The sequence below is a fragment of the Gossypium hirsutum genome, chromosome D07 (genome assembly GCF_007990345.1).
Source record: "Gossypium hirsutum isolate 1008001.06 chromosome D07, Gossypium_hirsutum_v2.1, whole genome shotgun sequence".
In the NCBI taxonomy this organism is placed as follows: Eukaryota; Viridiplantae; Streptophyta; class Magnoliopsida; order Malvales; family Malvaceae; genus Gossypium; species Gossypium hirsutum.
Window position 1 is genome coordinate 6,952,215 of NC_053443.1, and position 72,089 is coordinate 7,024,303.

Here is a 72,089-nt window from a genome sequence, read left to right on the forward strand (position 1 = left end):
TGCCACATTATCAAAAGAAAGGTACATCACTAAAATTTATCTGAGGTCAGGATTGCTCTGGATGCTGGATCGGACACTGGCTTTCTACTAACCTGCGCACGGAAACAAACGTATGCTGAATATGGGTATACTCAGTGGTATTACCATAATTCAAATTTATAACATTAATCGATAAATTATATACATTTAATTTATGTCTACAATTATTCATTAATTTTCTCATAATTTAAATCAACTTGATAATTAATAACAATAAGCAATATTTCAAATCTTGTATTTAATTGTATTCATACCTTATTTCACTATCTCAATTCCATTGGATTTTTCACATCTCATTCCAATAGTTCATTTCAATTCATATACAATTCATTCAATTTATCACTATATTCAATATCAATTCTATTGCAATTTGTACTCACTAATATCATATAACAAAAATTTACTCTTAATCACATCATGAACTTTGGGTTCATATCTTCAAATCTCATATCTCGATTTCCAATTCACATATCAATTCACAATTTTACTTTCTCATTTCTTCTCATAGCTCAATCAATCACACTTATTCAAATTTTCTCATTTCAATTATTAACCCCTATTAACAAGACTCGGACCTTGGCGGATACACGAATCCAACCAAACACACTAGAATGGCACCCAGTGCCTCATCGGATAGTTCGAAGCAATAGTTGACACCCAGTGTCTCATCGGCCAAGCCGAAGTAAGTTGGTACCCAGTACCTCATCGAATCTATCCGAAGTAACAGTATGACACCTAGTGTCTCATCGACTCAAGGTCGAAGTATCCCTGAACACTTCCAATCTTATGGCATGCCAACTATATCCGACTCAGCCCGACTAGTTAATAGGGTATTCAAATAATTTTTCTATTTCAAATTCACTTTCAATTCAATCACAATTCAATTCAGATTCACTTCCCACTTTCTAATCAATATACAATTCAATACCAATACATATTTCAGATATTCACATATAATCATACTTCGATTTAATTCAAACCACTTTTCAATCAATACACAATTCACACATAATCATAATTTAATTCACTTTTATTCAATTCATATTTTTAATTCCTTTTCCAATCAAATTCAAATCACTAATTATTTTTCAATCAATATACATTTCAAATACTCACGTATTTTCTTCATTCAATTCAATTTGATTCAATCCAAATCACTATTATCATTTCAATTGCTTAAGTAATTTTACTTACCATGCATTTTAATTAAAATATAACAATTAATAATAAATAGATTTGAATTATAGTAATACAAACCGTGATTCTTGTGTCTACGCCTCGTCCACTTTTTCTTTTCCTTTCTTCGTGGATGCCTTGGGTGCGATATTAGCTACGAAAAATTAAGATAATTTTCATAATCATTAATACAATATTAATTTTTCATCTAATACTTGAATTTCTATTTTATTTTCATCTCAATTTTAATTTAATCCCTAACTAAATTCATTTATTTTTCCATCTCAATTCATACCTCATTTCTACTCAAATTTCAACTAAACTTAAACTTAACTATCTAATTTTTATCATAAATCCCTAATTTCGAGATTCTTTCAATTTAGTCCCTATTATTCAAAACTTACAATTTATTTTACAATAAAATCCTTTACTAACTTTTAACTTGAAATTAAATTAATTTAACCTCTAGTTCTTTCATTTATTCAACATAATCAATGTCTAGAAATCTAATAACTTCTAAAATTTCAACATAAATCCAATAATACTTTGTTCTAGGATTCCAAAAACTCAAAAATTATAAGAAATGGGCTAAATTGGCTTACCAATCAAACCTTAAACCTTGAAATCCCAAATTTTCTTTCTTTCCTTCCCTTTTTAGTTTTCTTTCCTTTCTCCCCTGTTTTCGTTTTCCTATTCTGTTTCTATTCTATTTTTCTATCTTTTATTTTTTTCTATTTAATTAATAATAATATAATATATAAATATCTTTTACTTAATTAATAAGTATGTACATATATTAATTACAAATGTATACATATATTTATTACACATTTATTTATAATTACCACACACTTGACACTTTTTATGGTTTAATTATTAGTTTAGTCCATTCACCTTTTTCTATTGTATAATTAACTTTCACACTTAATTCAATTTAATCCTAATACTCAATTAACTTTAATTTAACTAAATTCACTTAACTAAAATCCAATTGGTGATAGAACTAATTCTATAAATATTTTTAATAATTATTTTACTAGTTTGTTTTACCAGAATGGACGGAGTCCCGAAAATACATTTTTTTTCAATTTTGTCCTTTTTAATCAATTAACCATCGAAATGTTAAAATTTCTTAACGAAACTTTAATACTACCCTAATGATACTCCGTAAATATTTATAAAAATATTTACGGCTCAGTTTATAATATCGAGGTCTCGATACCTCGTTTTCGACCCAATTTACCTAATAATTTCTTTTAAATCACAAAATTCACTAATTCAAAAACATTTCTAAAATTACGCTTAACTTATAATTATTAATTAATAAATTTTTCTAATTTTTTCATTGAATTTAGTGATTTCAAATCACTGTTCTAACACCACTAAAAATTGGGCTGTTACAAAATTAATTCCTTAGCTCTTTGAAGAGTCATGTTCACAAGTCCCCCTCCACTAGCGGCATCAATCATCTTCATTTCCATTAGGAGTAACCCCTCGTAAAAATATTGTAAGAGCTACTGTTCAGACAGACCATGTTGTGGGCAACTTGCTCACAACTTCTTGTATCGCTCCCAATATTCATATAGTGACTCTACTTCCTTTTGTTGTATTCCGACTATACTTCTCCTTAATTTGGCTGCTCGAGCTGCTGGGAAAAACCTGTCAAGAAATAATCGAGACATATTAGTCCAAGTATTAACAGATCCTGGAGGTAAATAAAACAACCATTCTCTAGCAAAGTCAGCTAACGATAAGGGAAAAACTCGAAGTTTTATTTGATCCTTAGTTACTCCTTCTAGTTTCATACTTAAACAAACCATGTGGAACTTTTTCAGATAAATGTAAGGGTTCTCGTTTTTCAAATCACGGAAAGTAGGCAATAAATGAATTAATGTGGAACTCTTTCAGATGAGTGTGGAAGTTCTTGTTTTTCAAACCGCAAAAAGTAGGCAACAAATGAATTAATCCCAACGTTAACTCAAACAGTGTTTCACTCGCCGGATAGGTTATGCATAGTGGTTGTTGTTCATTTGGTGAATCTGCAAGTTGGCGGATAGTTTGATCCGTCGTTTCGTCTGAATCTTCGAATGAGAAAATTTTTTCGATATAAGATCCTATTTCAAAATCAGGATGTGGTTGTTTACCATGCCGAATGGCTTCTATTCGAAGTGCTCGGGCTAACTTTTCTATTTTCGGTACAAATTCTAGAGTCCCTGGTTCTGACTTGATAATAAAGAAAATAAACAAAAATTAAGAATTTTCACCAATCCCTCGCAACGGCGTCAAAATTTGATGGGCGTCGAAACCACTAAATATAAATTCCTACGACAAAATAACAGTAAATAGCAGTATAGAGCAGTAGAGTTGAATCCACAGGGACTGGTTGTCTAATTTCACATTTTCTCGTGACCAGAATTACTGTCGTGGTAACAATTATGCCCACGATCAGTGCGTTGCAATGCTGGAAATTAAAAAAGGGGGGCTTAGTGGATAAAAATAATAATATTAAAAGAAGAAAAAGAAAATATGTATATGAAATAAAGTAAAAATGTGATTGCAAAATAAATTAAGTGAAATAAAATTAAATGGATAAATAAAATATTTTTTAAAGCTTAGCCTTAGCCTTGGTGTACTCCAATCTTGAATTGATCATTGAAATAGATTTTCCTTTCCAAGCGATAAGCTGGTTATAGCGGCCAAGAACGTCTCAACCGTTAACTTTTCCTTATGTAGTCGATCCTGATACGACCTACAAACTAACTCTTGCCAAATTTCTAACTGTGATACACGTGTTCAAAATTCAAGATTCCGACAACCTTGTGATCTGAAAAGCCCAACTCGAATCAACGACCTCAACCGTGTGGGTCGTTTGAATCCAATCTATATCTCCTTTGACGGAATCCAACTGGCTTTTTCCACCTAGACATGCCAATTTGTTGGCGGGAATTCGGACACAGCACGGCTGATTCGACTTCCCAACGGTATGTCAAAGAACTCCAACCCAACGTGCAGTTTTTAAATCGAAGCTAAATCAACTTTAAAGAACGGATTTGTACTATCCCATATACAAAAGAGATAGAAAATACTGCGTTGAGAGGTTTTTTTGAACGAGTTCATATCTCACGATTGTTTTGTTGGAGCAATTTCTAGGCTAAAGCTAAAAAAGGGTTTAGTTAATCATAAAAAGAGTCATGCTTGAAGGTGTATAGAAATGGTTTAAATGGAATTGTGGAAAGTAGAAAGGGAATGGGGCTTGAAAGGCAAATAAACCAAAAATGTTGAAAGTAAAAGAAAGAAAATTGAAATGGCAGAATAGAACACATGCAGGAAGGGGAAAAAAGAAAGAATTTTATTGTGCTAAAATTTAGCTAGATTTTTCCTAAATATTATCACTAAATAAATTAAAGATTTAAAAATTAAATTTAAACTAGAGATTAAATTTAAACTAATTATAGAGTTTTAACAATATAAAAAATCCTTCAATCTTTATCCAGGCATCTTTAAATCTTTCAATCTTTCAATCAAGCCCTCCTCTTTGCTTTTTGTTCTAATTTAGTCCCTTTTTGTAAGAGTTTGAATTCAGTACACCAAATTCATTCCTGATAAGAAAAACCCAAATTTAACAACATTTTATGCAATAATTAGCCAAAAATAAATATATTAAAAATAAGAATTTATCTTTCTATCAACAATATAACATTTTTCATCAATTTTCATATTTTTATTAGTATAATAATAAATTTAGTCCTCAAAGTTTAGGGGTTCTCTCTCAATATATGAAGCTAAAGTTATTTTTTATATTCTTTTTGCATACTTTAATACTTTTTTTTCAGATAATTTTTTGTAGGATCAGGATCAAATTGATAGAAAATGAAAATATTGAGGATTTAATTTGTTATTATACTATTTAAAGTTATGTTAATTGACTCAAAACATTGATGTTGTGCTTAATTATCCTTAGGTTCTCACTTTCAAAATTAACAATGACTAAATTGCTCTGTTATTTTTAGAGGAACCAACTTGTTCAATATTGAAATTGAGGAGAATTAGAGAAGTGTTTCTTTATATTAAATTTGTTTAATTTTGCTTATTTATTTCTTAATTTTATATATTTTTTATAACTTAAAACAAGTTAAAATCATATTACAATGTTAGAGTTAATTGCATCAAACATTCCTAAATTATGACCCTCATTTTAAATTAATCCTCAAACTTTAATACATTCTAATTACATCCTCAATTTATCGATGTTATATCAATAAGTTCCTTCCATTACTAAAATTGTTAATTTAACTATTAAATGAGACTTCAAATCTTATGTGATATAATTTAAAATGAAAAAAAATTAAAGAAAAAAATTTATATTATAAAAATTTGGTATCGAGGCTTTGGAAGCTTTTTTCAGAAACTATCGTCCATTCTCTCTTTTTCGATTTTAGTTTAAAATTTTAAAAGTTATACAGCAACGTTTTAGTTTTCTTTGAAAATTTCATTTTAAATTATGTCACTCAATATTGATAATTTTGAAGTTTAGGAAACAATTTAAAATAAAGTTCATAATTTGAGAAGTTGTTATGCAATTAACTCTATAATGTTACCCACCAAAATTTTGAAATCAAGAGCTTTGTTATTACTCCCAAAACCAAATTAAGTTGCTTTCGCAAAACATACAATCTTCAACCAAATACCAAATGTATTTTCTTCCTCTTTCTAACTGTTGTATTCTTCCTACAATTAAATTTCAATTTTTTCTGTTTTTATTTTAAAAATTCAAATTCAAATCCAAATATTGATATTGTCGAATTTTTTTTGCTAAGTTCGCTAGTGTAACATTTTGAAATAAAATAAAATACTCACTTTATAACCATATTATACATTTTAATAGATCTGACTTTAATAGAAGAATTTTACTGATATTAATAATTGAACTTACATTGTTAAATTAAAAAAATTTAAATTCTTATAATAAAAATATAAAAATTAAATCGAATAATTTAACTCTTGCTTTTCATATAATTTTAGTTTTATATTTAATTTTACTCTAGGCGTTATACTTTGTTACACATCAACTTTGTATCAATTATTATTAGCCACTTAAAAGATAAGATCCCTATTTTTATTTAATAAAATTTTATGGCATATAATTTTAGTTAAAACAAAGACCTACAATGATAAAGAAGAAATATTATATACAAATTTATTCACTTCACGAGAAGGGATTATATGAAACTGTGGTTCTATGTAATCTATATCCCTTTTCAATAGGATAGGAGAATGACAAATCAGATTTTTCTTCCTGATTTTTAACATTTTCAGTTGGATTTGAATTTTTTCAGGAGAAAAAAGTTGAAAATTAAGAGGAAAAATCTAATTTGTCATTCTCCTATTGGGAAGGAAGGGATATAGATGACGTGGAATCACAGTTTCATACAATCTTTTCTCTACGATTCACATGCAAGATCAAATTCAATTTATTTTTTAATTGGATAAATTCCATTCAAGATCACTAAATGATTAGTAAATTTACGTTTTGATCATTCAATTTCAAAAAGTTACAAAATGATTACTAAATTATTAAAAAGTTTTTATTCAAGTCACTGAGTTGTTAAGGGTTTTTTTTAAATCAAGTTATTGAACTCCAAGTGATGATTCAAAGATCAAGTTGATTTGACAATCAATGTTGGAGATCGAAGAAGAAATCTATTTAAATTTTGGTTCATATATTCAAGACGATTAAAGTTGTTTCGTGAAAAAAAAAACTAAATTATAGAAGAAAAAGGAATGAGAGCTTCCGATTGGTATAAGTGATGCGATAGAAAAAGTCATACAACAACGATTTTAATAGTTTAAAGAAGATGAAGATGAATAATCATACAATCTACTAAAAACTTCAAATTAGCCACATTTTTCGTTTCAGGTATATGTATTCAAAGCGCAAAGCCAGTTATAAAGCTCATAGAATCGCCATTCTAATTCGCATGCAGCGAGGCCACGAAAGAACATTCTCAAGCCTCCAAAAATCAAGTCGAACGAACGAGCAAACATGGTATTATCTACGAAGCAATACCAAAGAGACATATCGAGAACTAAACCTGAATAGGTGGACCAACATATACTCCTGGCTGCATGTATAGATCATCCGGCGTTTCCGTCTCCGCAAGCCATGCATAGTCCTCTTCCTTTCCATTGCTTATCTGAGCTCCATTTCCTGCAGAATCACATAACACATCGTCATCGTTTCGCTTTTACCAAATTCCATGCAGAACAATAGAAGGGCAACAACAACAAAATTAAGGATCGACTTGCCCGAGGTTGAAAACGGATAGTCGATGTAATAAGTGCACTTTCTACCGAGATCCTCTCTATAAGGCGGAGCAAGTACATCAAGGACGGCACAAGGGGACACTGCAGTGAAACAATGCAGATTGCCCCCACTTTTTGGGTACAACACAGAGGTCCGGCATGGTGCGGTAAAAACTTTATCCATCACCAACCTTGCTAACCTTACTGCCGAAAAAGAAATTCTGTAACAAGTTTCTAAACTAAAAGAAACAGAATCATACTGGGTGACATGAATCAATGAAACATCTCCAACCATTTAAATTCAAGAATCATTAAGAGTGATTGCTAGTTTTGATGGAAGATTCATACAAAACAGCAGAACTAAAATCGCCTCACTGCCAACAAATCGGATTAACTTTTACGTATAAAAAGTAGATTAAAACCAAACCTTGAGGGCAACCTGGCTCCGTGCTTTCCCTAATACATGTTGGTTCAATCCAGTCATAAGACTTCACATGCAGAGATCCGTAAAGAACTTTGCTGAATACAGTCATCTCGGGATGGTCGTGTAGTGGAATAACTGAAGAAGTAGGAAAGCAGAATATACACATCTGCATAGAATGTCATTTGTTAAACAACTCGGAATAAGATACTAGAACCTTGAGAGGATGATCTTTTTGGCCATATTTCCGATGAACCCTGTTCACAGCTTCTCAAGAGCAGTATGTAGTGATGATGCAGTATGATCAATACCTCTGAAAGATGCCTTCGGTTGCTCCGAGTATAGGGAAATAAATACAATTTAAAGCTTTTCAATCTAGGGAACTAAAAATGATAAAGAAATGAACTCGAACCTTATGGACACGATAGAAAGAAGCATAAAACGCTTGAAATGGTAAACACTGAACCTAAAAGATTTATCCCAATGAGAATATAAAAACATAAAGAGATGAGCGCGAAATCATATGTGTAGATCAGATAAGGCTCACCGTAAAACCATCACATTCGTGAATGTGCAAATATGTAATAGGTTGAGTACACCGAGCTACACGTCCATGCCCTTCATCATCAATAGGATTTCCCTCTTTAAGTCCAACATCAGCAGGGGTAAACGTGTCTGTAAAACAGTACATCGAGCTCACAACCTATTCGATTTTTATAATCAAAACAATGCTTCGTGCTTCCGTTTTCCAGCTATTGTATGAAGCAGCTTTTAGGGAAGCAAAGGATTAAAAGTATCTAATGTTGACATGAACATAAAATTCACTCCATAATAAGTTGCTATACAATTAGAATTAACACACATCCCTCCATTCTTAACCGGAATTCAAGATGGAATCGGTGATTATACTAGACGATGAGCAATCATAACTCATCCCTCCATTCATCTTTGTCAATCTGCAATTACATTGATCTCAACGCTAACCTTAAAAAACATTTCTCTAACATGTATAACATGGCAGTACTCTTCTTAAAAGACACATCGAAGCATGACAGATATTCGAAATATATAAGTAAAAAAACCTGATAAGAACGTTTGAGGTCAATTCTTGATTGCTCTTTAAAAGTTTAATCATATAAAATAGCATGTAATTCACACATATAGAAGTATTTGTAAGTTATTGTGTTGCTGGTTTGGGTTAAAATAAGAGAAACATAGCTCAACAGAGGCAAGCTCAATGAAAGTACAATAATAGCCCTTCACTTTGGCATCTTTGTATAAACCAGAAACCATCTAAAGTTGGCAGAAAAATTATTATGCAAACCATATACTAAGATTCATCAGACTACATTTTCACCTCTTTACTTAAAAAATTGATAAATTAATTTTTATATATTAAATTAAATTAAAAAGCAAATTGGTTTTTTACATTAAAAAGTTCATCCATTGTTATTGTTAAATACAAATTTAATTGACAAAATAACCAAACAATTATAGGTTACACATGTTAATGTAAAGAAACTAATTTTTATCAGTAAAAATGGATAGAATTTTGAACAGAATGACTAGCTTACTGTTTAATCTAACATAAAAAGATTAATTTACCCATTTTTTAAATAAAAAAATAAAATATAATCTGACTCTTAATATAAAGATATCCATCAAACTTTTAGCAAGATGTGCTTAAAATTCATTTTTTATAACCTTTCAAATGTTTAAGCATATTGAACCTTAATTAATTTCGATACATTGAGTACATTTCATTCTCACAATTTATACAAAAATTGAAACTCAACTCCATTTTCAAACATTATAACATAATCCAAGTTAACAGCATAAGGGAGCAGTAATTAAGCTAGGTTGTTTACACCTCAATGACCAAGGTTCAAATTCCGATGTCATTCTCCTCGCCCAATGTGTAATCCAAGCAATAATTTCATCAATTCACAACCCACATTTTCAAGCTCCAAAAAAGCTTCAAAAAATCCAATTTAGAGCTAAAATATATAAGCAATCCCATCAGCGGTTCAAACATTCACAAGATTCCAATTTTTTTTCAATTCCATTTCCCTAATCAATCGAACCCTTTACCTAAAACATCAAATCAAGCAAAACCCAAATGCAGAATTGAGACAAACATGGTATTGACAAAGCTTTCATAATAGAAATAAAGAAAAGGTAGATAATGAAAAATACCCAGAAGAGAGCAGAGGATTTGGATGGATTGGGAAGAAGCAGAAGAAGACAAACCAGAATTAGAAAATGTGGTTTTGCAAAGATCATAAAGAAGCTGAACTTTAGGGGAAGTGGTGTTCATTGTCATTTGGAATATTATACAGAGTGGATAAAATTGCTTCTGTAGAAATACCATGGCCTTACCTGTCGCATTGTTTTTTTTTTTTAATTTATGGGGAAAAAAATGTTTTTCATTTTTGGATTTATTACAAAATGCTAATTGTGAAGAAGTCTACAGTAGCGAAGTATTAGAGCACTTTTTCAGGGAATCGACAGTCCATTCCTTTTATCCTCAACCTCCCATGCTTTGCAGTGATTGTCTTTTCAAACAAGGTAAATTACTCAATTAGCCACTCAATTTTTAGATATTTTCATTTTGATCATCGAAAAAATTCTTTGTAATTTTTTTATCGCCATTAAATTTTCATTTTAGTCGCTCAAACTTTAACTCCTAACAGCAGGTGACACTTTATATTTTTACTATTTTTTACCCACCACTGAGTCATCTTCTCTAACCCTTATTGGGATCCCTCTCTTAGCTCTCTCCAACTATCTACTAGCCACCGCAACTCATCACCTCAGGCAGCTTTCTCTCCCCCTTGCTCCTATCATACACAACTACTGAAACACAACTTTAACATTGACAGTTGGTTGTATCGGTTAGATTGGAAACTAATTGGTATATCAATTCGAAAGAGGAGATTAAATTAGTTGAATCATGAATCAGTTGAATTAAGTAAAAAATCGATTGAATTAGAGTTTTTCTTAATATTTTTTATTTTAATAATTGTCTAACAGGCCTCACCACCAATTCGATTATAAAAACATTAATTATTAAAATTAAGGAAGATGGCTTTGAGGGCTTTGAGTTAGCATAAATCAACTTATCCTCTTTATTAATCCAGATTTTTTATTCAATAGTCTTCAATCCACAAACATCAACACGAGACTCACAACAAGTTAACATAGATCATCGTACTCTCTCATCTATAGATTTCATGAACGTCCTCTTCTCGACATTCCAGTAGATATAATTGGAATCATGTAACATGGGGTTGAGGTTGGATATTCTCTTATTTGAGCTATGTGGTATAAATTTACTTAAAATATTGAGCTACTTTACTAAATTGGGTGTAAAACTAAGTTTAAAATTAACAAATACATGCATGAAATTTACAGGGTTGCAGATTGATACAATCAAACTACTCAGTTCTGGGTTGAATATTGGAAAAATTAAAAACAAAACAAAAAGCATGAATGTGTAAGGACGGATTGAATTTCAAAGATTTAGGAAACAGAAGGCATGGCATGACGACACAATGGACACAAATGACTGTTGGCGAGCCATTGTTGAATACATTGGGAATGAAACACATGCCTACGCGGCATCCGTTTAACTTCTTCCTTTTCTTCTTCAAGGCAAATCGCACAACGAAACCGGAGACTCAAATCCGAAACTTTCTCCAACGCTTCGATGCTCGATTCACTAGCCGGCACGAACCCCAGTTCCTCCTCATCGATATCGTAATAATCATAATCATCATAATCAAGAGCATTATTGCTTCTGGTAAACACTCCAAATTTCACAACGATCAAGAACTTGTTTATGTTCTTGTTGCGTTCATCTCTACATATAGATTCGAGATAATTGAAGATTTCGGATTCGCGGAAGCCCTTGAATCCTTCGTGGATTTCGTGCTCCCATGGGGTGAATTTCGAGCATTGCTCGAACAAGCTTTTGCACAACAGATGGCAAAGTTTAGTGGAATCGGGGTTGTCATGGCGATCGAGCAAAGCATGGCAGTAACGAAACCGGCCGCAACGTCCGGCACTATCGACATATTCCTCGTAGTCTTGTGGGATTTGATGTTGAGTGAGTTCAGTCATCCCTATATCGAAATAATACCAAGTTCCAAAGTTCGAATACCACGAACCAGAATCCCTCTCCATTAACGCTTAGTTTCTTTTTCTATTCTTTTAGGATTTTCCAGTAGTTTCATGGGAGAGTCGTTTAGCGGTCTATATATATATATATCGTAACTCCAAGTAAAACAGGGACTAGGGAATCCTATTGCTAAAAGAAGTTCTATCCACTCTGCTTTCTTCTGGATGTTTTTCATTTGGTTCAATCTTGTTATTAGTCCTTGTACTTTGTGAAAGTTTGGGATTTAATCTTTATACTTTAATTTGATCAATTTTAGTCCTTATACTTTTCAAATTTTGAAAATTAGTCCTAACACAGACATTAGCAATTAAATCTGTTTGGTTAAATTAAATTGCCAGTCATGTATTGCGCATGCAATTGTAAATTTAGTCCATATTCTTCGATTGGATCATTCTAAGTTCTTATATTTTTCGAATTTTGAAATTTTAGTCTTAACATAAATAACAACTGTTAATCCACCCATGTTTCTAAATGATTAACTCAAGTTCATTTTAGCCTAGCACATTTTCTATTTTTTAATCTTCTTTAGAAAATATTTAGTTTGTTTTAATTTAATCATTTTTTTCATTTATTAAAATTTTATATATGGTCAATTTTACATTTGTTTAATGTTTATGTTATATATTACTAAAAATTTAATTTTTGTGTCATAAATTATCTAGTATATAAAAAAAACATAAAATAGTATATTAGAAAATTTAAAAAATGAGACGGGCTTAGACCTGTCTATGGGCCGGGCCGGGCCGGGTTTGGGCCGAACCCACAAAAAATCTCAGGCCCATTTACTAGGCCCGGGCCCAACCCGGCCCGAAATACGGGCCTGAGATTTTGCCTAGGCCCGGCCCGAAGAAAAAATATGGGGCCCTTTTAATAAAATTAAAACTAATTGTTATTTAAATTAATTGTTAGTAAAATTATCAAATTATTAATTGTTAATTGTATTAATTGTTGTAATAAAATCTAACATTTGATTAGTAAATTTATCAAATTATTAATTGTATTAATTGTATTAATTGTTGTAACAAAATCTAACATTTGATTAGTAAAACAAACTTAATGTTTTATTATTATTATTTTGTAACACTAGTCAAGGAAATGAAAGTAAATAAACTTAAAATAAAAAACTATTATATTTTAAAAATAAAAAAATATATATATAATATTTTTCGGGCCGGGCCGGGCCCGGGCCAAAAAAATTTTGCCCGAGGCTCGGCCCATTTTTTAAACAGGCCTAAATTTTTGCCCAAGCCCATACTTCGGGCCTATATTTTTACCCAAACCTTCCCATATTTCGGGCGGACCGTCGGGCCGGGCCGCCCGGCCCATGGACAGGTCTAGACGGGCTGGGCTTTGTCCTTAAACGTTTAAGTTCAAATCTGACTCATATTTTGAACTCGGCTAATTTTTTTTTTGCCCAAATCTATTTTTTAAATTTAATATTTTTCTCAACCTTTACCAAATTTCAAATTCTGCCCTGCTTTGGGTATTTTCCATTTTCATTTCTTTTTACTTCACTTATAAAAGCTTGGCAATGCCAAGTAATTTGTCTGCCTGATTTGATGTTTTAAGTAAAGGGTTTGATTGATTTTGATATCCCCTTCCTTGTGAAAAAATGCAATCAATGTAGTAGTTTCACCAAATATATAATTGTAGATAAACCTAACCCAACCTGCTCATATTAATTTTTTATATAAAAATAAATTTAAAAAATATAATACATTAAATACACTAAAAATATTAAAATAAATATTTCTCAACAAATTAAAAATACATTAAAAAATTTTATACTTAAATAACATTAAGGTAATTGCAACTTAGCAAACAAATGTCTCTAAGATAATAACAAAATTAACAATAAAACAATAGTTATAAAATATCCAAATAATAATAATAAAATAATAGCAATATAATAGTAAAATAATAGCAAAACTGCAACAGAAAAAAGGTTTAGGCTGATTCAAGCCGAGCCCAGACAAAACAATTCTACTCGAGACTCGACCCATTTAAAAAACGTTGATATCTATTTTTCAAAGTTATTTTTTTATCAGAGCATTGGCCAACTTGAGATAGTTTACCAATTAATACAAAGATGCCAAAGTCTAAGGCTATTATTAGACTACTGGTAATATAGTAAAAGCCTTTATTTATTTCTCACAATATCGTTGCTCTCACTTTCTATTGAAGCTAAAAGTATCAGCGAAAATTCCTAAAACAAAAAGTATTAGCAAAATAAATAAACCCTCCATTCCATATAATCTTTTCTACTGTAATGTCTTTTAGATAAATTATATTAGGTCAATTATGATTCTTTTTAGTTGCCAGCTATAAATATTATAAAAATGTTAACATTTTTAGTCTTCTAACTATAAAATGTTACAAAATAGTTATTCAACTATTTGATTTTGTCTTTTTCGATTATTTAACTATATTAAATTTTTTAGTATTTCTATTTTTTAAGTTAGTTAAAATTAAATAGTTAAGATCATTTGTAACTCTTCATAATTGAATTAAAAATAAACATAATTGGCTTACATCTACCTTAAGAGGGATTTTGGCTTGTTTCCAAGATGATAGGGTGTGTTATAAAAATTTTATATAAAAATTTAATTTTTAATATGCATATGATTTTTATAATTACCCATAACCCCTCCAAATGTTTAAATAGGAGGATTATAATGCTCAAACTCACGTTTTCTTACACTGGCAACAATGTCGATGTCAATCAAGCTAATAATCAAACGGCTTATAAACTCATTTTTAAATTAATATTTTTAATAGTCATTTTTTATTCGCACCTCGCCATTATTATTGCATTTGGATTCCAATGATTTGAATATTATCACTATAGTATTCAATCTCATCATTACAATAATTAATCTAACCTCTAGTGGTGGGGCCACAGGGGGCAGGGCCCCGGCCCCCTAAAATAATTTTTTTTTCATTTAGGCCCTTTATAATTTATAAAATTTTAAATTAGTAATAGTAAAATTACACTTTAGCCCCAAAAAATAATAAAATTTTGATTTAATCTTTTAAAAATTATAAAGATATAATCTATAAAAAATAGTGAAATTGAATTTTTATGATATTTCAGCCCCAACATTTATAAACAATATATAAGTTATTTTTCTTCCCCTTGTTTATCTCCATGATTTTAAAGTTGTTTCCCTTTGTGCCATCTTACTTTTTGGATTAAGATTTTCACTGCTTTTATTGATCTTATTAACTAAATATATTAAAATTTTTTATGAGAAATTTGGGTATTTCAAGGTTAAATTTAAAATTAGGCCTTCATAAAAGATCATGATCACTAGTTGTAGTTGTTACTTGTAAGAAAAGCAAATGAACACTTTATTACATATTAGGAATGTCATCTTTCCCAACTCAGTCTAATTTTGCAGCATAATATAAAGGTAAAACATACATTTTCTTTTATATCTAACTTCGAGATCATAAGTGATAAGATTTGAAGCTCAAACCCAATAGATGTCGCGTCATTTAAAATGAATAGATGCCTATAAAATCCACATCTGGCGATGCTACGTATAGTGCATCGCGGAACTCCTGCACTTCACTGATCAATTTATTGCCGTACCATCGTTCGAAATTTACGGTTTGAAGAACCAGGCCGAGTCCACTGATCCGCTGCCCTATAGGCACCAATGTTTGCGTCGATTGTTTTACCATGGCAGCTGCCTCCCAAAAGTCACCCACAAGGGTTCTCTGGATGTTATTTGGCCTTGCCTGGAAGTTAATGATCTCGTAAGTGTCGGCTCGGGGTCCTCGGAGCCAAAACCTTATAGTATTGTTAGCATTGTAGTTGGAGACTAGAGCATATAATCCATCTTGGCTAACTGCTACCCCTGCTGGTCCTGGAAGGTTCTTTAGCAACACTGTAACTCGATTATTGCTCGGGTTATACATTAACAACCTCCCTGTCGAATCATTCGATTCCAATCCTTTCGAAGCATTTCTACAACATGTAAATTAATCAATGCTGATGTGTATAAACGAAACAAAAGTTTCCGAAACGTGAAAGAACAACGAACCTTAGATCATAGTTAGTGGTGGAATCGGTGAAGAAAACGTTTCCGGACAATTGGTGGACATCTAAACCATTGCAAAATCGGTAAGGCACGCCTTCTACACCGGTCGAAAGTGGGGTTGCTAGTCTTCTGCCGGACCCTAACACCATGAGACCAAGGTATGCATCACAAACATACAACTGATTCGTAGCGTAATGGAACCCTAAACCTAATGGTCTTCCACACATCGGACCCAAATCCGGATCAGTAATGCCATCGCACATCGTCTTAGTCCTATATTAGAAAATTCAAAATGAGTGAAAATTCAAGTACCACAAATCCACAAACTTCAGTTTGGTGTAAAAAGGATCACCTATTTCGACCGGTGGAACCAAACTCCATAAATCCAACAGTTGGTCCGTTATATTGCAAAATTCTACCATCAGTTACACCGACGTAAAATCGTCCAGTTGCCAGCTCAAAGGCAATGGATTCGGGACCCGTGACATTCGGTGGCAATTGAATCGATCGGAACGATTCGGAAAGAACCATTGAAGGAAAACAGAAAACAAAGAACATGATGAGTAGGGTATTAATGTAAGCCATCTTAGATATAAAAGAAAAACCCAAAGTTTATACATTCATTGTGTTGAATCATTAGTAATTTATAAGCATTGGGAAAAGTATAAAAGGCCAAACCAAAGTGAGATGTAACGTTTTAAAACATGAAATGGAGCAGTGGGTGAATGAGAAAAATGTGAAAGCAAGCAAGGATCATCAATAATATGGCGTTTTTTATGAAGTTGTAGTTGTAATTCTGGGGTTTTGAAAAAGGTAACCCTTGAAATATGGAAAACCATTTTCTTAGCTAATGGAATGTGTGTAAATATTTTTCTCTTTGTGTTCTTTTCCCATAACTGAAAAATATCTGAATTCCAAGTTTAATATACAAGCCATCTGGGGGTAAAAGTTCTGCAAGAATTTTGTATTCTTTTTACTCAAAAAATGAGCAAAGTAGTCCATTTATATTAAATCAAAAAGTAAATTATTCTTTCTGTTAAAAATTTTATCCATTTTTATTGTTAAAAACTAGTGTGATTAACGGAATAACTAGACAATTAAACATGAGCGTGCCATGTATATCTTATTTTGACGTACAATGACTAGTTTTTAACGGTAAAAATTGATGAAATTTTTAATAAAATGACTAGCTTACTCTTTAATCAACATACAAAAGACTAGTTAAGAAATTTGATATTCGAATCAATCTTTTATTACTCTTTGGTTATAATTAGACATGACAAGCATTTAGAATTATATAGAGTTTGACATTTTTATATATTGTATTCGGTTTTTTTTTCGTGCTTGCTGTGTTTGTTTGTTGTATCATGTTTGTATCATATAATCACACCATGTTCATCAAAGGCGATGTCGAGAGTAGGCAAAGGCCTTGATCATCTTAAAATGGAAAAGTTTTTGTTTACATTTTTTTATAAATTATAAAATTTTAAGTTAATATATGATGAAATTGTATTTGGCTCTCCAAAAATAAAAAATTCTATTAAATTCTTTCAAAAATAAAATATATATATAAATTAATGTATGATAAATTTACACTTTAACCTCTTAAAATTTTGTAATTTAATTTTAGACCATTAAAAACATTTCTATGAGGGTCAAGTATGACGGTAACATCATCTGCGCCTGTAAGAATAAAACTCTTGTCTTGCTCCTACTTTTGTCTTCAATCAAACATTTATATATAATTTGCTTAATTATTATTTGATACACAAGTTGTGACTTTTTTTCTAATGGGTACTTGTATTATTTTTGGTGTAATTTAGTATTTATATTTGACAAAAATTATATTAACTTTTTAGTGTTCAATTTAGGTTTTAAGGTTGATTCAATGAAAGTTAATTGTTAATATTATTAAGTTTGAAATTTTCATGATCTATAAATTTGGTGTTAAGTATGGATTTGTTTTATTTTGCCTTTAATTTACCAAATACAATGTGATGGTATTTTAATTATTACATAACCGAGTTAGTGCTTAGTTAATTCATTTCATTTTCTTTTTATTCATTAATTGGTTGATTCATTACACTAACTTAATTAAAAGCTTAATATAGACTAGAAATTCTATCACACGCATATGCTTGTGGCAACCACAAATTTAGAACACAAATATGTGTTTAAATAACATATGAAATATGTACGATATTAACTTGTAAGTAAAACGAAATTTAAACACATGAATATATCATATTAGGATTACTAAATGAAGACAATTATTTAGGTTAAATTTTTTTGTTAGTCCCTATACTTAGCAAAAGTTGTGTATTTAATCCCTATTTTATTTGGTCATTTTTAGCCATTGTACTTTTCAAATTTTCAAATTTCACGTCTTCACCAAACAATAATGGTTAAATTCATTAAGTGAAGTTCTACTATTTTCAAACTCTGATGCGCCAAATATATTATCATATGTGTAATGTCATGTTAGCTTATTATTTCCATTTACATTAAATCCAGTTAACGGATTATTGATTACCATTTATGTTAAGACTGAATTTTCAAAATTCGAAAAACATAGAGACTTAAAATAATCCAATTGAAGAAAATGGACTAAATCTACAATAGTATGCATAATATTGAACTAGTAATTGAAATATTTAACCAAACGTATTTAATTTCTACTATTTGGACTAGGACTAAAATTTCATATTTTGAAAAGTACAAGGACTAAAGTTGACCAAATAAAAGTACAGAGTCTAAATCCTAAACTTTTGCGAAGTATAGGGACTAATAGCATAATTTAACCCAAATGATTTATCATGGTATTGTCATCAATCCTAAGTTGTTATTGAGTTAATTTGTGACACCATCTCAATCAACAACATTATTAATACTAGAAATCCTATCACACATGTATTCGTGTGAAAACCACACATTTAGAACATAAATATGTGTTTCAAAATAACATACAAAATCTTAGAAAAAAATGGTAGTACAAGAAACAAGCTTAACGTCCAAGAAAGAAAATTAAAATGAAAGAAGTAGACTTAAAACAACAAAAAAACAAAATAGTGAAAAGAACATTAGTGAATTTTATATATAGGCACATCGTGTTTTTCACCGAAGAACATGTCATTTGGTATATAACTTGTGCTACCAAGTTACATTTTTCCACAACATTACAACTTTTCAGAAAAGATATGTTTATGCATTACAAGTCTTTTTTGAAAGTTATAATTATTCAAATAAATTTGTTTATGTGTAAAGAAAAAAATATTATTATTTCATAATTAAAAATAATAATTATAAATAAAATTGTTTGCACCCCCTAATTTAAGCTCAAGTTCCCATCTTTTGACGTTATGCATGTATACATAAAGCCTGATCAATAAACTCACTTATCCAATGAGTTAGGCACCCAACTCAATTATTTAAGTTATAAAGATTTCTCTATTTAATTTAATTGTTTATAATTTATATATGTTAGCAATGTGAAATTACTAACACAATAAATAATGAAACATATGATCTGAAATTAATTAATATTAATAACAAATAAAATGAATGGTATTAATATATAGAATTAAAGGAGGCTAAATTGAGTATAATAAACTTAAAATATATAAATATATCAAAATAAAACTTTGGTTGAGTATTGAAGGTTTTGCTAATCCAATTGGCATGGTTTTAAATCTCCTAACATGCATATTTTTATTGGTTTTTAAAATAAAATTACTAAAGTACTCTCACTTACTAAGGTGTGACCCAGTTGATGGGTAACACCAACTCAGTATAGATATATAATTGATGAAGGTAATAAAATGCGCATAATAAAATTAAAATGTAAAAATAAATCAAAATAATGCATTAGTTGAATGATAATTTTAAAATTTTTCCAATATAATTGGTATGAGCTTAAATCCCCTATATATATTTTTATTTTTAAAATTAAAAAGATTAAAATATCCTCAAATAATATAGTTTATTTTAAATATGAAAAAATTATTTTTATAATTTTTCTAACCGAATCAATGCTAATTAATTTGTGAGATCAATTCGATGAAAATTTTTAATAATAGAATAGACATATTAACATGCCCCCAATCACATTGTAAGTTAAGACGTAACAATTTGACAAGATGCTCCTATCACGTGTAAGGTAAGACGTAACAAATTGAAAAAGGGTAATCGACAATAACAACATAAATTGGATTTTGATTTCAAGTTCAACAGTAAATCAATCAATAAATGTTACTATTTTATAGAAATTTGAGACCAACTTCACTTGTTTTCTTTTATTTATTAAGGAAGGTAAAAGTTATTACATAGTAATTAATCTAGAAAAAGATAAATTAGTAATATTATTATGTAATACATTAAAGTAAAATTAGGGAGTTGGGATCAAGAGTAAAAGCAAAATCACATGTGTTGACACCATTTTTTTTATTGAAAATGGGTCGACGTGGGTTTTGAAAAATGAAAACGAAAACGGGAGTCGCCACCGATCTTTTTTGATGAGGTGTGATTGGATCACCTCAAAAAGTGGTTGTTTTTAATAAACGATTTAATTTTATTAAAACAACGATTTTGGTCCACAAAATTCAGAAAAACGGGTTCGGGAGTCGGTTACGCACGATGAAGGATTAGCACCCTCGATACGCCCAAAATTGGTAACTAGTTGATTACTTAATGTCTTAGTGTCAAAAAACTGAAAACTTTAGAGATTTAAAATACGATCCTTAAAAAACTCGGATGACATGGATTGAATTTCGAGAGGATATTTGGCTATTTGGTTAAACGAGAAATCGAAACCCAGCACCTTAGGGTACGTTCCTCAAATTTCTAAACGCGAAACATTGCCTTATTTTGAAATTTTTTAAAAGGATATTTAGCTATTTGGTTGAATGAGAAAAATCGACACCCAGCACCTTAGGGCATGTTTTCTCGAATTTCCCAAACGCAAAACATCGCCTTATTAAAAAAATTTTAAAAGGATATTAAGTCATTTGGTTGAACGAGAAAAATCAACACCCAGCACCTTAGGGCATATTTTCTCGAATTTCCAAACGCAAAACATTGTCTTATTTTAAAAAAAAATTTAAAAGGATATTTAGCCATTTGGTTGAACGAGAAAAATCGACACCCAGCACCTTAGGGCATGTTTTCTCGAATTTCTCAAACGCAAAGCATTGCCTTAATTGGAAATATTTTCCTTTTTTTGAAATATGATATTTATATGCATAATAGAATAATAAACATGATAATGTGAATAAAAAATGAACAAAAAAAACGAATAATAAAATAAATCGATCATGCATATACCATGGCAAATAAATAAATAAATAAACTAAAGCATAAAAATGGACATATAAATAAATACATAAATGAACATAAAAAAACAATAAAGGAATATAGATAGAAATTATAAAATATGGACATGTGTATGTACATAAATTTATAAAAATATAAAAAATATATGTATGTGTATTTTAAAAATATTAAATAAAGAATATATATAAGTAAGCATATACATATATATATGTATGTAACTATCATAAAATAAAAAGTATATATATAGATATATGTATGAATCATAAAATATAAAGAACACATATATAAAATACATATTTTAAAAAAATGAAGAATATGTAAGTGTATATATATTACAAAAAGTATGTGTGTAAGTATATAAAAAAATATATGTATATATAAAAAAACGTATATATAAGGGCAATTATAATAATAATGATAATAATAATAATAATAATATTATTATTATTATTATTAAAAGTAATAATGTTAAAAAAAATAATTGACTAAATAATAAAAGATGCTAAAAAAGGATTAAATCGAAATAAAAACGAAGATACAGGGCCAATTCAAAATAATAAATAACAAAAAGGATCAAATTGCGACACGCGCAAAAAGGGAAGGACCGAAACGTAAATAAACCAAAGTTCTAAAACGCAGCACTTCAGTGGACTAAAATGAAACAAAAGTAAAACTTCAGGGCTAGATCCAAAATAAAAGAAAATAATGAAAAAAGGCTGAATTGAAGTGCGCTGTAGAGTCGAGGGACTGCGCGCGCAATTATACCCTTTAAAGAAAACACGCGGATCCTTCCCTCGGGTCGGGTCACCGCGCGGGTCAGGGCCAAAACGGCGTCGTTTCCTTTTGGCTATTTAAGCCAATTTTTTTTTTAAAAAAAAAACTCATTTCAGCGCCCCACCCTTAAAAAAAACAGAGCTCCTCTCCCCTCTTAAAGCTCTGGCCTGGATCCGATCAAACGCTCCGACGTGCCTCCGCCGTAGATCTACCGCAGGCGGTGGCCGGAGGTACAAAATGGAACCTTCCCGGTTCCTTTTTGAAGCCGATGACCTCTTGAGCACAGATCCAACGCCGAATCTTGTGAAAGGTGAGCCCAACCCCGAAAAACGAGGAGTAACCATTCGTCTCCTCCTTCTCCGGCGCGGCGCAGGTAAGGTTTTTTTTTAATTTTTGTTGTTTTTTCTAGTTATTTAGCGTAGAAGATGAAAATAAACAGAAAAAAAAAGGAGTAGATTCGGACACAAAAAAATTACCTTTTATTTCTTGTTTTTTTTTTCAAAGGGACCGAACCCCCCATTACAGTGATTCGAATGGCTTTTTATAGCCTTTTACAAGCTTTTTCTTTTTATTTTTACTCTATTTTTGCTTCTTAATGTTGCATGTTGCAGGTGAGCAGTTGGGAGTAGGTGAGCGGCGATGGGACGTGCGCGGCGGCCAGCAGAACAGCGGTGGTAGGGCAAGTGGGGTGCAGCGGCACTAGGGTTTCAGAAAAGCTGAAACCCTAGTTTGACCCTTAATATTTGGGCTTGGATCTTGGTTTGGGCTGAAGCGTATTGGGTTAGTTGGGCTGGTGGGTTAGTTTAATTGGTTTAGTTTTTTTTTGTAATTGGGCCCGGGCAAATGGGCTTGTACAGCTGCCCCTCTTTGCTCGTTATCGTGTAACGAGAACAGAGCAAAAACCAAGAAAGACCAATTTGTCCGGTCTCGCCGAGTCTTGATTTATTTTGGAGCTTCTCTTCTAGTAGCTTTATTTCAATCCATTGTGTCTTGTTGCATTGATCCACTCCACTGCAACTTCAAGAAAACAAGATTTGTAGCTTCAATCCGCTCTGTTGTAACTTCAGGGGGTGAAGTTTGTGGTTTAAATTTACTTTCGTACTATCTTGGGAAGATAAGATTCACCATCTTTGATCTGTTCCACTACTACTTAGGGGGGCAGAATCTGTAATCTTCAATTGTTGTAGCTTCAATCTGTTTTGCTGCACCGCCGGGGGAGTAAAATTCACCGTTGTGGCTTCAATCTTTTAAATTGCACTGTCGGGGAAGTGAGATTCGCCATCGTAGCTTCAATCCATTCCGCTGCACCACCTGGGAAGTAAGATTCGCCGTTGTGGCTTCAATCTTTTAAGTTGCAATGTCAGGGAAGTGAGATTTGCCGTCGTAGCTTCAATCTTTTCCGCTGCATCGCCTGAGAAGTAAGATTCACCGTTGTGGCTTCGATCTTTTAAATTGCAATGTCAAGGAAGCAAGATCCGCTGTTGTAGCTTCAATCTGTTTAACTGCACTGCCTGGGAAATAAGATTCACTGTTGGGGCTTCGATCTTTTAAATTGCAATATCGAGGAAGCAAGATCCGCTGTTGTAGCTTCAATCTGTTCAACTGCACTGCCTGGGAAATAAGATTCACCGTTAATTCTTCGATCTTTTAAATTGCTATGTCGAGGAAGCAAGATCCGCTGTTGTAGCTTCAATCTATTCAACTGCACTGCCTGGGAAATAAGATTCACCGTTGTGGCTTCGATCTTTTAAATTGCAATGTCGGGGAAGTAAGATTCGCTGTTGTAGCTTCAATCTGTTCCGCTGCATCGCTAGGGAAATGAGATTTGCCGTTGTGACTTTAATCTTTTGAATTGCAATGTTAGGGAAGTAAAATTCGCTGTTGTAGCTTCAATCTTTTAAATTGCAATGTTGGGGAAGTGAGATTCGCCATCGTAGCTTCGATCTGTTCTGTTGCATCGCCAGGGAGGTGAGATTTACCGTTGTGGCTTCAATATTTTGAATTGCAATCTATGGTTTTTTCGACCTGCTTCGCTGTCAACTCGGAAAAGCAAGACCTGCCATCTTCATTGATCTGTTCTTTGGGGAACATGACCTATATGAACCTATTTATGCCTAGTGATTATGATCAAAATGTATCAAAATATCCTGGTTAAATGTGTATGCATGAATGCAAATTGAAAATGATCTTTCAATGTTTGAGTTGTTATTGCCCATTGCTCAATAAGGCTTTATTTCCAACGCATCTGAATGCTATCTTGTCCGGTTGGTAATGCTCATCTCTTACTTGGTCGGATTGCCCCCACTATAATCTTCAAGGTTCAATCCACTGGATACAAAATTTGAATCATCTTTCTCCCTCTGTAACCCAAGGATAGAAAGACCTGGCCTTTTTCTCGATCCTCTGTTATCATAATTCAATGATACAGAATATGAAACTCTTTGGTCTCCTATACCATTCCCAGGGTGTCATATCAAATGTTTATGCACAATTGCAAAATTTTCTTCTCCGAGAAAACATTTTCTTATCACTCGGTGATCATTACTTGTTTGTTCATTGAAGCTTTGTCACCAACACGGCATCTTGTCATTTTGTTCAATCAATGTTTGGACAACAAAATCTGAAAGGATAGTCTTTAACTTAGACCCTTCCTTTTTAGATATTTCACCATTTAAACTTGGTGTTTTCTAAACAATAGTCTTGTTTCAGGTTCCTATATTATTTAGAAACTTCTAGAGTAATATGCAAAACTTCCACTGTGAAAGTATTATTAGTCCATTAATCATTATTCTAATGCAACATGCTTGCAAAAGATCATGACGATAGATAAAATAGAATTGATTTGAGAGCATAGCTCAAAATGAATAAATTATCAAGAATAACAAGAATAAAAAGAGGAATTGACTGGAACATGTATCTTGGAAAAGAAAGAAGTATTTCAAGATTAACAAATTCAATATAAATAGTATGAGGACTAGATGCCCCAGATATAGCAGCCTGAACTTCTCTGTACAAACTTTTTGAAAGACCATTCTGAGTTTGACATGTGTTTAGGAGATCTTTAGGACTTTGTCGATGCTCCAAGATGTCGCCTACCTTTTCTTGTTGTTTTAGGTATGGCAAGATCATCATATGCCCCGATCTGATCAAAATTTGAGCTGCTCTGATCACCACCATGCCCCAATTTGATCCAAAATTTAAGTTGCTCTGACCACTTTGTGCCCCATTTTGTTCCAAAATTTGAGCCACCCTTTTTGGGTTTTCAACTCAAATCCCCTTTGGTCTCAAGGCGCCCTTTGCGGGTTTTCACCTTGGCCTCTCCTTTTTTTCTTTTCTTTTCTCTTCTTCTTCTCCTTCTTCTCTTTCTTTTTTTTTTGTATTTTTTATTGAATCTAAACCCATAGGATTAGGCATGTCCTTGTTATCCCTTCCGATCAAGATTGACACTTTTCCAGATAAGACCTTCCTCACAAGGTTCTTCCCAGCTTGGTATGAAGTTCTTTTTGTATGAAAAGGATTTTCTTCAATACCAGGTCCTCTCATGGAATCCTCTAGGGCAAACTCTTTTTTTTTTTAAATTGCCCTTTGCGGATTTTCACATTGGTCCTTTCTTCTTCTTTAAACGAAGTGTTTCTTGACTGGATCCGAGTTTATAAGATTAGCAATCTCACTCAAGATCAGTGCTCCTCTGAAAAAGGTCTTCTTTACAACATAGGGACATTCCCGATTTGACATTCATTTCCCTTTAGAATCCTTTCGTTAAGGAAGAATCTTTTTCAACATCTAGCCCTCTCGTGGAATTCTCTGATACGAGCCTGTTTATTGTGGGCTCATATCATTTATTTCTGGTACATCCGACCCTGATGAATAGCTTTTAACCCTTTTTCTAGGGCCAACTGATCACATTGCGATTGGATCCGTCCAACAAGCAATGAGGGGATTTCAATAGGTAAAACTACCTCAATCCTGTAAACCAACAAGAGAGGTGTTGCCCCAGTACAAATGTTCGACAAGCGATAAGGGCAAATGGTAATTTCTCATGCCAGTCCTTGTTCACCTCTAGGTAATTCGGTGACAAAACGTGGTGTCTGATTCTGAATTAATTTCAGACCCCAGTTATCGTGCTATCATTTAAGTTCAATGCATTTTCTAATACCATCCTCCCTGAAATTCTGTATCGGTATAGGATGACCTTGATCCATGAAGTAGCCTTTCAAAAAATATGAAGCAATGCCCATTAGAAGTCTTCGATAATGGTGATGTCCATGCCTCATTTTGCTCAAAATTTGAGTCGTCCTTTTTCGGGTTTTCAACTCAGATCCACCTTTGGTCAAAGCGCCCTTTGCGGGTTTTCGCCTTGACTTCTCCTTTTTCTTTTTCTTTTCTTTTTTCTTCTTTCTTTTTCTCTTATGATTTTTTGATTTTTTTTATTTTTTTTATTTTTCTTTCGAGTCTGAACTCATAGGATTTGGTAAGTCCTTGTTATCCCTTTCGAATGACCTTCTTTGATCGGATTTCCTTCATAGAGCCTTCTGGGGCGAAATTATAACAGAAAACTTTTGATCTTCCTCTTTAATCAGGATAAAATCCCACAAAACTTGAAGAGATGGAAGCTCGACTTCAAATGGGCAAAGCTATGCTGAGTCAACGAGAGAGGCATTTGCCCTGACGAAGAATCGCATCGTTCATTGCAAATTTCTGAAAACATGCTGCTGTGTAGATTTTATTATCAGTGATTAATTTGGGCATATCCTGGTATGATCATACAAAGGCATCTTTGAACTCTAGAGGTAACTCAACAAGGTCAATTCTAGTCTTCACCAAGCTCACAATTTTTAATGATTCCTTGAGAGGTAGGATCTGTTTATCCTCTTGTTCTACCAAGTTTGGAGATAAGCTACGATCTATGTCATTTCCAAAGTCATGAGATCCGTCTAAACACATGCCTCGCTCAAGTGGAAAATCTGAGTTTGTAGCAATTTCATCCATGTCATTGATATCTGAAGACTCATAATAAGTACCAAAGAATATACAAAAAAAACGTATAAATTTATGAATAATTATTTATACAATATGATTATGAATGAATGAATTATGTGGAAGAAAATCCAAAAGAATGAAATAATCAGAAATAATTATTCAAAAATAATAAAAGAATATTGGCTCAAAAAGGAATGCGAAGATGTATTTTATTAGAATAATGACGTTCAGACATTAGCCTATTTTACAAAGGAAATTCTATCACTTTTAGGCTAAAAACAAAAATGTTCTGAACATTACTCTACAAGGATTTCTTCTGCAGTTCAATTGTTCAGAACACTCCCAAGTTTATAAGGGCGAACATCTAATAAGATCTCTTCTCCAGTTGCTTCTTCGTATTCGGCACTGATGTGAACATTTCCCAACATTTCTTCATTCATCGCATTCCCTTCATTATCCGTATGATTGAGTAGCGGATTTTCTACACTGGAGGCCTCATCGAATTTGACAATGCCTATTTTAATGAATCTTTCAACTAGTTTCTTGAAGGCAATGCAATTCTCTATTGAATGCCCTGTAATTCCCGCATGGTAATCGCATTGTGCGTTCATGTCATACCATTTGGGATACGGAGGCTGTATGGGTTTTAAGTAACGAGGAGCAACAACATGTGCATCGAACAAGCTTTGATACAGCTCCTTATATGACATCGGAATTGGTGTGAACTGGAGCTTCTTGGTGCCTGGTTTCACTCCAGATTCTTGCTTTAAAGAACTCCGATGTCTGGTGGTTTCTGTCTTTGGCCAGCCCATAGTGATTGGTTTTGAGTGGCCTTTATTATATCTGTTCGCATTATTCCCCCTATTTTCCTTCTTCCTTGGGGCCTCTATAGTATCTGGGTACTCTGCCCTCACCTGCTTCATTTCTACTGGATCATCACGTGCAACAAGAAAATTGTTCCTCAAATTGGATCTTGGGCCCGTCAAGCCACTCATTGGTGTTGTTGTACCAGTCTGATATTGTTGAGATCTTATGGTAAAGAGTGCCCCTTGTAGGTGCCCATCTGGCTGGACCTGGACACTTGTCGGAGTACAATCTAAGAAATAAGCAAAATCCTCATTATCAACCTCAGAGTGGTCTATCAGGTCCTTCCTTTTTTCTAACTCTCCCGCTAGCAATCGGTTGAATTGGCTTATCATAGTTCTCTGTAATTCTAGCATCTGATCTCTCACCTTCTGTTGAAATTCAGTCAATTGCTCCTACATCTGTATCTGCATTCGCTCTAATCTCTCCAACCTTTGGTCAATTCTTTTAGTTTCTATTCGGGTACCGCAAGAATGTTGGTTTTCCAGATTAGCTGAAATAATTTTTACTCAATTAGGGTCTTTTAATGGTTGTTAATGCATATGATGTCATGTAATGCAAATGCATGAGATGTATGCCTAAAGAGACGTTGATTCTGATTCAATTACATTTAGAAAACTTTTCTATAAAGTAAATTCCTTTACATAAAGCAGATGCATGTACGGCCTCGCCCTTATATTCCAAGAGACAACATCGATATTTTTCTTTATCCGCATGTTTGTAATAATCTCGCCAATTTTCAATAGATACCACTGCTAGCTCCTTTTCTTAATCTTGGTCGCGATCCATCATCTGCCCATCTTCATAAGGCTCGCCAGCTTCTTTAAGGGAGTTGGAGCGGCGAAGGCTCTTAGACAATCGCCTTGAATCCTAAGGCCACGAAGCAAGGTCACGAACTCTTCCATTGCCCTTCTTGTGTTTCTCAGAATATATTCAGGCAGCCGTATCATTTTCCATTTTATCAAAGAATCCGTATTTCATGACAAGCTTTTTAATTTAGTAATCGAACTTGAATCAATATCTCTTTCCTAAGATGCAAGTGCAATGCAATCAAAACACAACAAGAGGGGTTAGTACAAAACATAAGCAAACAAGAAAAAAAGTACCCAGTCGGGTAACCACTAGGGATTTGGAGTGGCTCTACCTAGGTTAAGTTCCTAAGTCCACTATATGAGGTTTGGTTCTAAAGTCAAGGTACCCGAACCAGCAGATTCCTCGATCCTTACCCATTATAGGCTCATACAGACCGAGTTCGATTCAGGGGAATACATTTCCCTATGGTTGCACGGAGATGAAAATCTCACGAATACATAGGTACGAATGTATCCCGAAAGTGATCCACTATCCTGCACGGAGGTGAAAACCTCACGAAGGAGTAGCTTCTCACTCCCACTTAAAAAGGGTAAGACTAAACAGTCTTTGTGCAATATGATGCCAAGGTATAAAACTCAATTTTCAATAATCATACAATCAAATACAACGAAAGGATCGTAAATTTAAACCAAATTTTCAATTTTCGATAAAAAGACAAAAAGTAATCAACTCGTGGCTTGACTCTTTTATTTTAGTCCCCAGTGGTGTCGCTAAGCTGTTGACACCATTTTTTATTGAAAACGGGGTCGACTTGGGTTTTGAAAAATGAAAATGAAAATGGGAGTCGCCACCGATCCTTTTTTATGAGGTGTGATTGGATCACCTCAAAAAGTGGTTGTTTTTAATAAACGATTTAATTTTATTAAAACAACGATTTTGGTCCACGAAATTCAGAAAAATGGGTTCGGGAGTCGGTTACGCACGAGGAAGGATTAGCACCCTCGATACGCCCAAAATTGGTACCTAGTTGATTACTTAATGTCTTAGTGTCGAAAAACTGAAAACTTTAGAGAGATTTAAAATACGATCCTTAAAAAACTCGGATGACATTAATTGAAATTCGAGAGGATATTTGGCTATTTGGTTAAACGAGAAATCGAAACCCAGCACCTTAGGGTACGTTCCTCAAATTTCCAAACGCGAAACATTGTCTTATTTTGAAATTTTTTAAAAGGATATTTAGCTATTTGGTTGAATGAGAAAAATCGACACCCAGCACCTTAGGGCTTGTTTTCTCGAATTTCCCAAACGCAAAACATTGCCTTATTAAAAATTTTTTAAAAGGATATTAAGTCATTTGGTTGAACGAGAAAAATCAACACCCAGCACCTTAGGGCATGTTTTCTCGAATTTCCAAACGCAAAACATTGCCTTATTTAAAAAATTTTTTAAAAGGATATTTAGCCATTTGGTTGAACGAGAAAAATCGACACCCAGCACCTTAGGGCATGTTTTCTCGAATTTTCAAACGCAAAACATTGCCTTATTTTAAAAAAAAAATTAAAAGGATATTTAGCCATTTGGTTGAACGAGAAAAATCGACACCCAGCACCTTAGGGCATGTTTTCTCGAATTTCCCAAACGCAAAGCATTGCCTTAATTGGAAATATTTTCCTTTTTTTGAAATATGATATTTATATGCATAATAGAATAATAAACATGATAATGTGAATAAAAAATGAACAAAAAAAACGAATAATAAAATAAATCGATCATGCATATACCATGGCAAATAAATAAATAAATAAACTAAAGCATAAAAATGGACATATAAATAAATACATAAATGAACATAAAAAAACAATAAAGGAATATAGATAGAAATTATAAAATATGGACATGTGTATGTACATAAATTTATAAAAATATAAAAAATATGTGTATGTGTATGTGTAATTTAAAAATATTAAATAAAGAATATATATAAATAAGCATATACATATATATGTATGTAACTATCATAAAATAAAAAGTATATATATAGATATATGTATGAATCATAAAATATAAAGAACACATATATAAAATACATATTTTAAAAAAATGAAGAATATGTAAGTGTATATATATATTACAAAAAGTATGTGTGTAAGTATATAAAAAAATATATGTATATATAAAAAAACGTATATATATAAGGGCAATTATAATAATAATGATAATAATAATAATAATAACAATAATAATATTATTATTATTAAAAGTAATAATGTTAAAAAAATAATTGACTAAATAATAAAAGATGCTAAAAAAGGATTAAATTGAAATAAAAACGAAGATACAGGGCCAATTCGAAATAATAAATAACAAAAAGGATCAAATTGCGACACGCGTAAAAAGGGAAGGACCGAAACAGTAAATAAACCAAAGTTCTAAAACGCAGCACTTCAGTGGACTAAAATGAAACAAAAGTAAAACTTCAGGGCTAGATCCAAAATAAAAGAAAATAATGAAAAAAGGCTGAATTGAAGTGCGCTGTAGAGTCGAGGGACTATGCGCGCAATTATACCCTTTAAAGAAAACACGCGGATCATTCCCTCGGGTCAGGTCACCGCGCGGGTCAGGGCCAAAACGGCGTCGTTTTGGCACTTGACCCCTAAGGGTAAAACGGCGTCGTTTCCTTTTGGCTATTTAAGCCAATTTTTTTTTAAAAAAAAAACTCATTTCAGCCCCCCACCCTTAAAAAAAACAGAGCTCCTCTCCCCTCTTAAAGCTCCGGCCTGGATCCGATCAAACGTTCCGGCGTGCCTCCGCCGCAGGCGGTGGCCGGAGGTACAAAATGGAACCTTTCCGGTTCCTTTTTGAAGCCGATGACCTCTTGAGCACGGATCCAACACCGAATCTTGTGAAAGGTGAGCCCAACCCCGAAAAACGAAGAGTAACCGTTCGTCTCCTCCTCCTCCGGCGCGGCACAGGTAAGGTTTTTTTTATTTCTGTTGTTTTTTCTAGTTATTTAGCGTTAAAGATGAAAATAAACAGAAAAAAAAAGTAGTAGATTCGGACACAAAAAAAAAATCACATTTTATTTCTTGTTTTTTTTTTCAAAGGGATTGAACCCCCCATTACAGTGATTCGAATGGCTTTTTATAGCCAGTTACAAGCTTTTTCTTTTTATTTTTACTCTATTTTTGCTTCTTAATGTTGCGTGTTGCAAGTGAACAGTTGGGAGCAGGTGAGCGGCGATGGGACATGCGCGGCGGCCAGCAGAACGGCGGTGGCCGAGCAAGTGGGGTGCGACGGCACTAGGGTTTCAGAAAAGCTAAAACCCTAGTTTGACCTTTAGTATTTGGGCTTGGGTCTTGGTTTGGGCTGAAGGGTATTGGGTTAGTTGGGCTGGTGGGTTAGTTTAATTGGTTTAGTTTTTTGTTTTTGTAATTGGGCCCGGGCAAATGGGCTTGTACAACATGGGCCACTCTACAGCTTCTTCTTCAAGGTGTTGTCGTCCTCAATTATCACAGCTGTGTGACTCGATTCTGATAAGATAGTAGCACTAATAATGATCGGATTGAAACCAGGTGGGATCTGAGGCCTATTTCTCTTACTTTCTCCTACCCCCACCAATTTGGACCGGTCTTTCTCAAGGGTAGATTGTGGCTCTTTTCCATTTGCCTTCGTGATTGACCCACCACTAATTTTCCCTCCACGTGAATCCTTCACCAACCCCTTCAGAATTTGATCCCTTTAAAATCTCTCGCCTTGACTCTTTCCATTTCAAAATTACCTTATTTTTCGTTTGAGTATTTTCAATTTCCTTATCAAAACCAACTTTATTCTAATCACCATTATCTTCAAAGATTTGGAAGCATGATTTTCTTACTCCCTCAACTAACAGTTGACCTTGTTTTCATTTCATAGTAGACTTCCTCAAAATATTTGGGCTTCGTCTATGGGTTGGAGCTTGCTTCCAAGATCCGTATAGAAAAACTAGATCCTTCACAGCACTCGCAGTTGTAATCATCACAATATCAATAGTCAACACCATCGTTGGCTTCGTCGAGTCCACCCTTTTCCCATTCCCTTGTTGTTCCGGATAACTCTACTTAGTGTGCCCATAGCAACCACACTCGTAACAGATGACAGGCAAGCCATTGTACTCCACATATTGAACATGACCATCAATGCCATCAACTGTGCCGCCCTAAACTCGGTCGGGACGGTCCAACTTGAATTTCGAATGTCACATTAGCCACCGAAGTGACTCTATGTTAAAACACCACAAAACACATCATTCAACCAATCACACCACACAATTGCAACATGATCCATATTAAAAAGATATCTTATTTGCATGCTTTTCTATTCAAATCATAAAAATAGCTCAAGAAAAATCAATTTCTTTAACACCTACGAACCCACCTCGCGGCAAACCCCCAACTAGAAACCCTAGCAGCACACAGATAACTGGAGAACACCCAACTCGCAACCTACCCTGATAACATCAGTTCACAACTTACCCTGCGAACTCGTTATTGGGTGATTTAACACATTTTTACTAGTAGCTTGTCTGTATTTTTACTAGCAAAATTTTTTGCATATTGTTATTGGTGGTTTTAAGCACAACAGGCTTAAGCCTATACTATTTTGGAGTTCAGATGATGAGTTCTAGGGAACTCGTGGTGTGTATCTGATGAATGAGTAGGATTATTGCATTGAAACATTGAGTTGTATTGACTTGCCAAATTGGTTGAATTTTATAAATTGATGAATGATTGTTTGATAGATTAAATGTTCATTTTGTATAGACTCACACTGGCTCACCCCTACTTTACTCTTTACAGACAGTTCTCAGGACTAGGCTCGGATTCGACATTCAGAGGTCTCTTTACGAAATTTTTGGCACATAAATTTTTATTAAAATTTCCTTTCTTATTATTTCGATATTATTCTTATTTTTATTTGAGATTGTAAGGTTCATTTAAATTCGGACTGTGATATGAGACATTTTTTAACTAGGATTTTTGCATGCACTGCACAAATGGTAAATCTAAGCTTTTAACAAGGGATTTTTCAATGCAATCAACTAAGTTTTTTTTTTAAATGGCATGATCAATAAATAAATTAAACTTAACAACAGATGGCCTAATTAATCGGAGTTTCAACAATGTTTTTTTTCAACCATGCTAAGTTTTGAAATTTTAACGAAAAAGTGATTTTAGAATTAGACGTTTTTACTAGTAATTTCAACCATATTTCTTCAAAATTAAATGATAAGTTAAAACAAATCATCAAAATTAGTTTATAGGTCTAGTTGATGCATGTCATTTAAGCTTAGATGGATGAATTCTTAATTCTCATTGGTTGGATGAGATCAAACAATTTCAAAATAGTAATCAAATTATAATTTTTTTAATTGACTACTGATATAGTTTACAATATGTGTAAATGTCGAATACGAAAAATCCGAACACCATATCTTATTACTATTGCATTACATGATGGGGTAGCCACTTCCTTTTATTATTAACTTCAGTTTCAGGTTTTTTAAACTTTAATGATTTAATAAAACACCAATGAAATCCACTAATCTTGATACTATATAAAGCTTAATACCAAACTCTTGAACTTCAGACACTGATTTATTTCCATACCATCGCTCAAGATTAACTGTTTCTAAAACAGTGCCATTTCCATTGATCCTTACTCCAGTTGGCAACAAACTCGAATCCATTCGTGGAACTACCCTTGCGGCCGCTAGCCAGAACTTGTTTAATCGCGTCCTCTTAATGTTATCCGGGGTTGGCTGTATGGTTGCGATGACGGACCCACCACCCTGAAGTGAAATCTTTCGAGTCCGGTTCGCGGTGAACTCAGTAACCATGACAAATTTTTCTTCTTCATCGACTGCCACCCCGGCTGCAAACGAAAGATTCCTAATCAACACGGTCACTTGCTTGGTTTTGGCATCATACTTCAACAGTCTCCCCGTCGAATCCATAACACTTGCTGCTATGTCGAGTTGCCTGCAAGATTAGACATATTGTTGTCATGGGCAAATTTAGAAAAAAAATTTAAGAACCAAAATTGAATTATAAATTCTTAAGGTTTCAAAATATAATTTTATCATATGTTAATTTTTTATTTATCATTTTTTAAAGGATTAAATATATATATTTTGGAGGTCAAAGTGCAATTTTATCATTTTATAATTTTATTATTTATGAATAGATTGAATTGCAATTTTCTATCCCCCATGACTGTTTTGTTTTAGTTTGTCATTGAGTCTTTGGAGGTCTTTGAGGGTGTACATCCGATGGTTTTTAAACCAGACCGGTGGTCAAACCATTTAGGTCACCGGTTTAATACTTAATCGGTTAGACAAAAAATATTTGAAGTAAAATGAAGAATCAGAAAGAGGAAGATAAGGTTACGTTATATCGAAAATGGAGCTGGCATCAGTGAAGTAGACATTTCCAGTAGGTTGATGGACATCGACACCGTTGCAGAAACGGTAAGGTTCAGCATCTGCGGCAATGGAAAGTTGAGTTACCAATCCTCCTCTAGGACCCAAAACTCCGAATCCGAAAAAAGCATCGCAAACATACAACTGATTTGTTCGGTGGTGCAATGCCATCCCTAATGGCCTTCCACAAACCGGATTTGGATTGGCAGTTTCTGTGCCGTCGCACACCGACTTTGGCCTAAAAAAATTAATGTCATTATCCATATCGAATACCAATAAATTAACTACTTTAATCTATTGAATCTCACAATTTTATTCAGAAATTTTTTTTTATCCTCCATTTTCGTTTTACTGTTCATGAAACTAAGGTAAAATAAGTTAAGAGAATGCAATTTTCACCTGTTAGGAGCGGCAAATCCAAACTCTTCAAAGCCAATGGTTGGGCCTAGATATTTTAGAATTCTACCGTCGGCTATACCAGTAAAGAACCGTGGGATTGTCAACTCAAATGCAAGTGCCTCGGGGCCGGTCGCATTTTTCGGCAATCGAATCTTGGTGAAGGAAATTGCTGAAACAATAGGTGAAAGAAAACAAAAGAGGATTACCAAAGTGGTTTTGGTTTTGATTCTCAAGAACATGAAGTTTGTTGCCATTTTCAAACAAATGTAATTTGATATATATCTCTACATTTGGTGCTAATAAACTTAAGCTATTTATATGGGATTGTAACATAGCTCTGGCAATGCTATTTTCTACCTTTACCAGAAAATTAATTATGGCTTTAATGGGTTTAGCTTGTAGCAATGATGGGGAAAAATGACTGGCCTGCTGAGTCAAATTAGTCATCGCAAAACACAAAAATTAATACACTTTTTATATCCTACTTTAGTTGTGTTGATAATAGTTATATTTTTTGGTACTTAAATTTTTTAATGTATTTAAGTGTTAATATTATTAGTTAATTATGAATTTAATGTATTTAAGTGTTAATATTATTAGTTAATTATGAATTTTCATTAATCAAACTACATTTAACGAATTAAATACACAATTAAATAAATTCGAAATTAACACTAAATTTATTCTATTAACAAAATGATGAGAACTCAAACCTACTATTATTAGTGATTAGCTTTCATTAAATCAACCGTAAAACTTGAATTAAACATTAAAAGTCAATATTGTTATCTTTATACAAGTGCTACATTAAAAGATTTAAACTCACGGACCAAATAATATAATAAACCAATAATAAAACAATCCAAACTTACTCCACTTTAAAAGAGTGTTCATGTTTAGGAAAAAAATCGATTTTAAGATGGATATGTGAATTTTTAATTTAAATTAGTCAAAGAGTTTTTTCTTTTTACATACGCTAATCTGAAGGGGCAAGCAGTGGTCTTGGCCCCAAAACTAAAATCCTTTCAATTCAGTTCTCTTATAAATAGAAAAATTATAAAATAATATATATAGTGAAATTGCATTTCAACCCCCAAAATAAAAAATTTTCTATTTAATTCTCTTATAAATGAATAAAGAAATTATAAATTAATATATAGTAAAATTGCACTTTTAACTCCCCTAAAAATGAAAAGAAAAATTATGTTTAAGTAAATAAATAAAGTACAAAGGACTAAAGTTACCAATTTGAAAAGTACAGGGACTAAAATTGACCAAATAAAAGTACAGAGACTAAATCCACAACTTTTGTTAAGTATAGGGACTAATTAGCATAATTTAACCCCAATTAATTATCAAGGTATTGCATCAATCCTAAGTTGTTGTTGAGTTAATTTGTGGCACCATCTCAATCAACAACATTATTAATATTATAAATTCTATCACACGCGTATGTGTATGGAAACCACACATTTTGAACACAAATGTGTGTTTAAAACTAACATACAATATGTTAGAAAAAATTGTAGTATAAGAAAAAAGCTTAAGGTGCAAGAAAAGAAAATTTAAAAAAGAGAAATAGACTTGAAGCGTGATTCACAGTCCTTTAAGGCTTTAATTTTACCTCTAGGATACAACAAGTCTTAAAACAACAAAAAAAAAACATAATAATAAAAACATCATTATTAATTTTATATATAGGCACGTTGTGTTTTTCATCAAAAAAATATGTCACTTGATACGTAACTTGTGCTACAAGTTACATTTTTTCACTACATTACAACTTTCCAAAAAAGATATATTTATTCAAAGTCTTTTTTGAAAGTTACAATTATTCAAATATTGTTTATGTGTAAATAAAAAATTATTATTATTTCTAAAATAAAAATAATAATTGTATATATAATTATTTGCACCACCTAACTTAAGCCCAAGTTCCCATCTTTTGACCTTATATGCATAAAACCCGATCAATAAGCCCACTTATATAGTGGGTTATACACCCAACTCAATTATCCAAGTTAGAAAAAAAAAATTATTTAAATTTTTTATAATTTATATATGTTAGCAATGTAAAATTACTAACATTGCTAACCACTAACACAATAAATAATGAAACGTATTATTTGAAACTAATTAATAATATAACACATAAAAATGAATGATATTAATATATAGAATTAAAGGAGGCAATAAATTGAGTATAATAAACTTAAAATGTAAAAAATTATCAAAATAAAACTTTGGTTGAGACTTAAATTGAAAGTTTTGCTAATCTAATTGGCATGGTTTCAAATCTCCTAATATGCATATTTTTATTGATTTTTAAATAAAATTACTAAAGTACCTTCACAAACTGAGTTGGGATCCAGTTGTGAGTAACACCAACGGTAATAAAATGCGTATAATAAAATCAAAATGTTGCTATGGTTGAATGATAATTTTAAAAATTTTCTAATATAATTGACATAGGTTTAAATATCACTATATACATTTATTTTTATTTTTTAAAATTTAAAAAATTAAAATATCTTCAAATGATATATTTTATTTTAAATACAAAAAAAAATATTTTTATACTTTTTCTAAATTTATGTTATTTAACTCGCTATACCAACTCCGACATAAGAAATTGAAAAGATGCTCCCATCACGTGTAAGGTAAGACGTAACAAACTGAAAAAGAGTAACAACATAAAAGACGTAAGTTTGGATTTTGATTTCAACTTCCAACAGTAAATCAACAGATTATATTTTTATTATTAAGTCTTCACTTCTTTTTTTATTATCAGGATTTGTAAACCAATGAAATCCACTAACCTTGATGCTATATCAAGCTTAGAACCAAACTCTTCAACTCCACACACTGATATATTTCAAGATTAATTGTTCTTAAAACTGTGCCATTTCCATTCATCCCATCCTTAGTCCTATGACCCTCGCTAAAATTTCGGATTCCTAAGGTTTATGACCCCAGAGCCAAATCTTGCGACCCCTGCTGCAAACGTAAGATTCCTAAACAACACTGTCACTTGCTTCCTTTCGACATCCTACTTCAACAACCTCCCCATTGTCTGATATATACCGGACTAAATATTTTAAGAAAAATGAAGAATCGTACCTTATCTCGTACGCAGAACTGGCATCAGTGAAGTAGACATTTCCGGTTGGTTGATGGACGTAGACAGCATTGCAAAAACGATTACGGTTCTACATCTGCAGTGGTGAAAAGTTGGGTATCTTACAAGCCCTTATCGTTTAGGATCAAGTGAAATATCAAATTTATGAAATTAAATTTCTATTTTTAAGTTTATAATTATTAATTGTAAGTTAGATTAGAATGTGATTTTACTTTTAAGTGATGGCAACCTTTTCTTTTGTATTATTTATGAAATCGTTTTAATTGATTGACCAGAGCAAAAATTTAAATATAATTAAATGACTTGTTTACAATATAGGTAAATGTCGAATATGAAAAATTCGAGCACCATATCTTATTACTATTGCATTACATGATGGGGTAGCCACTTCCTTTTATTATTAACTTCAGTTTCAAGTTTTTTAAACTTTAATGCTTTAATACAACACCAATGAAATCCACTAACACTACACCAAAACAGGTTTTTAGCGGCGTTTTTTTATGCCTTTAAAGCGCCGCTATTGTCAACGCCGCTATAGATCAGGACCTTTAGCGGCGCTTTTTACAAAAACGCCGCTATAGATTAGGACCTTTAGCGGCTCTTTTTACAAAAACGCTGCTATAAATCAGAACCTTTAGCGACGCATCTTTCACAAACGCCGCTATAGCTCAAGACCTTTAGCGGCGCTTTTTTCACAAACGCCGCTATAGCTCAAGACATTTAGCAACGCTTTGATTACAAACGCCGCTAAAAGTACCATTCTTTTAAAAAACATTTAAAAATATTAAATATTAAAATCAAACCTTATTAATATCAAAAATTAATTAGTATTAAATATATACTTTTAGTCAAAAAGATAGTATTTAATCATATAATAAATTATTTTTTTAGTCAAAATATTAAAAAATCATGTTAAATTTCAAGTTCAAATAGTGCAACTAATTGATTGCAAAAAAAAAAAGCACAAGTTCAAAATGTACAGTAATAAACTTGAAAATTTATAGACTAAAATGGAAATTCAAAAACCCTCTGAAATTAGACTGAAATGGGTTTACTACATCCACTGTTTACTACATGAGTTTATTGCTTCTATAAACTCAAATTAGACATTGTTGAGGAAATATAACACATTCTGATAATACCATTGATAGCTACAACTGCTTTCTCCAGCTCCAGCCTTGGCATATTTTTCTTTCATTGATCGTGCAGAACCTATGACTAACTTCATGCTGGGCACTGTTCATCTCAAATCATAAATTACAAAGCCTGCCTTCAACATGAAATAAGAAAAATATAGCATGATGAATTTCCTTTACTCAATTTCGTACTGATCCATGAATGAAGCTACAAAAGGATGTTCAGATCCCTATCCTGAAATGAGGATTAAAGAGAGTGATAAAACAATTAACTCTTTCTAGGTAAGTTAAATATAATACAAAATCAATGCCTCTTTCTAGGACCCTCAGTTGCAGCTTTCACATCCTTTGAACTGGAACCACCCTTATTGTTATTAAGCATGAGCGACCTAATGAGTATGTTTTGTTGGTCTGTCTTTATGTGCTGGCTCTCTGGATATACATGGAAGAGTAAAATTGTCTAGCTTGTGAATAAGAACAAATCTCGAAGCAGTTTTCTTGCACTCTTCTTATTATCTTGGGGAATCCACAAGATAACAAGCAGATAATTGCATGCATGTACAAATTATAAAATAAGAGGCTATAAACAAAGCTATTGGATGTTTACTTTCTTGCATTTATGTATAAACCAAAAATCAATAACATATAACATTAAAATCAAATTATAATAGCAATTTAATCACTATTAAACACTGATACATTAAAAAGTGCATTATCAATTCAAGACATAAGTAAAGAATATGTTTCCCTCAAGACATATTGAAAGTCCAAGATAAGTTGAAGTTTACAGTTACCTGGAGGAGAAGTATTGTGCTCACAAATATAAACTCGCATCCCCCCTGCAAAACTTTGCAAATAAACAAAACAATTTTGATCCAACGAAGAATATAGGTAATTGCAGTAATTCATGATTATTTTATATGCAAAATATTGCAGCACTGTAAATGATTGCAATAATTCAAGCTACACAGTCACCCAACAAGTTTCCCTCTAGATGCCTAACCAAGCTGATTCGCTCTTTAACCAAATAAGAAACTCTTCTTAGCTTGTTTCGATAGGCATATTATATTATATGAATGGAATTGGAAAATAGGTTATATTTTTCTATATGTTTCAGGAAGATTCTTTGAGAGAAATAGCATGAAATACTTAAAGAGTTCCAATGATAGATGGAAACAAAAGCAGGGCAATAAAAGAAGCTAAGTGGGTAGGGGGCTCCACTGTCTTACTATCTTCCAGGATCCTGATGTGCGACGCTTTTGTGTGGCAAGATAGAGTTAAGGTAATTGTTAAAGAAAATAGATACAGAGAGATAATACAAAAAGCTATTCTTTGAGAAGTATCTAAACTCCATTGACACACAGAACACATGGGGAAATTGATGTAGGCTGAAGAGAGGAGCACAGAACATTCTAAAGAAAGACCATAACATGTCCAAAATCCAAACATAAAGGATAAGACCTCCAGTGCCAGACCAGCAATTTCTTAATCCTTCATTACTTAACAGATGAAAGGAACAATCATAAAGCGTGCTTACAAGAGAATGCTAAACAGGCAAACATGACACTGTATTTAATTAGTACATTCAAGTGTTTGGTACCCAAAACTCACGGGAAACTATCCCAAACCGAAACTAAGAATTTTACTAAAGACAACTGATAATAGCAACTCCAAGATATTTATGGATCAATATAGAGCATAGCCAATAAAAACCTTACTTCTGCAAATAAATTTCCTTTACTCAATTTCGTACCAATTAAATCTGAAATGAAAACTCCAAAACCCGATGCTTAGCTCAAATAATTCATGTAATTATCCTTTCAAGGTGGCACCGAGAAAGTCCGGAATTTGAATCCAGAAGTCTACAATTCTTCCTATATCCAGACCTAGTTTTTTTTTAATAAAAATGAATAATAATAAACCTTCAACTCCATTTTTGGCACATTAACTCAGCTAAAATTTCTCATACATATAACTAAACATTCAAGTTCCTTAAGAAAATTCACTAATTCCACAAAAAAGGAACAGCTTAAAACCGACAGAACAAAAATACAATAAAGGCAATAAAAAAGGTTAAATTCTTATTACCTCTTGTAACCCAAGATAGTTCCTCTTACGTAGAGTCTGCAATAAGGAAGTTAAAAAAACATGGAGATACGACTTATTATCAACAACTGTAAATAATAGAAAATGTGAGCAGTTAACAATGAAATGCTGGGAAGCTCAAAAACTCATGAAGACAAATTTTGACATCAACAAGGAGAACAAGTTAACGAACCAAATTAAAATCTTAACTCTTGCAGATATTAGATTCAGATACATGAATTTTCCAATTTTCTTCTAATAAGATATTATTAGATAATACAATATGTAAAGCTTTTCCATTGCATAATTCAATTCGAATTCGCATTCTACTTAGACTAATACCATGGCTCTAAACTCAATAATGGGAATTAAGCTATTCTTTTTCTTCAATAAACACAATAAGAGCTATATCTAACTTACAATAGATTCATCCATTGCTGCAACTCTACTTTCTAGCTTTGAAACATATCTAACTTTAGTCATAAATGTAAAGATCTACCAATATTAAACCGTGAAGCCTTATTATTAAGTCGCCAAAAATCAAAAGGAAAAAAAACACAATAAATCAACAATAAATCAAGATACATTTCCAGTCGTAATAATTACAGAAAACAGAAACAATTGGGTTGAATATTGAGGACAAACTTGGAATCATCTGTTAATCTACCATCGTAAGTAAACCGAGACAAAAGAACCTATCATGTGACAAACTAACAAAGAGTAACAAGAGTACCAAGCAAGAAGAACAAATTATAATCCTAGCTTCGAAAAAGAGTACCAAAGTTTCAGGAAAACATAAATCAAACAAATACTTGTTAAAAAAAAGCTAAATGCAACCACAATTCACTTCAAAGAGTTCAAACAAATTTCATGCCCTCCAAGCCAATGGAAGAAATAACCCTCGTTGCTTAATAAAACCTCCATGTTGTTTATAACAATTTTACTTCAAAATAGAAGTGTTCAATAGGTATAATAGACAAGAAGACATAGTCCAGACTAAGGAGAAAATATATCAGCACTAAAGATGAAATAAAAGACCTCCCTAAAATGGGGAGGGAAGGAACAAAAGGGGCAAACCTGGAAGTGGGGAGGGAAGGAAAGTTGTGAAAAGGGTTAAAAGCGAGGAGATTTATCACATCAAGTTGAAAAGGGTTCTGGTTCTCCGTCTCCATCTTCAGCTGGCGTTGGTATGTAGTGCTTGCTGTTAAGCAAGGCTATTAGTTCGGCTTCTTAAAACCTAATACAGAAACACTCACAAAAATTCCAAGAATGAAAATCTAAGTTCATGGTTCCATTAGATCTGACTACCACAAAGCTCGGCACTTTCCTCACTGAACCAAAACAATATTCAAAAACAATTTTTTTAAAAAAAAAATCTGAAATGAAATGAAAAATGAAAAATGAAAAAAGAACAATGAACTGGAGAAGGATCTACGAGGAGAAAAAATAAAATTTTTGGAATCGAAAGATGGCAGCCCTTGGATTTGCACTTGCAGCGGCGAATGTAAAAAGGAAATTGAAATTTATTCAAAACAAAATGGAAATAAATTAAACAAGGAAGAGTGAAATTTATACGAGAGAAGGAGCAAGACAACTAGGCGGAGAAATTTTAAAAGTGAAATTCGATGATGGATCTGCCACCCTGAAGTGTAATCTTTCGATTCCGGTTTGCAGTGAAGTCGGTAACCATGACAAATTTTTCTTCTTCATCGACTGCCACCCCGGCTGCCAACGAAAGATTCCTCAACAACACGGTCACTTCCTTGGTTTTGGCATCGTACTTCAACAGTCTCCCCGTCGAATCCATAACACTTAACGCTATGTCAAGTTGCCTGCAAGAATAGACAAACTGTTGTCATGGGCAAATCTAGAAAAAAGTTTTTAAAAAGCGTCCTAATTGAATTATAAATTTTTGAGATATCAAAATATAATTTTATCATATTTTTTTTTCATTTATCATTTTTTTCAAAGGATTAAACATTTTTTTGGAGGCTAAAGTGCAATTTGATATCATTTATGAATAGATTGAATTGCAATTTTCTATCGCTCGTGACTGTTTTGTTCCAATTTGTCGTTTGAGTCTTTGGAGGTGGTGTTACATCCACTGGTTTTTAAACCAAATCTGTGATCAATCTAGTTAGGGCACTGGTTCATTAGTCCAATTGGTTCAATTGAAAAATTTTAAAATATCTGGTTCAACCGATTTTTTAATCGTTCAATTGGCTCATACTAGTTCCAATTTAATCAGTTCAAAGACACACTTCGAACCGATCCATCAACCAGTTCCAGATCCAATCGATTCAGTCCAATTCAAACTACAACGGTTATATCTCAATGTATCCATTATAAAAAAAAAATAGTGTTAGAGATAAAAATATTTTAAGTAGAATGAAGAATCGGAAAGAAGCAAATAAGGTTATGTTATATCGAAAACGGAACTGGCATCAGTGAAGTAGACATTTCCAGTATGTTGATGGACATCGACACCGTTGCAGAAACGGTAAGGTTCACCATCTGCGGCAATGGAAAGTTAAGTTACCAATCCTCCTCTAGGACCCAAAACTCCGAATCCGAAACATGCATCACAGACATACAACTGATTTGATTGGTGGTGCAATGCCATCCCTGATGACCTTCCACAAACCGGATTTGGATTGGCAATTTTCGTGCCATCGCACATCGACTTTGACCTAAAAAAATTAATGTCATGATCCATATCGAATAGCAATATATTAACTACTTTGATCCATTGAGTCTCAGAATCTTATTCAGAAATTTCCTTTTTTTACCCTCCATTTTCGTAACATATGGGATTGTAACATAGCTTTGGCAATGCTATTTGCTACCTTTACCAGAAAACTAATTATGGTTTTAATGGGTTTATCTTGTAGCAATGATGGGAATAAATGCCTGGCCTCAAATTAATGATCGCAAAAAAATTTAATACACTATTCGTGCTCCAATGTAGTATTTGTGTTTAATAATATTTATATATTAATTTGGGGTAATTACTAACTTTTTAATGTTTAATTCGGATTTTATAATTGATTTGATGAAAATTTATGATTAACTAATAATATTAACAATTAACTTTCATCAACTCAAACCTTAAAACCCGAAAAAAAATTACAGTCATCAAACTATATTTAACAAATTAAATAAATTCAAGTTAACACTAAATTTATTCTATTAACAAAATAATGAGAACTCAAACCTAATAATAAATATTTGGGTAAAATTTGAATTAAACATTAAAAGTGAACATTGTTATCTTTAGGTACCAAAATGTATAACTTTTGATAAATACAAGTACTATGTTAGATAAAAATAATAATACAAGTGATACATTAAAAGAATCAAACTCGAATACCAAATAATATAATAAACCAAAAAAAATTCCAAACTTACTCCACTATAAAAAGTGTTCATGTTTAGGGAAAAAATAGATTTTAAGATGGATGTGTGAGTTTTTAATTAAATTTTTTAAAATTTAAATTAGTCGTAGAGTTTTTTTTTTTTTTTTTGCAGAGGCTAATCTGAAGTGAGCAAATAGGGTACTTGATCCCTCAAAACTAAAAAAAATCAATTCAATTCTCTTATAAATAGAAAAATTATAAAATAATATATATAGTAAAATTACACTTCAACCTCCAAAAAGAAAATTTTTCAATTCAGTTCTCTTATAAATAAATAAAGAAATTAAAAATTAATATATAGTAAAATTGCCCTTTAACTCTCCTAAAAATGAAAAGGAAAAATTATGTTTTAAATAATATATTTAAAAGTTATTTAATGTCAAAATCATATATTTTCTTTAAAGGTTTCGTACTCAATTTAATTCATTAGACCGTTGATTTTAAGAGTCAAATTACATGTTGCTTAAATTTTGAAGGTTTAGCTAAAAATATTAGGTCTAATAAATGAATTTGGATAAAAATATTAAATTAGTATAAAATATGAGTAGGACTTGAGCTTATATGTTCAAGCTTGAGTCTGATCTGCCCCAAACATTTTTTTAAGTTTACAATATATATTATATATTATGTAATTATAATACATAAAAGTTAAATCTATTACAATATACAATTCAATAATGTTAATATTAAAAATATATATGTTATATGGCCTAATTATATAGAATTTTAATAAATAAAAAATATATATAATTTTTAAATACTAAATTAAATATGGTATGAATATATATTTTTTAAATGTGCTCAATATATATTTTTAAATCATAAAAATAATATGGTGGACTTAAAACAGACTTAAGTTGACCATTTAAAAATATGAACGAACTTGGATAAATTTTGAGACTCATATTTCGAGCCGAGCTAGCTTGGACAGACACGAAGTGTATTAATATCACACATAAACTCAAACAAACTTGACCTGACCTATAAATACCACTAATTTGAATCTCCCAAAAATTTATCCTTCAATCTATTTTTTTAATTCTTCAAAATTATTATATGGTCATTTACATTATGTCACTAAGCCATTTATTCTCGTTAAGAGTGTGTTGAGGGGGGTATCTTTCTTATTAGGAGAAGTCTTTAAAGTGTCATCTTCCAAGCAATTGATCGAATCTTCAAACAGTGGAGGTATTGTGCTTGGTGTGTCTATGCTCAATTTTACCTCAGATTTTGTCTCTTTACTTCGAGGAAAACTCGAAGGGAGCCACGGAATTTAACGGACACGTTAACTCTAAGAAGACTTAGCAGCCAGATGCTCATCTTGCAAATGGGAAACTCTTGAATTTTAAGAACCTTTTTTGTATTTGTTTTAATTTGCTTGAATGTATTAAGCTAATGTTGCTGGTTGGAGCCACTAGGACTTTTAATTATCTATAATTATGGTGACGGTATGATGCAAAGTTTTAGAATTAGATTGATGATCAAATTTTTCAGACTGATCAAATATTTTTAAATTACTAGAAATCAGATTTCTACATGATTTAAACATTTTAACTCTTTTTCTCTATTCACACCCTTGAGAGAAAGGAGTTCGGTTTTGTGTTTTTGGAGGATTCCAGGTTGAGTTGGTAAAGCTTCAAGTCCTAAATCATTAGGAAACTATTAGATTTCAGTTTAGGAAAGTTTATATTAAAGTTCTCTCTGGAAGCGAAATTAGTATCTCACTTTATCAAGTTGCATCTTTTCATTAAATTTAGGTGTGTTCATTGTTGTTTACTATTTTGGTAATGCATTTGAAACTAAATAAGTTAGGAGAAAGTGTCGAAAGCACACCCAATTTCAATTTGTGATTTATAATTTTGTTATGTGCTTCATGATTATCTCAAAAGCTTATTTTCTTCTCATTTTCTTCATAACATATATAGTTATTTCTTTTTTTTCATTTACATATTTGGTTTCAAAACTTAACTTTACACTAAAATATCTATTACATGCATATGCATATTGAAATTACGCATTTACAATTATTATGCACCAGCTAATTTTATATTTATATCCATATCTATATCTACATATATTACGGAATTATATTGTAATTTTTCCTTCCATCAAATTATATATTGTACTTGCCTAATTATTTAATGAAAAATTGTGTGAAAGAGCGAAAAATGTGGAGACTCAATTATTGAATAAGACAGATTGTTTGGACCAATTTCACCGGAAATCAGCTGAAATATAGGTCCAAAGAATGGTATTGGATCAGTTGAATCATGAACTGATATAAATCGGTTGAACAAGCTAAAAATTTGATTGAATTGATAGTTGAATTGATTTTTTATTTTTTATTTTATAAAACTTTAATCGAACCGATTGAACCGATTAAACTGGTGAGTCAATGACCTGACCGATTTAACTATCGATATGGTTGTGAAAACATTGGAGAGATTTTCAGATACCCTTGGTCCATTGGAAGGGAATAGGATTGTAATGGAAAAGTCATTATGTGTGAATGGAATATGGTTGTAATGGAATTGAATAGGCATAAGAATGGTTTGGTTGGATGAAATGAATATTGTAATAGTATTCATACATTTGGTTGAAAGGAATTAATATTCGAATTATATAATAATAATAATAATAATAATAATAATATTTTTAATATTCTAAAAAATAAATAAATAAATAAATAATGAAAACCTATAAATATAATATTAATATATAAATTGCATAAAATTAAAATAAAATAAAGTACTAAATTACTAAAAAAATTTAATAAATAAAATAAATACAATAGTAGATAAAACAAGATACGACTTCACCCTAGATATTTTACACTTTTTCCCACAAAAAAACTTGTAATGCCTACTCTGTTTGTAATTCCATCAATTACTCTCCTATCAAAAAAATGAGTTAGTTCTGTCAATCCTCTTATACGTTTTGTTAAGGATATTGAATAAAATATATCTATGTAACCACGATTATATGACCAATCATTTATCAAATATATCATTTTATCCAATAAGATTCTTTTAGGACCCCTTTTCACAAATGAATTTAGTAAGTTTAAATTTTGTAAATATGAATAAAAAGGTTTATATAAAAGGAATGCTGTAAATATTCCAAAACAAGCTATACTCACTGAAAAAGTTACATTTTTAAAAAATTGATACGAACCCTCAAAATCATTTGAATTTCTATTTTTTCACCAACTGTATACGGCTGCTCGTTGTTATTCATTGTTAATGTTAATAAATGAAATAAACGAAAATTTCTGTTAATTATTTTTTGCTCTTCTTTACCTCATAGTTTTATTGAATAGAAAGAGCTTCTTTTTTTGCCACTATATTTTTGAAAATGAACGTTTAAATGTCCTTCAAAAGTAAGTAAATAGATCAGAAACATATAAAATATTGTTAATCCGGCGGTGGACCAAGCTATTATTGCAAAAATCGGTGAATACAACCAACTGTCACTAAGAATTTTATCTTTGGACCAAAAACAAGCAAGGGGTGGAATTCCACAAAGAGAAAGTGTACTTACTAAAAAGCAATTTGGGTAATGGGCACATGCTTTCTTAAACCACCCATAAAAACCATATTCTGACTTTTATCTGGAGAATATCCAACAATAGTTTCCATGGAATGAATAATCGATCCGGATGTTAAAAACAACAATGCTTTCGAATAAGCATGAGTAATCAAATGAAATAAAGCGGCTTGATAAGACCCCATACCTAGAGCTAACATCACAAATTCTATCAATTTAATCCTCCATATTTTCATCATAAATTAAAATTAGAAAACAAATTTAGAACTTTTGGGGAGAGAAAGAGACAATGAGATCGGAATCAACTCTTATTGACAGCCTAAGGAACGTAACACTGAACCCTAACCTTAAATCAATTACCTAATTTGTTCAACCACCGATCCAATTATGAAATTCTTGATTCCAATAATACTTTTACCTAAGCTTATTCTAATAAGACATGAGCTTATCAAAGCCCAAATGTAAAGAAAATAGAAACAAAAGCCTATTTTTATTAAGATATGGGCTCATACGTTATCAAAAGCCTAATTAAATAGTTTATGTAAATTGGGACAAAAATGTCGGAAAAAGCCCATTAAGGGAAACATACAAAGCTTAAACCCTAAACATAGAGAAACCCTAATTTCCGCCATATGCTTTCACATTATAGACATTTATTTCCTCCCAATTATTTTCATCGTTAGGGAGAACGAAAATAGAAATGGGAAGCGATAGCGAAGTAGAGAAGACGCAGCAGAAGGAGAAGGAGAGGAAGAAGATGTTAGCTATAGCTCCCATCGCAAAGCCCCTTGCTGGCAAAAAGCTCTCCAAGAAAACCCTTAAGCTCGTCCGAAAAGGTTTCCCAAAATCAATCGTTTTCATGAGCATCTCTTTTGGGTTTTTGTTTCTTTGTTTATCAGGAATTTCCCATCGGAGAAAAAATATTTGACTTTTATGTTTTACCCAAAGTTCTAATAGTGGAATTTGTGAAAATATTGATTGTTTGTGTTTGAATTTTTCAATCTTTTTTCTGAGAACATGTTGCTGTTTCATTGTTGTAGCATCTGAGCACAAATGCTTGAAGAGAGGAGTAAAGGAATTGGTTAAAAGTATTAGGCGTGGTCATAAAGGGTAAACTTTTTTTTTTTAACTTTCAGTTTAGATTCTACTTGAATGCCTGTAAAAATTTTCAATTTATGTCACGTAAGATTTTCAGTGTCTTTAAACAGTTAAATCAACTATTTTAGTATCTAAAGGACTTGATCGATATAATATTGATAGTTTGAGAAATAATTAGAATTATTTGAAGTTTAGGTGCCAATTTAGAATGAGGAACATAGTTTCATGGACTGAGAAATATTGGTCATTTTGTCAGTGCAGTTCAATGCACGATCATGTTAAATAATTGTTTACTTTCACTGGATTTAAGCAAAAAAAAAAAGAATCAATTACACTTTTCTTTCTATGAACATCAGTTAGTAAATGGGGTGATAATTATTTATCTGTTCAAAAATGTAAGTTTAGAGAATTTTGAGGTACCAGTTTCAAATCTTCAACATGCGTGGGTTTGATCCTGATTTATTGTGCTGAATTTGAGTTGAGTTAGTTGACTGAACTAGCTATTCAATTTAGTGCTTGTAATGGTTGGTTTTGATTGTAACTGTTGATATACTTGTAAGTTATAACTACAAATTTTAGATTTTTTTTTCTTTTTGCATTTAAACCCTAAACCGTAAATCAGTACCATTAATATTCATATAATTATACTCCTTCCCCCCTTAATCTTCACATATGATATAGCTGTATTGAGGGTCATGTTTCTTCAATCTTTTTGCTGAATGCAGATTATGTGTTATAGCTGGAAACATATCTCCTATTGATGTCATAACTCATGTTCCGATCCTATGTGAAGAGGCTGAAATTCCATATGTCTATGTTTCTTCAAAAGAAGTAAGTCTGGATCTTGGACCTCTCTCGTTTTCGTCTAATTTAGTGGCATTGCATGCTAAAAGTGTTCGATCTACTTGCCTATCGAAAACGTTAGAATCTAAGTTCATTTACAGTCTCTAAAGAGCCTCTGTCCATTTATGTATGTGAAATATTTGTAAAGGCCCTCAATAGTTCACATATTTGGCTGATTGGGTCTTAGATCCTGCAATTTGACCCTAAACATAAGCAAAGCACAACTAAAGGGTCAATGGCGGGTTTCGAGCTTAAGTCAGTAGCTTATGCAAGGGATGAACCCTGCTTGATTAGTTTTCATTTGCCATTTTCAGGATCTTGCAACAGCAGGAGCTACTAAGAGACCAACATGCTGTGTTTTGGTGCTAACCAAGCCCACCAAAGGTGAACTCGCCATCGAGGAACAAGAAAAGATGAAAGCCGATTATAGCCAGATAGTATCGGATGTATCTGAGCTTACATCATCCCTTTTCTAATTAACTCAGAAAAAAAAAAATTGTTGTGCTTGTCATATAAGCATTGTTGTTGACAATCTTATTTTCCTGCAGCTCAGGTAATGGTGCTTTGTCCCCGGCATTTGACTATCTGTTCAAAACCTTTTGTTTTACTTCTTTTAACCCGCTTCTTTTAAGTGTTTATTCAGTGAAGTCATTGGCTTTTTAATAGTTAAGTCATAATCTATCCCCTGAACTTGAACACTTCTCTAGTGTTGGTACTTAAAAGAATTTTTTTTGTCCAAATTGGTACCTTAACATGTATTCTGTTAAAACCAAAAAAAAAAAAAAATAAGGGGTAATATGCTATTTGGTACCTATATTTGGCTTGAATGTTCAATTTGTTACCTAAGTTTTTTTGTCCCAATTTATAGGTAAGTTTTTTTTTAGTCTGGTATTTGAGGGTTTGTTTCCCAGTTAAGTGTGAATGTTATGTTTTCAAGAGCATAGTGTCAAATATTTATTAGTTTGTGTACTAATTTGAACATTGAAATCAAATATAGGTACCAAATGGTGTATTAACCTAAGAATTAATACTGCTACTTTTTTGCATATGTGGCATTTTCAGCCTATGAGAAGCTGACACTACTCCTAAAACATTTAAAACTTATAACAAGTATATAAAAACAATTTTATATTCTTCGTCACCATCGTTCACCTTTAACATCATCATCAGTCATCACCTTCATATTATGGCTTTGCTTCAAATTTTATTCTTTTTTTTTTTCAATCACTTTTCAAAATTTCAGAATTTTTTTTCAGATCGGTGGAATTATTTTCAAATAACTATATTAAGAATAGAGAATGGGATGTGGGGATTTTCATTTCCTTCAAGTTTTGAACTTTTTTATGGTTTAATCCAGTCAAAACTTTCCTGAATTTTACGAGTCACCATATTCTGTTGATTCTTACCAAAAAAATATGTTTAGGTATGTCCATTAGTGGAACTTTTTATGCTTCTCACCAAACATAGGGTAACAACATATTTAGGTTTTTTTTCAAAACTTACTTAAATAAATTGATTATTCACTAAAATGATCTAGGTGCAAAATCTTGTATGAAAATGATATGTTTCTATTGTGCATTTTGGTGCCGGTCATCTCACAGTCGGTATCACCTTCCATCATCGCATAATGATTGTTCAATAATTGTTCGGTCTATAAAAAAATGAATATTTTTTGTGTCGGCACGGTGTTTGTAAGCATTGGTATGTATTTTTCAAATACATTTTAAAAATACTAGTATTTTGAGATTTAAGAAGAAAAGAAAATAATATTTGAATAGGTGTCAGCATTTATGTTGCCGGCACGGATTTAATTTTTTTTAAAAAGGATTTTCTATTTTTGTGGTGTCGGTGTTTATGTTTCCAACACCGGTTTAAATTTTTTAAAAAATTAATTTTTTTGCTTTTTTTGATGTCGGCGTTCCCATTGTCAGCAGCGGTGTGGCTTTTGATTTTTTTTTTGTTAGCACTGGTGTGGTTTTTGATTTTTGAGTTTTAAAAAAGCCAAACACTTTATCATTAATAGAAGATTGTGGCGTTGCCATATTTGTTGCCGCTAATCGCACCTCCTCCATTATCAGCGTATTTTTCCTCTATTTGCTGCTATCACCACATAGTATTTTCTGACATCAATTTATTCAACATTGTGGCTTGATTCAAAAAAGCTAAGGAAAAATGAGATCAAAAGAGGAAGAGAAGAAGACAAGGGATCGCATGAGTAAGAAAAATATAGACTTGGGAAATATAACAATTAATGATAACAGTAATAAAATTAATTAATTAATTATAAAATGAATAAGAGGCCAATAGGGTCAAACGAAAAGGATATATCAGAAACAAAAAAGATACTAAAATAATTATTCTCGAAAAGATAAAGAAATTGAGTTGATAAATTTGATTTTCAATGTACTTTACTTAATATAAAAATATTTTTATTCTCTCAAAAAATTTGTATATGAAAATTAAAGGTTTAAGAAATTAAAGTGTTTGGAATGAAATTTTTATTGTAATTAAATCTCATTCATTGCTGCAATTAAAACCCATTTTGTCTTTTCAACTGCAATTTTATTCTTATATACAGCTAAAATTGCAGTAATTAATGGAATTTAATTGCAATAAAACTCATTCCGCCTTTCCAATGGCAATTTTATGCCCATGTGCAGCTTTAATTGCATTAATTAATGGAATTTAATTTACGCATTAATTAACGGCAATTCCGAAATACCTAAAAAATCAATTTTTTTAATATTTGAATTGGTGTCGTGGACATCTATTAAAACATATTTTTTTTAAAAATCTCAGAATATTAGCATTTTTTAAAGTGTGTTTAAAAAAATACATACCGGTATTAGTAAACACAATTCCAACACAAAAAAAATATTTTTTATAAACCAAACAATCATCGGACAATCATTATGGGATGATGGAAGGTGATGTCGACGGTGAGATGGTCGGCACCAACATACACTATAGAAAATGAGCCGTTTTCGTATAAAACATTGCACTTAAATCATTTTCGTTTAACCTTCTTTTCTTCTCTTCGGTGGAAATAGATTTTATAAACACAAAATAGTAATGGTAGTTGAGTGGTGGGGTGGTTAAGGAGAAGCATTAAACCCAAAAAGCTTGGGTTTAAATTTTTTGAAATTTATTTCCTTAAAAAGTATTTTTAGTTCGAGACTCATAAAAGACAATAATAGAAAATATAAATATAATGAACTCTTTAGTAGATTTTTTACGTTTTATCTTAACATTTTATAACTTATAACAACATTCATAAATACGAAGTGTATTCATTATTAAATTAATTTTCTATAACAGTATATATCTTTAAAATTTTAAGTAAATTTATAGGTATTTTATACAAGCTATCTTATTAATTATAAGTTATTAAATAAAAAATATCTTGATTAAAATATTATTTCATTAAAATGATTAAGTTTCACATTAAAAAATCTATTAAGCATATTTTATTAAATGAAAATAATCTTCAATAAAACTATTAAATTTCCTAAATAAATATTAAACTATGAATTTGAAAATAATCTTCAACAAAATCTTGGTAATTGCATAAAAGTAAATAAATTTCCTAATTTCCAACCACCGCTTTCGATGCTTTATCGTCGAAAATTGAAGAACCTTGTTGCAGGCACTTAGAAAGACAATGGACGAGCAACTGAAAAAGGGCCAAAACAGGCCCAACGTCATGACAAGGAATGTCGAGATGATGCCATGGCGACGTTTTCCCACATAAATCTAGGAATATTTTAGTCATATTAGGACTTTAATATTAGCTTATTTAAAGGGCCTTTGTAACCTTACTTTAAAGGACCATTTTACCAATAAAGGCTCATTTCTAACTTTATTTACAAAAATGAGCTATTTTTTTCATTGTTTATCGGAATGGGCCGAAAACTACAAAACGCATTCACGTAGAAGCGTTTTAGGGGAAAATTTCAGCAAATCGTGTCCCTAAGGGAGCGATTTTGCCATGTCAGCACAAAATGCGCTGACGTGGATATGCTTTGCTGACGTGGCAAATTCGCTCACTCAAGGACGCGTTTTAGCCCGTGTTTTTTTAAGGTTACAGCTATTTGCATGTTTAGTGCCTAAGGTTTATGGGTTTAGGATTTTAGGGTTGTAGTGTTAGTGTTTTGTTAAAATAATTTAGGATTTTATTTATTTAGGGTTTAAAATTTTTTAAAAATAAACCAGAGTTTAGAGTTTTTAAAAAAATTAATTAAACTAGGTTTTAGGTGTTTTAAATAAATTAATTAAATTAAGGTTTAGAGTTTTTAAGAAAATTAATTAAATTAGGGTTAGTTTTTTTTAAAAATAATTTTGTGTTTAGGTTAAGGGTTTAGAAAAAATTATATTGATAAGAAAGATTTTGTTTTTTTTACAGTAGTTTCAGAATAATTAATTTTGAGAAGACGACTCTGAAAAGATAATGTTAAAAACGCTTCAAGCAGGATACACTATTATAAAAATTACTGAAAAAAACTCCACGTGGACGCTATTTTTCTACAGTAGTTCCTGAAAAAATAATTTTGAGAAAACTGTTCTGAAAAATAATTTCAAAAATGCTTCAAGTAGGATGCACTGTCAGTAAATTTACTGAAAAAAACTCCCACGTGGACGCTCTTTTTCTACAGTAGTTCTTGAAAAATAATTTTGAGAAGACGGTTCTGAAAAAATAGTGTCAAAAACGCTTAAAGCAAGATGCACTGTCAGCAAAATTACTGAAAAAGGCTCCCACGTGGACGCTCTTTTTCTACAGTAGTTCCTGAAAAAATAATTTTAAGAAGACGGTTCTGAAAAAATAGTGTCAAAAACGCTTCAAGCAGGATGCACTGTCAGCAAAATTACTGAAAAAACTCCCACGTGGACTATCTTTTTCTACAATAGTTCCTGTTTGGCCTTAGGCTATAAATGAGCCAAATTTCATTCTTATGTTGCATAAGTTACGGCAAGAAAAATTAAAGAGGCTAAGTAGAATATAAATTGAAGATGAGTGAACATATTAGTACTGTTATTTATTATAATGGTGAGGTCCGTGACACCGAGAACGACATTGTTTTTTTATCAGAGAACACAACGCGACTGGTTTTTAACTAGAACATAAATTTGACAAAACTTCGTAAAAGACTTAGGCGCAAAATCTTCAGAACGACTCCAATGAGAGTTTCGTTTATTAAGTATCGATTTTGTACTTCGGTTGATCTCGTGACATATGACTCATTTGATATCAAAGGTGGTCGTAGCTTGGAAGCGATGGTGCAGATTCATCTCGCTAATGGATCACCCTATCTTGAGATATATGTACAATTTTCATCACCAAATGAAGCATTTGCGACTTCAACATCTACTGATGTTCAATATGAATACATGACCCCTACCCGACACTCCATTAGTGGGAAGCAGAACATAGAAACGCTCGTGTTTGGTGGCAGTATAGAATACACAACTCGTGCACGACACTCAGTTAGTGGATGGACATGCACCTCAATAGGTCGATGTTCGATGCTGGAAATACATACTGAGGAATGACATCAACTTCTAGTGGTTGGCAATCTACATCTGATTGGGGACGTTACAAAATGTCTACAAAAAGGGATGATGTACTCCCTACGACGTCCACCGACGATGGGACCTTGTATGTTGCAGATGATGGTGGGTTGGATGATAAGTCTAGTGTGGATCTATATTGAGAGCTCGACCCCGATGGTGCAGAAGTTGCATTATTTTCTGAATCAGAGCCTGTTCCAACTGAACCTAAAGACGATGAAGAGGGTTTAGATGAAGAAGAAGAAGATCCGCGATTCAGGGCGTACTCGCCTTCAACTCACATGCATAATGTCGATCTATCAGCAGATGATGCATTGGAGTTTCTAGATCTAGCATACAGAAGGCGTAACCATACAAGTTCGTCATTAGATTCGGGTGAATTGGAAGTTAGTAAGGATTTTTCCAGTAAGGATAGTTTTCTTGGTGCATTATAACAGCATAGCATTATGAACGGGGTTAACTACCACGTGGTTAAATCTAAATCCGAGAAGTTTGATGCCAAGTGTGCAGTGCAAGACGGTACATGTTCATGGAAAATCATCGCTTCAGTTAGAAAAACAACAGACTTGTGGAAGATAAAAAAGTACAAAGGTCCACATACCTGTGTTAATGGTACAGTATCACTGGGTGTTTAGGGTTTTTGAATAATATTGTTATTACTTAATGTTGCATTACTTAACGTTGCATTACTTAATATACTTTATTGACAGGTGTTTCACAAAATCATCCCAAGATGAATTCAGATATGATAGCTAGGTTAATACTACCGATGGTAAAGGAGGATCCTAGGACTTCTATATCGGTCTTAATTGCCAATAATTGTAGCCAATTGAAGTACACACCCTATTGCCGCAAGGCTTGGATAGCTAAGCAGAAGACGTTGAAAAATATGCATAGTGGGTAAGATACTTCATATAATGATGTGTGATAGTAGTGTTAGGTGCTAGAGAGGTACGTCCCAGGTTGCATAACAGACCTTGAAACGGGCCATGCATACTACAACGACCAATTGTTCCATGGATGCCAAGTGTTCAAGCGTTTGTTCTGGAGCTTTAAACAATATAGGGACACATTTGTGTACTAGAAGTCATTGGTACAAATTAACGGTACATTTATATACGGTAGATATACCCATTGGCTATTGCTAGCTGTGGCACAGGATGATAGTGGAAAAATCCTTCCAATTGTGTTTGCAATAACACCGGAGGAGTCAGGTGATAATTGAGATTTCTTTTTTTCTAGGTTAAGGAGGCATGTTTGCCCCCAACCTGATATCTGCGTTATATCGGATCGGAGCACTGGAATACTAGCCGCAATTGAGTGACAGGGAAGCCTATGGAATCCCACATACCATCGGTATTTTTTAATGCACATTACGTCCAACTACTACGGGAAATATTAGTCTACCACTGAACGACGGCAAGTGACCAACATGGGTATTTAATCTCTATTAATATAATTTCGTTTGTAATATTTAATTTATTCTAAATGGAAGAGTGGTATGTAATTTTCGCTATCAACTTATATTAGCAGGGTACGAAATCAATAAGAACCGTTTTCATGATATGTTGACGATTTTGTGGCCAGTTAACAACCCAGGCTACCTCTATACCATACCTTTCGATCCATGGACACAAGCATACGATGACAGCCTACGATATGGTCATATACCCTCAAACCTGGCTAAATGCATAAATTTTGTTCTAAAAAGAACGCGTCATTTGCCGATAACCTCGGTTGTGTGAGAGACATATTTTCATTTGGCGGCACTATTTCCAAAGTGAGCAGCTAGTTATAAAGGCCAAATGTAGGGTGGCCATGTATGGTGCCGGAAGGTATTGTAAAAAATTAACAATGCGAATGCACGGGCCAACACCATGTACACAGTGTGTCACAATTGAGATAATCTATGGTTTTGTGTGACGGAGTTTGACAGACCTAACCAAGGTATTACCGGCAGGCAATATCGTGTACACCTGACAAATAGAACTTGCGACCGTGGGACGTTTGACGCACTTCGTTATCCATACGCTCATGTAATTGCAGTTTGTCAGAATCTTCGTCTGGATCCTATGAGCTATGTCGACGAAGTGTACAAAATAGAATACATGTACAATGTATGGAGACACATATTCTCACTAGTCTCAAATGAACGTAAATGGCTGTCTGTATCGTTTGCTCCATTTAAGTTGTTACCGGATAGAGAATTACGTTGCAAACCAAAAGGTCGACCTTACTCGAGTAGAATACGTAATAATATGGATATTCGGGAAAGAACAAACCAATAAAAGTTGTACGGATTGTGTAGGAACCCAGGTCATATAATTCGAACATGTCCAAATCAAAATAGTTAATAATTGCGTAAATGAAACTATGTTGCATTATTTCTTTGCCTTATTCAAAAAAACTTCTATTTTATTAAATAATACAAAATATAAAAATAATTTACTATTAAAATATTCAAAAACAACTTTTATTTTATTAAATAAAATAATATAAAAATAGTTTGTACAAATATATTTAAAAAATTTAATGTATGTGCCAGTCGGAATCAGTGCCACGTGGGGGTGGTCGATGGTTACGCGCTGGATTTCTTCTTGATTCAGCTTTCGACGGGGGTTGCGGTTGCTCCGGCGGGGGTTGTGGTTGTTCTGGTTGTGGGTGTTAGGAGGATGACCTACCTTTGATAGAATAAAGAATGCAGATGTGTTTGCATCATCCACGGCGGAGGTGTTTGAATCCCATAAGGCGATAAATATTGGTAATGAGATGAGCTCCCAGACGGTGCCTCATGCGATCCCTCCTGTGACAATAGCCTATATATCGTCAGTTGAATCGGAGTCATCGGGAAAAGAGATGCACTGGGCCATACATTTCAATCTGGCATAGGACTGGGAAAAGGAAACATATAAGGGCTAGGATATGCACCTGGTATAATCTAAATGGGCTGTGGTGTGGGTGTCATAGCTTGAGGTGTTAGGCCCGATGATTGTATGGGCGTTGTTGATGGGCCCTGCTGTCATCCATTCTCCTTAGATTTAAAGGGTTCTTAGTTCTCTTTCAACAAGGATTTACCGACGCCTCTACTCTTTTGACAACAAATATGGCTTACCATGAATCCTAAACTATGACATGTAATCCGACGCGCACACTAACTCTGGAACGATGATAGATTCGCGAGTAGGTATACGATCATACCGATTTTTCCAAATTTTGATATATTTTGAGAAAAATACCAGCCAATTCGTATTCGATTGCTGTAAGTCAATTTTGTACTCATCATTGAGCACCTCAGGTGTCACGAGAATCAGTTGTTGGAATTCAAATTACCGCACACTCTATCCGTCTGGTGCATCTCGACAGTAGCATAGTTGACCAATGGGACCTTAACATGCCAAATGTTTCAATTTTGAAAAAATTCATCCGGAATTACTGCCGAATTACCGGATCCTCGTATGGTGTCCATTGAAACTATATGAACGTGAAAAAAATATTAGTTATATACATAATACTAAATACTAAATATAAAATGACTATGTTATGTATATATATTATTTAATACTTACATGTGCTTCCAACTGTTGGTCTAATAGAAGCCGTATATCTTCAAGAGCGGTAGGTATTCCAACATAACTCGCCAAATGGTTCCACCTAATTAAATAAATTTTTAGCATAAAATTATATTTTAAATCTATGTAATAATTGTAAAATATAACATAAATTTTACCTCGTTATGAGTGTGAATATATATGGGTGGTTCACTCGATGACATAAAAATGAAAAGCAAAACTGAATCTATGATTGTAGTAGTGATGGGCAACCTCTGATTTTAGCTTTATTTGTTCGCCCCGCACATCTCTCGGTACAATATTGCCAACACGGTAGACCCCCAACTGAGTTTGCCAGCTGCTCTAAAATCAACGAGTTTCAGCAGCCACTTTAGATGTACAAGGTTTCGTGACAAGTTTGGCATCAGATAACTTCTAATCATCTCAAGGATGTATGCTCGAGCATATCGTATTCTTTCTACTTCAGTCGAATCATTCCCCAGCTCCGGGAATGTCTCGTAACTAGCCCATCTCGATCTGACCTCCGTAAATATTATCCATAATCGCACCCAAAAGATCGTAGCATATAGCTCCCCAATCAGCCGATTGAACGGACCCGGTGAGTACGGACCCATCCACCGGTAATCTCAATTGTAACTGCACGTCCTCCAAAGTGATGGTACACTCTCCGCATGAAAGATGAAATGTGTGCGTCTCGAGTCTCCACCTCTCTATTAACTCGCTGATGAGTTTCGGGTCCAACTTGCACCCCCGTCCTATATTGGCCACGTGCCAAAAACCCACTTCCCTCAAGTAATTTTCTATCAATGGTAATGGAGGACCAGACATATTACGAATATAACATTGTAACACTCGAGCGACAGACTGTTATAAAAAATTATAAAATAAAAACTAATTAAAATTACATAAATGAAAAAATATTAAATAATATTCAAAAATTAAAATTAACCCTTACCATTTTCATTTGTTCGACGGAGATATGTTTATGATCGAGACGAATTAATTCCTCGGCCATTGCTAACGCGATCAAATATTTTTGAAATTATAAAAAATTAATACTAATTTAGAAAAAAATTAAAAGAAATAACTAATTAAAGAGAGCTTTGAGAAATTTAGGGAGAAATTTAGGGGCTTTTTTGATAAATTTGGAAGAAATGTTGTGTGAAACAAATAGGAAGGGGGTTTTATAGTTTTTTTTACCATTGGACCCCAAGGTCAAAATTTTAAATGACTATTGGAAAAAAAAACACAGGCTAAAACGCGTCCCTGAGGGAGCGATTTTGCCACGTTAACAAAGCGCATCTACGTAAGCGCGTTTTGTGCTGACATGGCAAAATCGTTTCCTCAGGAATGCGATTTGCTAAAATTTCCCCCTAAAATGCTCCTATGTGGACGCGTTTTGTAGTTTTCAACCCATTCCGGTAAATAATGAAAAAAGTGGCCCATTTTCATAAATAAAGTTGGAAATGGGCATTTATTGATAAAATGGTCATTTTAAAGAGTTAATAGAATATCTCTTATGTGAGATTTGATGAAAAGTTTTGGGAAGAGTTTTTGATAGAGCTTTGTATTCGAATTTCAGGTTTTAGGTTTTGTTTTTTTAGATTTATTTTCTCCATCTTGTACTCTTCGTTGGTTTGCTGAATTAGTGAAGCTTCATTTGCCCTTGATTTTTATCCTTTTTGGAGGAGTTTTCCATGTAAAATTTGTATTTGATCTTCTTTACCTTTTATATTTCATTGTTTATATGAGTTGATCTCCGACAAACTGGTGTTAGAGCTTGGTTTAGATTCCACAATCGACTCATTTAGGATGGCAACTACGAGATTTGATATCGAGAGGTTTGATAGGAATGTAAATTCCAGTTTATGGCAAATTCAGATGATGACAAATCTAGTTTAGAACGGCTTAAAAAAGGTCGTTACCGGGTAAAAGCCCAAAAATCTAGACCAATTAGAATGGGAAGAGCTTGATGAGAAGACTCTTTTAACAATTCAATTGGGCCTTACAAACAATGTGTTACAGGAGGTGCTTACAAAGAAAACAGCAGCAACCTTATGGAGAATATTATAAATCCTTTATATGACGAAGTCTTTGGCGAATCGATTGATGTTGAAACAACGCCGATGCCACATCGCATGGATGAAGGTGAGAACCTTAGAGGTCGCATCAGTCAATTTGTTACTCTCTTGAATGATTTGAAGAATGTCAATGTTAACATTGATGATGAAGATCAGACTATGCCATTGTTATGCTTTTTGTCTCATTTATATAAAACTTTCAAAGAAACCCTGATTTATGGTAGAGAAAAACTCTCATTTGAGGATGTGGAATGTAACTTGTTGAGCAAGGAAAAACTCGATAATGAGTTAGATTTGGGTAGCAAGTCTGGTAGTCAAGATTCAGTTTCAGTTGCTAGAGGTAGGCAACAATCTAAGGATTCAAGTCAGAACAAATCTAGATCAAAATTGAAGTCGAGGAATCGTGATAAGGCATGTAACTATTGCAATAAGTTGGGTCACATAAAAGCTTAATGTTATAAGTTGAAAAATAAAAACAGAAATTTTGTTGAGAGCGACGAGGAACAGAAGGCTGAGGTAGTTGATGCTGGTGTGGCCGAGGATAAGGGTGATGATTGGTTGTTGGTGTCTATGACCGAAAGCTCTAAACTTACGCTCGAGTGAATTCTGGATTCGGAGTGCTCTTTCCATATGTATCTAAACAATGACTTGTTCTCCACATATAATCCAATTGAATGTGGAGTTGTGCTTATAAGGAATAATTCACCTTGCAAGATAATTGATATTGACACCATTTAGATCAGGATGTACGACAGAGTCATTAAGATACTGTCTTGAAAAAGAGCCTCATCTCCTTAGGAAATTTAGACTCGAAGGGTTATATAATCGCCATCAAGTCAAACGATATTAAGGTATCCTATAGAGCTCCTGTTTTGATAAGAGATCGAAAGAATGACAGTCTGTATGTTCTACATGGTTCAACAGTGACTGGTAAAGTAGTAATTTTCTCATCTGTTAAAAATTCAGAACCGAATCGTTTGAGGCATAGACAACTTGGTCATATAAGCGAAAAATGTATGATCGTTTTGAATAAAAGATGTTCTCTTCCGGGTGCAAGAGTTATAAATACAAAGCATTACATTTATGGGAAGCATATATGAGTCAACTTGGATTTGGCAGCCCAAAAAACTAAAAGTCTTCTAGTTTCAAAGGTCAAACATTGCTTGGACTCAGTTAATATCCTGCAAAGATCAAGTTAGGCCTATGACAGACATTGGCAAAGAAGGCGTGTTAAATACTAGTTAAGGTGGAGATTTGTGGAGGTATGCCTTACATTTATCAGACTCTTTACAGGTATTTAGAAAGACAATCGACGAGCAACCGAAAATGGGCCAAAATAGGCCCGACATCACGACGAAGAACGTCGGGATGAAGCGACAGACAACGTCACGATGAGCCGATAAATGACATCATAATGTGACGGCGTGTTCCCACATAAATTGAATCATTTTTTCCTAGTTAAACTCTGTTATATTTTCCCAGTTTAACTCTAATTAATGTAGGACTATTTTAATCATATTAGGACTTTAATCTTAAGGGGTATTTGTAACCCTATTTAGAGTGTTAATAGAATATCTTTTATGTGAGATTTGATGAAGAGTATTGGGGAGAGTTTTTGAGAAAACTTTGTATTTGAGTTTTGGGTTTTGCTCTTTTAGGTTTATTTTCTCTTATCTTGTACTCTTCATTGGTTTGCTAAATTAATAAGGCTTCCTTTGCCTGTGATTTTTATTCTTTTTGGAGAAATTTTTCACGTAAAATTTGTGTTCGATATTCTCTACCTTTGGGTCAATCCCCAACACCTTATGTTCTTCGATGATGGAGGCAGTGCAGAGGAAAGGAAAATGAAATTTTAAGAAAAATATGAAAAATGAAAAAGAAATGGAAATTGATTTGATTATGTTGTTTTTATAGTAACGGGGTTCTTCGAGTGGAGGCCGTGAAGAATAATTTAGTGACCAGAGGAAAAGAAAATGAAATTTTAAGAAAAAAATATGAAAAATGAAAAAGAATTGAGAATCGGTTTGATTTTGTTGTTTTGATGGTAACAGGAATTGGGAAATTGGCGAGCAACCCTCTGTGCTCCTTAGTGTTGCAGAGTGAGGTCGTTGCAAGGGATATTTTCTCATTTGGACCTAGCTATTATTGATTTTGTTCAATTTTTGAAATTTCAAGCAAATATAATTGCTCCCTAAGTTCATCTGTCTTTACATTCATTTTAATTTAATAAAATTTTCAATTCCTTTAGATTTTTTTTATTTTTTATTCTTATTTCACTTTCTATTTTATTTAAATTTATTTATTTTCACTATATTATTTAGCTTTGGTTTTATTTCTATAGATTTTGCTTCATTTTCTTTTATTCATTATTTATATAAATTTTAGCAATTTTCATGGTTCTCAACTTAGTACCCATTTTAGTACCTCCATTATTTTATATAATTTCGTGAAGAATAATGTAGTGGCTAGAGGAAAAGAAAATGAAATTTTAAGAAAAAATATGAAAAATGAAAAAGGTGAAATTTTAAGAAAAAAATATGAAAAATGAAAAAGGATTGAGAATCGGTTTGATTTTGTTGTTTTGATGGTAACAGGAATTTGGAAATTGGCGAGCAGCCCATTGTGCTCCTTAGTGTTGCAGAGTGGGGTCGCTGCAAGGGATATTTTCTCATTTGGACCTCGCTATTATTGATTTTGTTCAATTTTTGAAATTTCAAGCAAATATAATTGCTCCCTAAGTTCATCTGTCTTTACATTCCTTTTAATTTAATAAAATTTTCAATTCCTTTAGATTTTTTAAATTTTTTGTTCTTATTTCACTTTCTATTTTATTTAAATTTATTTATTTTCACTATATTATTTAGCTTTAGTTTTATTTCTATAGATTTTGCTTCATTTTCTTTTATTCATTATTTATATAAATTTTAGCAATTTTCATGGTTCTCAACTTAGTACCCATTTTAGTACCTCCATTTTATTTTATTTTGCAACTTTCATCATATAATTTGTCAAGTGTAACACCCCTAACCCGTATTCAATGCCGGAACAGGGATATGGAGCATTAGCGGACTTACAGAACAAACAATCATACATTTTGTTTGCATAACACATTCATTTTAGAAAACAATCAAATTCATTCATATAGTCTCTAATACAAGCCCTCGATGCCCTAAGTAGACATTAAAAATAGTTCAGGACTAAACCGAGTACTCAAGAAAGTTTTTAAAAAACACAGAAAATTTTTCAAAGTGCAGGGGACACACGCCCGTGTGGCCAGGTTGTGTGTCTTACACGGCCAAGAGACACACCCGTGTCTCAGGCCGTGTGGGCATTCGAAATAAGGACACACGACCGTGTCCCAGTCCGTTTTCGTACCCATGTAACTCACTGACTTGGGTCACACGGCCAGACCACACGTCCGTGTGCCAAGCCGTGTACACTTCGAAATGGCCTCACACGCCTATGTGTCAGGCCGTGTGTTAGGCCGCATGAAAACTGGAGTGTATACTGACTTGTGCCACACAGCCAAGGCACACGCTCGTGTGATAGGCCGTGTGAAGCTACTAACTTGCTTTCTATAGAAGTTACAAGGGACACACGGCCGTGTCACCTGGTTGTGTGTCACACACGGCTGAGACACACGCCTGTATCTCTGCCCGTGTGGACAAAAATAAGCTATTCTCCAAGCCATATTTCTCACCCAAATTTGGTACCAATTTAAAAATATCAATTAGCACATGACCAAATCATAAATAGACATTCAAACTAACCAAAATCAAGCCTAAAACATGCAACATCATCACCAACAACCATGATGCCCATAGGCACTTCAATTTACCATTTATAAACATGCCAATATGTCTCCAAAATCTATCTAAATGGTCAAACACATATATGAATCTTTGTGCCTAAAACTTAACATGTATGCCACTTGAAATGAATTATCAATGTCTAAGATCCTCGTACAAAGCAATGTGAACCAGAAGTTCAACAGATAATTCATTTTACAAATCAACTATCAGATTCACTAAATCTCACATACCAGTTGAAAATGCTCCAATACGAATTGATGTCCTAATAGGGAAAACTTTTAATGCAAAAGAAAGTAATCCATGCACGAAGCGTGAAAGACAGGTCAATTCCAAAGATAAAAATCCTCGTAAAAAAAAGTGAGCAAATATTCAAGATGGTCATATAGTGGAGGCAGACAGGGGTTCCTGAAGAGACCCATGACATAACTAATTATAAAACTCAAGAAGAGATTTAGGTATCTAAAAGTGAAAATAGAAATGATGAAAATAAAGAGGTCTCGATAAGTTATGTCAATATGAGAAAAAGATGGAACCGAAAAAAAAGTAGTTGTCGACAACAATTTTAATTATAATATTGCTATTAAAATAATAAAAGAAAATGATGATCTTGAGCCTAAATCTACTAAGGAATGTAAAAATAGAAAAGATTGGTCAAAATGGAAATATGCAATTCAAGCAGAACTGAGTTCACTTTCTAAACGTGAAATTTTTTGACCTATAGTCTAAACACCTAAAGGTGTAAAAACCGGTAGGATATAAATAGGTATTTGTGTGAAAACAAAATGAAATTGATGAAGTCATAAGATATAAATCTCGTCTTATAGCACAAGAATTTTCGCAAATGCCCGACATTGATTATGAAGAGACATATTCTTCTGTGGTGGATGCAATCACGTTTAGATATCTTATTAGTTTGGCAGTACGTGAAAAACTTGACATGCATCTAATGGATGTTGTTACATCCTATTTATATGGTACACTTGATAGTGAAATTTATATGAAAATCCCTGAAGGATTTAAAATCCCGATAAGATATAAAGTTTCTTGAGAAAATTACTCGATCAGATTAAAGAAAAGTTTATGTGGAATAAAACAATCTAGAAGCATGTGGTACAATCTTCTTAATGAATACTTGTTAAAAGAAGGTTACAAAAATGATCCAATTTGTTCATGTGTCTTTATAAAAAGGTTTGGATCAGATTTTGTGATAATTGTTGTTTATGTTGATGGTCTAAACATTATTGGAACTCTTAAAGAGCTTCAAAATACAATAAATTGTTTAAAGAAATAATTTGAGATGAAAGATTTTGGAAAAACAAAGTTTTATCTTGGATTACAAATCGAGCATTTAAAAGATGAAATTCATGCTCATTAATCAACTTATATGGAAAGGATATTAAAGAAATTTTACATGGATAAAGCACACCTATTGAGTACTCCAATGGTTGTACGATCGTTAGATGTGAATAAAGATCAATTTTGTTCTTGTGAGAATGATGAAGAGTTTCTTGGTCTTGAAGTTCCATATCTAAGTGTCATAAGGGCATTGATGTATCTTGCAAACAACACAAGACCTGATATAGCTTTCGTTGTAAACTTGTTAGCAAAATTTAGTTCTTCTCCAACATGTAGACATTGGAATGAAATTAAACATGTATTTAGATATTTCAGAGGGACCATTGATATGAGGTTATTTTATTCAAATGATTCAAAATCCTTAGCTATGTTAATGTTGGATACTTATCAGATCCACATAAAGGTCGATCTCAAATAGGATATTTATTTACATGTGATGGTACTACCATATCATGGCGTTCGACAAAGCAAACATTAACTGCTACTTCTTCAAATCATGCAGAAATAATTGCAATGCATGAGGCAAGTCGAGAGTGTGTTTGGCTAAGGTTATTGGTTATTGATCTAACATATCCAGAAGATATGTAATTTGCCTTTACAGGAAAAGATGTCAACTATCTTATATGAAGATAATGCATCAGGTATAGCTCAATTGAAGGGTGGTTACATCAAAGGTGATAGAATGAAACATATTTCACCAAAATTATTATTCACCCATGATCTTGAGAAAAGGGGTGATAAAATGTTCGACAAATTCGTTCTAGTGATAATTTACCAGATCTTTTTACTAAGGCATTGCCAACTTCAACATTTGAAAAACTATTACACAAGATTTGAATGCGTCGACTCAAAGATGTAAAGTAATGTTGCCATCAAGGGGAGTCTAAAAACAAGTTGTAATATTTTCCTTTAACCAAGGTTTTTTCCCATTGAGTTTTCCTGGTAAAGGTTTTTAACGAGGCAGCTTGTAATAGAAGATTGTGTACTCTTTTTCCTTCATTAGGTTTTTTTTATCCCACAGAGTTTTTCCTAATAAGGTTTTAACGAGGCACATTATCTATCAATGGACATCCAAGGGGGAGTGTTATGAATATATTATTAAGTGGATGTCCATCATGATCAAGATAAAGTTTTGATATACTTTAAATTCTAATAGTTATTAGAATTAGATCTCTACTTCTTTTATACTTCTTATTTTTATAAATAGAGACTCCGATGAAGCATTGTAATCATCCCTTTGATTAATAAAGTACATTCTCTATTACTTTTATATTTTCTTTATTCTTTATTCTCTCCATCTTTCTTTATTTTATAACACTTATCGTTGTTTTGACATTGGTAAAATACGAGATTTATTTTTTCAATTTTACTTTAATATAAATTAACCTTATATTTTTATAATATTATTACTATAACCAAACTGATAAACATTATAAAAGTTCACATCCTTATCAATTTGGACCTACTAATAAATATTATAAAAATAGAGGGATGAGATTATATCAAATTAAAGTAAAAATATTAAATCTGAGGGTCTAAAATCGAAATTAGACCCTATATTTACCAAGGTACCGATAATAACGAATGAGAGTAAGTAAAAAGGGTCAAATATTCTGGGCGGACTCTTTTTGTCAAAATAACGCAACTTTACAAACTGTATATCTCTCTTTACAAACTGTCTCAGCCGTCAGTCACTTTCACTCCTTCCATTATATATATATATACACACACACAAACTGTTTAAGCCAAAGGCTTTGGTTTAGAGGGATATAGGCAGATAGCGTTAAAACTGTCAGAGATGGAGATGAAACCGCCGCCGTTTTCTCTTGGTTACCACATGCCTGCTGAATGGGAACCCCATTTACAGTGCTGGATGGGTTGGCCTGTTAGTATTATTTCTTCTTCTTTTTTCTTACTGATTCAACTCAGTTTTTTATGTCGAAAAGTGTTTGTTTTGTTGGTAAATGAACGTTTATTTTCGTTTCTTCTTTGATGGGTATGAATCAAAATCGAAAGATGTCCCTTTGTTTGTTCTTGTTATGTTTATGACCTTATTTTTCCATGGTTTCCTCTTCTAATTTCATTTCAATGGATTGGGTTTTTGTCTGCTGTTGCATTTGTTAGTATTCTATTCAAAGGCTTTGAAATTGTTTAACCATGATCTAGGAATTTGATGCATGTTATTGCAAAATGCTGTTGTAACTGAGTACTTAGCAGCCATTGATTATTGGTAGTATAGCTTCAAATTTATGATAAATGATTCTCAACATGCACTTTTGGTTATGCTGCTCAATTATTGTTCATCTAGCTGTGTAATGATCCATTTATGGCTAGAAGATTAGATGGTGTTTGATGTTTTGTTCATGCTTAGAGTCTGTTGAGTTTGACAATTGTGAAACTGCTTGTTTTTCAGGAACGTCCTGATAATTGGCGAGACAATGCGAAACATGCCCAACGTGTGTTTGCTAGGGTTGCGACTACAATCTCAAAGTTCGAACCTGTGACCGTCTGTGCAAGTGCTGCTCAGGTTTGTAACCTGTTTTTCACATGTGATACCTATTGTTTTGAGCTGAATTTTAATGAATTAAGTAACTTTATCCACAGTGGGAGAATGCGCGAACTCTGTTACCGCCAAATGTCAGGGTTCTTGAAATGAGCATGAACGATGCTTGGTTTCGTGATACTGGGCCAACTGTGAGCACCTCTTATTCTTTATGATCTTACTTTGTCATCTGTCATAAATATTTGAAATTATTTATTTTTTTCTCCTTCTTGCAGTTTGTTGTAAGGAAAGGAGCAGTGATTTCTGATAACCACAAGCACAGAGTTGCTGGGATCGATTGGAATTTTAATAGCTGGGGAGGTAAGAATAAACTTCACATGATTGCAACCTAATGTGCCTCTATGAATCAATCTATTTAAAATCGAACGATGGTTTAACAACAAGCTAGTATCACATCTGTACTACAACTAACATAATCTAATATCATCCTTTTAAGTGTTTATTAAGTACGGGAGACACACTAGTAGATTTTGATTCTTTATCAAAACTACATGCCCTAACATATGGATAGAAATTTAGATCATACTTGTATAAGGAGGAGCAAAAACTGGGGAAAATGTTGGGTAAAATTTTAAAATTTTTTACTTTGATTGCTTATTTTGTTGGTCACAAGAGTCTGGCCTTGAATTTGACTGTTTTAAAGTGTTAGTAGTCATTATGTGTTAACTTATGGGTTTGTCTCGTATTTGTCTTCACTGAAAGGAATCTGTTGTGATCTAAGTAGGGATTGATGATGGTTGTTATGAAGATTGGAGTCTCGACCTTCTCGTGGCACGGAAGGTTAGTGTTGGTCATATACTTATTTACTTATTCAGGTGGGAAATTTATTTTTAGTCATTGATTGTTTGTAGATATTGGGAAATGAGAGGCTTCCTAGAATTCCTCATACGATGATTCTTGAAGGTGGAAGTATACATGTAGATGGAGAAGGTGAGAAACCAATAACTTATCCTCTTTGATAAGCTTGCTGTGTCAAAACTGTTGGCTAAGGCTGCTTAAGGACTCTTTTCTACGATACTTACATAACTGAAAGGGATTTCTCTTTCACTCTTCATTTGCTTTTATGCAAACAGACATGTGTGAGTGTTTCTATATGATGCTTTTTTGAAAAGATGATCTCTCTTTTCTCATCACATCTAATAATATTAAAAAGTTTCATCTGCAATGCCTGATGCAGATTATTTTAGATGCACAGAAAGATGGAAGTCTAGTAAACTACAGCTTTTATTCATCTTTTACTTTTTTTCCCCCTCAGGAACTTGCCTCACGACCGAGGAGTGTCTTTTGAACAAAAACAGGAACCCAAATATGACTAAAGAAGAAATAGAAAATGAACTTAAGGCATATCTTGGAGTTGAGAAGGTTATCTGGTTGCCTCGTGGATTATATGGTAAGTGATTCTGTCTTTATCTCATATCTGATATGTATCTCAAGTTTCTCTTGATATTTGTTTTCTTTTCGAGTCAGGGGATTATCATTTCATGTCACTATGATTCATACATGTCTAGTTTTCTCATCTCCTTCGGGGGCAATCCTCAGTGTTATATCAAGAAATTTATAACCTTCTTAAACTTAGAATGAATTTTCATTAGAGAACTGCACTATTGTTGTTTATTAATGCGCAAATCTTCATATCTGAATGGCAAAACCTGTACTGGCGAACTTTTTACTCGATATCACTTTTAAAATATTAAACAATTTCCTTGGAGGATAGCTGTAGCCCCGCAGCATTTATCCATTATCTACTATCTCAAGCAAATCTGTCAAGCTTTTAACCACTTAATACATACGCTGAAAATTAAAGTATCTTCTTGTTTTCCAACAGGTGATGATGATACGAATGGTCATATTGATAATATGTGTTGCTTTGCAAAGCCTGGTGTTGTTGTGTTGTCTTGGATTGATGATGAAAAGGACCCTCAATATGAACGTTCCATGGAAGCATTCACTGTTCTCTCAAATGAAAAAGATGCCCGTGGTCGGAAATTAGAAATAGTCAAACTCCATGTCCCTGGGCCGCTTTATATGACAGATGAAGAAGCTGATGGAGTTGTTCAAGTAAGGATTTTCTTTTTCCATGACTCTGCATGACTGTCC

At 32.7% G+C, this 72,089-nt stretch overlaps 6 protein-coding genes across 18 annotated transcripts in view; 2 read left to right on the forward strand and 4 right to left on the reverse strand.

Moving 5' to 3' along the window:
- Positions 1-7,081: 7,081 nt before the first annotated feature.
- LOC107953359 (plant cysteine oxidase 3) lies at positions 7,082-10,432 on the reverse strand. The gene is made up of 5 exons (XM_016888651.2): positions 10,136-10,432; positions 8,487-8,614; positions 7,946-8,108; positions 7,522-7,722; positions 7,082-7,423 (listed from the first exon to the last, which is right to left on the reverse strand). Exons 1-5 carry the CDS (start codon positions 10,308-10,310, stop codon positions 7,302-7,304), a joined length of 789 nt encoding a protein of 262 aa, XP_016744140.1. The 5' UTR covers positions 10,311-10,432; the 3' UTR covers positions 7,082-7,301.
- A 5,016-nt stretch (positions 10,433-15,448) lies between these two features.
- Positions 15,449-16,793, reverse strand: LOC107953358 (protein STRICTOSIDINE SYNTHASE-LIKE 11). Its single transcript, XM_016888648.2, has 3 exons — positions 16,518-16,793; positions 16,169-16,438; positions 15,449-16,092 (listed from the first exon to the last, which is right to left on the reverse strand). The coding sequence occupies exons 1-3, from the start codon at positions 16,748-16,750 to the stop codon at positions 15,618-15,620; spliced, it is 978 nt and encodes a 325-aa protein (XP_016744137.1). The 5' UTR covers positions 16,751-16,793; the 3' UTR covers positions 15,449-15,617.
- Positions 16,794-34,377: 17,584 nt separating this feature from the next.
- Positions 34,378-36,075, reverse strand: LOC107956535 (protein STRICTOSIDINE SYNTHASE-LIKE 12). The gene is made up of 3 exons (XM_016892158.2): positions 35,784-36,075; positions 35,353-35,622; positions 34,378-34,944 (listed from the first exon to the last, which is right to left on the reverse strand). Exons 1-3 carry the CDS (start codon positions 36,035-36,037, stop codon positions 34,473-34,475), a joined length of 996 nt encoding a protein of 331 aa, XP_016747647.2. The 5' UTR covers positions 36,038-36,075; the 3' UTR covers positions 34,378-34,472.
- A 3,860-nt stretch (positions 36,076-39,935) lies between these two features.
- On the reverse strand, positions 39,936-44,227 carry LOC107953357 (uncharacterized). Of its 13 annotated transcripts, none has more exons than XR_005916026.1 (5): positions 43,719-44,207; positions 43,221-43,344; positions 42,147-42,182; positions 40,853-40,897; positions 39,936-40,490 (listed from the first exon to the last, which is right to left on the reverse strand). XR_005916026.1 is itself a non-coding variant. In XM_016888647.2 (5 exons), exons 2-5 carry the CDS (start codon positions 43,313-43,315, stop codon positions 40,363-40,365), a joined length of 312 nt encoding a protein of 103 aa, XP_016744136.1. In that variant the 5' UTR covers positions 43,316-43,344; positions 43,719-44,207; the 3' UTR covers positions 39,936-40,362. The 13 variants fall into 13 exon arrangements, 1 of the variants encoding a protein (XP_016744136.1); XM_016888647.2 differs by having other exon boundaries at positions 40,853-40,905; XR_001699190.2 differs by having other exon boundaries at positions 43,221-44,227.
- Positions 44,228-49,678: 5,451 nt separating this feature from the next.
- LOC107953356 (H/ACA ribonucleoprotein complex subunit 2-like protein) lies at positions 49,679-51,684 on the forward strand. Its single transcript, XM_016888645.2, has 4 exons — positions 49,679-49,941; positions 50,146-50,215; positions 50,929-51,034; positions 51,361-51,684. Exons 1-4 carry the CDS (start codon positions 49,806-49,808, stop codon positions 51,520-51,522), a joined length of 474 nt encoding a protein of 157 aa, XP_016744134.1. The 5' UTR covers positions 49,679-49,805; the 3' UTR covers positions 51,523-51,684.
- Positions 51,685-69,072: 17,388 nt separating this feature from the next.
- LOC107953355 (agmatine deiminase) overlaps positions 69,073-72,089 on the forward strand; it is a 4,390-nt gene continuing 1,373 nt past the window's right edge. Inside the window, exons 1-8 of the mRNA XM_016888644.2 lie at positions 69,073-69,314; positions 69,843-69,956; positions 70,034-70,123; positions 70,208-70,292; positions 70,717-70,772; positions 70,844-70,922; positions 71,248-71,382; positions 71,818-72,050. Of these exons, the coding sequence (XP_016744133.1) occupies positions 69,228-69,314; positions 69,843-69,956; positions 70,034-70,123; positions 70,208-70,292; positions 70,717-70,772; positions 70,844-70,922; positions 71,248-71,382; positions 71,818-72,050 (879 nt within the window). The 5' untranslated portion in view covers positions 69,073-69,227. The remainder of the gene's footprint in view (positions 69,315-69,842; positions 69,957-70,033; positions 70,124-70,207; positions 70,293-70,716; positions 70,773-70,843; positions 70,923-71,247; positions 71,383-71,817; positions 72,051-72,089) is intronic.

Excerpts from the sequence above, each read along its gene's own strand:
- LOC107953359 (XM_016888651.2), bottom strand. The coding sequence starts at position 10,310 with ATGGTATTTCTACAGAAGCAATTTTATCCACTCTGTATAATATTCCAA. Across the intron at positions 8,615-10,135 it reads AATCCTCTGCTCTCTTCTGG|ACACGTTTACCCCTGCTGAT; the intron begins GTATTTTTCATT and ends ACTGTTTTACAG. Across the intron at positions 8,109-8,486 it reads ACGAATGTGATGGTTTTACG|ATGTGTATATTCTGCTTTCC; the intron begins GTGAGCCTTATC and ends CATTCTATGCAG.
- LOC107953357 (XM_016888647.2), bottom strand. The coding sequence starts at position 43,315 with ATGGAGACGGAGAACCAGAACCCTTTTCAACTTGATGTGATAAATCTC. Across the intron at positions 42,183-43,220 it reads CCTTCCCTCCCCACTTCCAG|ACTCTACGTAAGAGGAACTA; the intron begins GTTTGCCCCTTT and ends TCCTTATTGCAG. Across the intron at positions 40,906-42,146 it reads ACTATCTTGGGTTACAAGAG|TTTTGCAGGGGGGATGCGAG; the intron begins GTAATAAGAATT and ends TTATTTGCAAAG.
- LOC107953356 (XM_016888645.2), top strand. The coding sequence starts at position 49,806 with ATGGGAAGCGATAGCGAAGTAGAGAAGACGCAGCAGAAGGAGAAGGAG. Across the intron at positions 49,942-50,145 it reads CCTTAAGCTCGTCCGAAAAG|CATCTGAGCACAAATGCTTG; the intron begins GTTTCCCAAAAT and ends TCATTGTTGTAG. Across the intron at positions 50,216-50,928 it reads ATTAGGCGTGGTCATAAAGG|ATTATGTGTTATAGCTGGAA; the intron begins GTAAACTTTTTT and ends TGCTGAATGCAG.
- LOC107956535 (XM_016892158.2), bottom strand. The coding sequence starts at position 36,037 with ATGGCAACAAACTTCATGTTCTTGAGAATCAAAACCAAAACCACTTTG. Across the intron at positions 35,623-35,783 it reads GGATTTGCCGCTCCTAACAG|GCCAAAGTCGGTGTGCGACG; the intron begins GTGAAAATTGCA and ends TAATTTTTTTAG. Across the intron at positions 34,945-35,352 it reads AGCTCCATTTTCGATATAAC|GCAACTCGACATAGCAGCAA; the intron begins GTAACCTTATCT and ends CTAATCTTGCAG.
- LOC107953358 (XM_016888648.2), bottom strand. The coding sequence starts at position 16,750 with ATGGCTTACATTAATACCCTACTCATCATGTTCTTTGTTTTCTGTTTT. Across the intron at positions 16,439-16,517 it reads GGTTCCACCGGTCGAAATAG|GACTAAGACGATGTGCGATG; the intron begins GTGATCCTTTTT and ends TTTCTAATATAG. Across the intron at positions 16,093-16,168 it reads ACCACTAACTATGATCTAAG|AAATGCTTCGAAAGGATTGG; the intron begins GTTCGTTGTTCT and ends TACATGTTGTAG.